At 44.5% G+C, this 72089-nt stretch overlaps 1 protein-coding gene across 1 annotated transcript; it reads right to left on the bottom strand.

The window, feature by feature from the left end:
• Positions 1–20793: 20793 nt before the first annotated feature.
• On the bottom strand, positions 20794–58506 carry LOC120049474 (arylsulfatase J-like). Its single transcript, XM_038995738.1, has 2 exons — positions 58265–58506; positions 20794–22563 (listed from the first exon to the last, which is right to left on the bottom strand). The coding sequence occupies exons 1-2, from the start codon at positions 58504–58506 to the stop codon at positions 21195–21197; spliced, it is 1611 nt and encodes a 536-aa protein (XP_038851666.1). The 3' UTR covers positions 20794–21194.
• Between the last annotated feature and the right edge of the window lie 13583 nt (positions 58507–72089).

The raw sequence follows: 72089 nt of genomic DNA, 5'->3' as shown, positions 1-72089 counted from the left end.
TTGGTCAGCCCAATTGAGGTAGTATGTACATCAATGTATAGTTAAAGTGACTATGCATATATGATAAACAGAGAGTAGCAGCAGCGTAAAAGAGAGGGGTTGGGGGGGCACAGAATGCAAATAGTCCGGGTAGCCATTTGATTACCTGTTCAGGAGTCTTAAGGCTTGGGGGTAAAAACTTTTGAGAAGCCTTTTTGTCCGAGACTTGGCGCTCCAGTACCTCATTCTATACTCCTTCCATGTGTGTGTGTGCGTCCATGTGTGTCCGTGTGTGCGTCCGTTCGTGCGTGTGGGTTTGTGACCACTCATACAACTGCTTATGAAGCCAAGATGTTCGGGAAAGTTTCTGACATGGGCTACGGGAGAAAATGTCTCAAATAAATGATTTGATTTATACAGTAACACAGAAAGGACAACATCTTTCCATGTATAATTTAGGATGAATATATTTCCATATGAATTGTGATCCCTCGTATTTTGACAGTGATTAGACACAACTGACACATATGAATACACATTCTACACAACATCATATGCGGTGCCGTCACGTTTGATAATGATTGACAGTTTGACATTAAACGTCCTCCTGTTCTCTTCCCGCACAGTTTAATCCTGACTAAATACGCTCTGACATTTCCCAAGCGGCCCGTCACTAAAACAGTTTAATCCTGACTAAATACGCTCTGACATTTCCCAAGCGGCCCGTCATTAAAACAGTTTAATCCTGACTAAATACGCTCTGACATTTCCCAAGCGGCCCGTCACTAAAACAGTTTAATCCTGACTAAATATGCTCTGACATTTCCCAAGCGGCCCGTCATTAAAACAGTTTAATCCTGACTAAATATGCTCTGACATTTCCCAAGCGGCCCGTCACTAAAACAGTTTAATCCTGACTAAATATGCTCTGACATTTCCCAAGCGGCCCGTCATTAAAACAGTTTAATCCTGACTAAATATGCTCTGACATTTCCCAAGCGGCCCGTCACTAAAACAGTTTAATCCTGACTAAATACGCTCTGACATTTCCCAAGCGGCCCGTCATTAAAACAGTTTAATCCTGACTAAATACGCTCTGACATTTCCCAAGCGGCCCGTCATTAAAACAGTTTAATCCTGACTAAATACGCTCTGACATTTCCCAAGCGGCCCGTCACTAAAACAGTTTAATCCTGACTAAATACGCTCTGACATTTCCCAAGCGGCCCGTCACTAAAACAGTTTAATCCTGACTAAATACGCTCTGACATTTCCCAAGCGGCCCGTCACTAAAACAGTTTAATCCTGACTAAATACGCTCTGACATTTCCCAAGCGGCCCGTCACTAAAACAGTTTAATCCTGACTAAATATGCTCTGACATTTCCCAAGCGGCCCGTCACTAAAACAGTTTAATCCTGACTAAATATGCTCTGACATTTCCCAAGCGGCCCGTCATTAAAACAGTTTAATCCTGACTAAATATGCTCTGACATTTCCCAAGCGGCCCGTCACTAAAACAGTTTAATCCTGACTAAATATGCTCTGACATTTCCCAAGCGGCCCGTCACTAAAACAGTTTAATCCTGACTAAATATGCTCTGACATTTCCCAAGCGGCCCGTCACTAAAACAGTTTAATCCTGACTAAATATGCTCTGACATTTCCCAAGCGGCCCGTCACTAAAACAGTTTAATCCTGACTAAATATGCTCTGACATTTCCCAAGCGGCCCGTCACTAAAACAGTTTAATCCTGACTAAATATGCTCTGACATTTCCCAAGCGGCCCGTCACTAAAACAGTTTAATCCTGACTAAATATGCTCTGACATTTCCCAAGCGGCCCGTCATTAAAACAGTTTAATCCTGACTAAATATGCTCTGACATTTCCCAAGCGGCCCGTCACTAAAACAGTTTAATCCTGACTAAATACGCTCTGACATTTCCCAAGCGGCCCGTCATTAAAACAGTTTAATCCTGACTAAATATGCTCTGACATTTCCCAAGCGGCCCGTCACTAAAACAGTTTAATCCTGACTAAATATGCTCTGACATTTCCCAAGCGGCCCGTCATTAAAACAGTTTAATCCTGACTAAATATGCTCTGACATTTCCCAAGCGGCCCGTCATTAAAACAGTTTAATCCTGACTAAATATGCTCTGACATTTCCCAAGCGGCCCGTCACTAAAACAGTTTAATCCTGACTAAATACGCTCTGACATTTCCCAAGCGGCCCGTCATTAAAACAGTTTAATCCTGACTAAATATGCTCTGACATTTCCCAAGCGGCCCGTCACTAAAACAGTTTAATCCTGACTAAATATGCTCTGACATTTCCCAAGCGGCCCGTCACTAAAACAGTTTAATCCTGACTAAATATGCTCTGACATTTCCCAAGCGGCCCGTCACTAAAACAGTTTAATCCTGACTAAATATGCTCTGACATTTCCCAAGCGGCCCGTCACTAAAACAGTTTAATCCTGACTAAATATGCTCTGACATTTCCCAAGCGGCCCGTCATTAAAACAGTTTAATCCTGACTAAATATGCTCTGACATTTCCCAAGCGGCCCGTCATTAAAATGAATGATGAAATAACACATGACCTTACATTTAATAACGGTACATCTTTCTCTTGACGCAGGGAGAACGTGTGGACTTCACATGAAGAATCGGAGCTTCTCTGATAGCTCTATCTGTTTCAGTGGGAAGGTCAACAATAGACCACTTAAGCCCAGAAGGAATTGAACCTCGGTTTCTTCGTTACAAAACAAAAATAAAATATTATTTGGAGAAGATAAAGGTTAAATAAAAATGAAACAAATTAAAAGTGAGGACAGATGGTGAGAGGGGCTATATAATGGAATTTGACTATGCATCCCAATATTCTCCTTTCTGTCCAGATGTTGGATCAGATTGTGATCTGAAACTTTACCTCCTTCGCCTAATACCATGAGTAGGGCTCTGGGGGAAAACCCAAAGCCTTATAATCGCAGAGCAACTATAGTTGTAGGACACAACTATTGCTGCCCTGCCTGCTGCCCTGCCTATTGCCCATACTGCTGCCCTGCCTATTGTCCATACTGCTGTCCTGCCTATTGTCCATACTGCTGTCCTGCCTATTGTCCATACTGCTGTCCTGCCTATTGTCCATACTGCTGTCCTGCCTATTGTCCATACTGCTGTCCTGCCTATTGTCCATACTGCTGTCCTGCCTATTGCCCATACTGCTGCCCTGCCTGCTGCCCTGCCTATTGCCCATACTGCTGCCCTGCCTATTGTCCATACTGCTGCCCTGCCTATTGCCCATACTGCTGCCCTGCCTGCTGCCCTGCCTATTGCCCATACTGCTGCCCTGCCTATTGCCCATACTGCTGCCCTGCCTGCTGCCCTGCCTATTGCCCATACTGCTGCCCTGCCTATTGTCCATACTGCTGTCCTGCCTATTGTCCATACTGCTGCCCTGCCCATTGCCCATACTGCTGCCCTGCCTGCTGCCCTGCCTATTGCCCATACTGCTGCCCTGCCTATTGTCCATACTGCTGTCCTGCCTATTGCCCATACTGCTGCCCTGCCCATTGCCCATACTGCTGCCCTGCCTGCTGCCCTGCCTATTGCCCATACTGCTGTCCTGCCTATTGTCCATACTGCTGTCCTGCCTATTGTCCATACTGCTGTCCTGCCTATTGCCCATACTGCTGCCCTGCCCATTGCCCATACTGCTGCCCTGCCTGCTGCCCTGCCTATTGCCCATACTGCTGCCCTGCCTATTGTCCATACTGCTGCCCTGCCTATTGCCCATACTGCTGCCCTGCCTGCTGCCCTGCCTATTGCCCATACTGCTGCCCTGCCTATTGCCCATACTGCTGCCCTGCCTGCTGCCCTGCCTATTGCCCATACTGCTGCCCTGCCTATTGTCCATACTGCTGTCCTGCCTATTGCCCATACTGCTGCCCTGCCCATTGCCCATACTGCTGCCCTGCCTGCTGCCCTGCCTATTGCCCATACTGCTGCCCTGCCTATTGTCCATACTGCTGTCCTGCCTATTGCCCATACTGCTGCCCTGCCCATTGCCCATACTGCTGCCCTGCCTGCTGCCCTGCCTATTGCCCATACTGCTGCCCTGCCTATTGTCCATACTGCTGTCCTGCCTATTGCCCATACTGCTGCCCTGCCTATTGCCCATACTGCTGTCCTGCCTATTGCCCATACTGCTGCCCTGCCTATTGTCCATACTGCTGTCCTGCCTATTGTCCATACTGCTGCCCTGCCTATTGCCCATACTGCTGTCCTGCCTATTGTCCATACTGCTGCCCTGCCTATTGTCCATACTGCTGTCCTGCCTATTGTCCATACTGCTGTCCTGCCTATTGCCCATACTGCTGCCCTGCCTGCTGCCCTGCCTATTGCCCATACTGCTGCCCTGCCTATTGTCCATACTGCTGCCCTGCCTGCTGCCCTGCCTATTGTCCATACTGCTGCCCTGCCTGCTGCCCTGCCTATTGTCCATACTGCTGTCCTGCCTATTGTCCATACTGCTGTCCTGCCTATTGCCCATACTGCTGTCCTGCCTATTGTCCATACTGCTGTCCTGCCTATTGCCCATACTGCTGCCCTGCCTATTGTCCATACTGCTGTCCTGCCTATTGTCCATACTGCTGTCCTGCCTATTGTCCATACTGCTGTCCTGCCTATTGCCCATACTGCTGCCCTGCCTGCTGCCCTGCCTATTGCCCATACTGCTGCCCTGCCTATTGTCCATACTGCTGCCCTGCCTGCTGCCCTGCCTATTGTCCATACTGTTGCCCTGCCTATTGCCCATACTGCTGCCCTGCCTGCTGCCCTGCCTATTGCCCATACTGCTGCCCTGCCTATTGTCCATACTGCTGTCCTGCCTATTGTCCATACTGCTGCCCTGCCTATTGTCCATACTGCTGCCCTGCCTATTGTCCATACTGCTGCCCTGCCTGCTGCCCTGCCTATTGTCCATACTGCTGTCCTGCCTATTGTCCATACTGCTGTCCTGCCTATTGCCCATACTGCTGCCCTGCCTGCTGCCCTGCCTATTGTCCATACTGCTGTCCTGCCTATTGTCCATACTGCTGCCCTGCCTATTGTCCATACTGCTGTCCTGCCTATTGCCCATACTGCTGCCCTGCCTGCTGCCCTGCCTATTGTCCATACTGCTGTCCTGCCTATTGCCCATACTGCTGTCCTGCCTATTGTCCATACTGCTGCCCTGCCTATTGTCCATACTGCTGTCCTGCCTATTGCCCATACTGCTGCCCTGCCTATTGTCCATACTGCTGCCCTGCCTGCTGCCCTGCCTATTGTCCATACTGCTGTCCTGCCTATTGCCCATACTGCTGCCCTGCCTGCTGCCCTGCCTATTGCCCATACTGCTGTCCTGCCTATTGCCCATACTGCTGCCCTGCCTGCTGCCCTGCCTATTGTCCATACTGCTGCCCTGCCTATTGTCCATACTGCTGTCCTGCCTATTGCCCATACTGCTGCCCTGCCTGCTGCCCTGCCTATTGTCCATACTGCTGTCCTGCCTATTGCCCATACTGCTGCCCTGCCTGCTGTCCTGCCTATTGCCCATACTGCTGTCCTGCCTATTGCCCATACTGCTGCCCTGCCTATTGCCCATACTGCTGCCCTGCCTATTGCCCATACTGCTGTCCTGCCTATTGCCCATACTGCTGTCCTGCCTATTGTCCATACTGCTGTCCTGCCTATTGTCCATACTGCTGTCCTGCCTATTGTCCATACTGCTGCCCTGCCTGCTGCCCTGCCCATTGCCCATACTGCTGCCCTGCCTGCTGCCCTGCCTATTGTCCATACTGCTGCCCTGCCTATTGCCCATACTGCTGCCCTGCCTATTGTCCATACTGCTGTCCTGCCTATTGCCCATACTGCTGTCCTGCCTATTGCCCATACTGCTGTCCTGCCCATTGTCCATACTGCTGCCCTGCCTGCTGCCCTGCCCATTGCCCATACTGCTGCCCTGCCTGCTGCCCTGCCTATTGTCCATACTGCTGCCCTGCCTATTGCCCATACTGCTGCCCTGCCTATTGTCCATACTGCTGTCCTGCCTATTGCCCATACTGCTGTCCTGCCTATTGCCCATACTGCTGCCCTGCCCATTGCCCATACTGCTGCCCTGCCTGCTGTCCTGCCTATTGTCCATACTGCTGTCCTGCCTATTGTCCATACTGCTGTCCTGCCTATTGTCCATACTGCTGTCCTGCCTATTGCCCATACTGCTGCCCTGCCTATTGCCCATACTGCTGCCCTGCCTATTGTCCATACTGCTGCCCTGCCTGCTGTCCTGCCTATTGTCCATACTGCTGTCCTGCCCATTGCCCATACTGCTGCCCTGCCTGCTGCCCTGCCTATTGCCCATACTGCTGCCCTGCCTATTGCCCATACTGCTGCCCTGCCCATTGCCCATACTGCTGCCCTGCCTATTGCCCATACTGCTGCCCTGCCTGCTGCCCTGCCTATTGCCCATACTGCTGTCCTGCCTGCTGCCCTGCCTATTGCCCATACTGCTGCCCTGCCTATTGCCCATACTGCTGCCCTGCCTATTGCCCATACTGCTGTTGTATCTTTGGAGGGCCGCAACTCCACTTTTACTTTTTCCTCTCCCCCTCTCGCTTTCATTACCTCCCTCTTTTTCTCTCTCTGTCGGTCCCCCCACCTCTCCTCCCCGCTCTCTCGCTGCTCTAACTCTCCCTCCCTCTGTTAAGACTTTCGGCAATAGGAAACCTTGGCTGACAAATAAACTGGTTGGAGCCCTCAGAGGCAATGAGACTCCTGAGTGGTTTTCGTCTGAAGGGTGAAGGGTGGACACGTGGGAGGGAGGGGACTGGTACTATGACGTCGGCTCTGGTTGGCGCTGACGCACCCCAGCTGTGCCCTCACCTCCAGAAGGACATAGAGGGCTGTAGGAGTACCGCACTCCCTGGTACCCTCACCTCCAGAAAGACATAGAGGGCTGTAGGAGTACCGCACTCCCTGGTACCCTCACCTCCAGAAAGACATAGAGGGCTGTAGGAGTACCGCACTCCCTGGTACCCTCACCTCCAGAAAGACATAGAGGGCTGTAGGAGTACCGCACTCCCTGGTGCCCTCACCTCCAGAAAGACATAGAGGGCTGTAGGAGTACCGCACTCCCTGGTGCCCTCACCTCCAGAAGGACATAGAGGGCTGTAGGAGTACCGCACTCCCTGGTGCCCTCACCTCCAGAAAGACATAGAGGGCTGTAGGAGTACCGCACTCCCTGGTGCCCTCACCTCCAGAAGGACATAGAGGGCTGTAGGAGTACCGCACTCCCTGGTGCCCTCACCTCCAGAAAGACATAGAGGGCTGTAGGAGTACCGCACTCCCTGGTGCCCTCACCTCCAGAAAGACATAGAGGGCTGTAGGAGTACCGCACTCCCTGGTGCCCTCACCTCCAGAAAGACATAGAGGGCTGTAGGAGTACCGCACTCCCTGGTGCCCTCACCTCCAGAAAGACATAGAGGGCTGTAGGAGTACCGCACTCCCTGGTGCCCTCACCTCCAGAAAGACATAGAGGGCTGTAGGAGTACCGCACTCCCTGGTGCCCTCACCTCCAGAAAGACATAGAGGGCTGTAGGAGTACCGCACTCCCTGGTGCCCTCACCTCCAGAAGGACATAGAGGGCTGTAGGAGTACCGCACTCCCTGGTGCCCTCACCTCCAGAAAGACATAGAGGGCTGTAGGAGTACCGCACTCCCTGGTGCCCTCACCTCCAGAAAGACATAGAGGGATGTAGGAGTACCGCACTCCCTGGTGCCCTCACCTCCAGAAAGACATAGAGGGATGTAGGAGTACCGCACTCCCTGGTGCCCTCACCTCCAGAAAGACATAGAGGGCTGTAGGAGTACCGCACTCCCTGGTACCCTCACCTCCAGAAAGACATAGAGGGCTGTAGGAGTACCGCACTCCCTGGTGCCCTCACCTCCAGAAAGACATAGAGGGCTGTAGGAGTACCGCACTCCCTGGTACCCTCACCTCCAGAAAGACATAGAGGGCTGTAGGAGTACCGCACTCCCTGGTGCCCTCACCTCCAGAAAGACATAGAGGGCTGTAGGAGTACCGCACTCCCTGGTGCCCTCACCTCCAGAAGGACATAGAGGGCTGTAGGAGTACCGCACTCCCTGGTGCCCTCACCTCCAGAAAGACATAGAGGGCTGTAGGAGTACCGCACTCCCTGGTGCCCTCACCTCCAGAAAGACATAGAGGGCTGTAGGAGTACCGCACTCCCTGGTGCTCCAGGCTCTTTACACACACACTACATGCAGTACATCGCAAGTACACTATACACACACACACTCACTTGTGCGCACACATGCACAGTCAGTGCATTTATTTGTTAAATGCTGCCTCATCCTGGATTATTAATGAATAGGGTGTGTGCTTGAAAAGGATGATTTTAAATGACTGGCTTCTCTGAGGAACATTCCAGCCTAGTTGACAGAGAGCTATCCAACACTTCCTCCACTTCCTGAGTCAGTTGACAGAGAGCTATCCAACACTCCCTCCACTTCCTGAGTCAGTTGACAGAGAGCTATCCAACACTTCCTCCACTTCCTGACTCAGTTGACAGAGAGCTATCCAACACTCCCTCCACTTCCTGAGTCAGTTGACAGAGAGCTATCCAACACTTCCTCCACTTCCTGAGTCAGTTGACAGAGAGCTGTCCAAGCACTGTTCATGACACAAACTGTCACACCACTCTTGTTGGTGGAGAGACATTTTTGCAGGTTCAAAGCTCATTTTATGCAATTCTACACATTTTGTCATTGAGTGCAGAGAAAATATTGCCGTTTTTAAAGCTCATTTTCTTGCAATTCTATGCATTTTGCCACGTCTAATTTGTATTCATGTGATATTTGAGTGATTCAAACATTACAACAATATATGGGTTAAAAAAAAAATATTAGCTGGCATGGACTAGTTGATCTGGACATTTCTGACAAGTTATAAATAGCTTTCTAAGGTCTGCAATGACTGACCTGACAAGAGGAACTGATGATGCACTACCCAATTAAAAAATGGCACCTTGTGCGTTCTACTATTACAACTTTCAAAAGTAAGTTGAAAGCTGGACTGAGTTCCTTTAAAATACAGTGTATATATATATATATATATTGCGATGCGCCCCACAGTTTGGGAACCACTGATATAGACAACGCTGTGAAAACCTGCTGGTGTTCAGTCTGCTTTCTGTTTCATACATGATGACAGAGAAACAGCGGAAGACTGATCTCATACGCATCATTTGGATTGGGAATATTCATAATATATTCATAATACATTCATATTCATAATAGATATTCATCATTTCCTTCATCTGCCAATGAAGGACACAAGAGTAAATAGTCTGCATGTTTGCCTTAATTAGCATATTTCTGTATAGTCTCTCAATGGACAAACTAAACAGTCAATGTGTGTTTTGAGAAACTGAATGTGATTAATCGAAGAAGGAGGAGCCAGTGAATCATCAACCATCACAGGTTACATCATTGGTCATTTGGCAAAATAAATCTGCCTTTCAACCTGGGAAACATGCTTGTTCCACGCTTGGACCTGCCTTCCATTGTCAGCTATGGGTAGTGGCCACGCTCAAGGGACGGCTGGGATCAGAAGGGGTCACCCATGACATCATTGCAAACAGAAGCACTAGTTCCTGCATATCCTATGATATAGGAGAGAACAAGATATTCCTTTCTCATGGCCCGTCACGCGAACCTGCAACCAAAGTTACAGAAAGCCGTAATCTATGACATCATCACACCTCTGAGTGATGCGTGTGACTTGTGAGTTGATGAATTGGTTCAACCTTAACTTTTGGTCAGTGCATTCATTATTGAGGGTGTAGTCGTTCGAGTGTTCTTGCCAGTATAATCAGTGACTCCGGGTCAGAGTGGAGGAGGAAATCCTCCTGGCCGTTGTCATGGTGTATTCTATATGGGAGTAGAAGGCGTCCCCCCCCCTGTGGCTAATGGTACGGCCCAGCTCTCAGTGGGCGGAGCAGGGCGTGTGGTCAGCGGATCTGATAGGGAGCATGCTGTTGAGAGACGGATAGGTCCACTGGGGGTGGGGGTGTTGGGGCCCTCATTGGAGAGAGCTTAAAGCTGACAGCACAGCTGGAGGGCTAGCACCACCACAGGCCTGGGCCTGTGTTAGAATGGGAGAAAGGAGAGAGGGAGAAGACTATGGAAAGACAAGCAGGAGAAGAGTAGACAAAGAAGAGAGTGAGGGATTGAAAGAGAGGGAGAAGGTGACTAACGTTGACAAGTGAGGGGAGAGGGATAGAACTAGGGGATAGATTCAATCAAAGATCTGCGATATAGTGCGATTGAAATGTAAAGGAAATTTCACACTGAGCCGACCTATTCAGTGTTTACCGTGAATGCAGTCTCTGCAAAACACATACGTCCCCATACACACAAACACACACACACTATACAGACAGAAGCACACATGTACTTAAGCACACACACACACCAACGCCCACACTCCACACCTCCACACAAGGATCAATAAATGTCACTGTTAATATTTAGGCTTAACTCAGTTGTGTATGTGGAGCTGTAATTTTACATTACAAACAGAACACTATGTTTTTCCAGCTGCAGGTATGACACGCAAAGTGTGTGTGTACAATGTGTGACTGTGTGTTCCTACATAAACTTCCCATCATAACAAAGCAAGGCAGCTCCTGTTCCCACAGGCAATGGATGTAACATCCTAACACATCAATCACTAACCTTGAAGACACTTCCTGGGCGGAGCGTCTTCCTCCTGGGCAGAGCGTCCCCCCCACCAAATTATCATTCTTTTTCATTTTTTTATGGGGAAGAAAGACAGATGAACAGTATTAAAGCTAATCCCATGGTTTTTTACACATTTTGCCATTAGGATTAGAGAACATGTTGCTGTTTTAGAGCTCAGGATTTATTGAAAGACGGGACAATCTCAACTTTTTTCCCACAAATATTTGTCTTAATATTTAAAAAATGTTAATTATATATTTTGATAGACCAAAGTATCAGCTATCACACTATGTAAAGGTACAACATCTTAATAAAATACAAAAACTATTGAATCATCACAACTCCATATAAGGCATTTCATTTATTGCCCAACAAGTGTTTAAAGGCCTTGATTGTTTAATTCAAACATTTGATTATTCAAATATGTAATACAAATCTCCAAACTTATTTTTGTTTTGTTTTATATCACTGTATAATGCTCCAGAGCTAATTTTGTTAGCATTTTGGCATGTTTTTCTAGATTTAGAATGTAAAACAACATTTGTAAAGCAAACATTAACCCTTAGGTCTAACACAGAAAATACTTCCATTGTTTAAGATTGTTGCAGAACAGTGACCTAACCTAAACTTAACCACACTGCTAACCTTATGCCTAACCCTAACCTTCAATTAAGACCCAAATTATAGTTTTGGTTTTCATGAATTTTTACAATATAGCACATTTTTACTTTGTGGCTGTAGTAACTAGTGGAAACCACATTACAACATTGACAAATATGAGTGTGGCGGCGGCCATCTTTAATCCCATAGAACCCCTTATTAAAAACTCCATTACTTCTTCTGATTGGAATGTGACATTCCTGCCAAGAGATTTGGGAGTGCAGACTTGCAGTGTTTGCTGTGTGTGTGTGCTTTTGCAAGAGTGCCAATTACATTTGCCATTTTTGGCTGCATTTACGAGATTTTACATGGATTATTACATCTCTGTATTTGTTTCTTCGTTGGACAACAGCTGCACGGCATTTTGTATCATCTTTCATCGGAGAGAGAGAGAGAGAGAGAGAGAGAGAGAGAGAGAGAGAGAGAGAGAGAGAGAGAGAGCGAGAACAACAGGATCTTAGCTGTGCCAAGGTGTTCAGATGTAGTCATTGCCAGCTGATCCGGCCTTCTCTAATTTGCACCTTGATCATGTGGAAACCCAAACCGTACAGACATGGCTGTTCGCATGAGTGCTGAATGAAAAGTTACCACAATCATTAGGATATATTACTTAACACAGATCAAAGTGTTTTACTGTGTTATTAAACTTATATAATTCCAAATGGGTGGTAATGGTCTGTTTATCAAGGCTTTATGAACTAACCCTAACCTTGGATTGATGGATCGCCTTTACCCAAAACAGTTACGGGAAGGATTGTACCCACAGTTTTTGTTCCCCAAAAAATACTGATTTTATTACCAAGAATCACAAGAAAATGGAGAGAGAGAGAGAAAAAGAGAGAGAGAGGGTCATGGCTTAAACCGTTTCATTGATGAGTTCCAGGGAAGGATCCGCTGAAAAATAAGAATCTGATCTCTCATGGGCAACATATTATTATTCATTTATTTATTTTATTTCACCTTTATTTAACCAGGTAGGTCAGTTGAGAACAAGTTCTCATTTAAAACTACGACCTGGTCAAGATAAAGCAAAGCAGTGCGACAAAAACAACCACACAGAGTTACACATGGGATAAACAAACGTACAGTCAATAACACAATAGGAAAAATCGGGAAACAGTGTGTGCAAATGAAGTAAGGAGGTAAGGCAATAAATAGGCCAATAGTGGCAAAGTAATTACAGTTTAGCAATTTACACTGGAGTGATATATGTGCAGATGAGGATGTGCAAGTAGAAATACTGGTGTGCAAAAGTGCAGAAAAACAAATATGGGGATGAGGTAGGTAGTTGGTTGGATGGGCTATTTACAGATGGGCTGTATACAGCTGCAGCGATCGGTAAGCTGCTCTGACAGCTGACGCTTAAAGTTAGTCAGGGAGATACTTTCTGGAATTTTCCTAGCTGTTTAAAGGCACAGTCAACTGTGGCTTTAGAAGCTTCTGGTAGGCTAATTGACATAATTTGAGTCAATTGGAGGTGTACCTGTGGATGTATTCAAGGCCTACCTTCAAACTCTGTGCCTCTTTGCTTGAGACCATGGGAAAATCAAAAGAAATCAACCAAGACCTCAGAAAAAAAATTGTAGACCTCCACAAGTCTGGTTCATCCTTGGGAGCAATTTCCAAACGCCTGAAGGTACCATGTTCATCGTACAAACAATAGTACGCACGTATAAACACCATGGGACCACGCAGCCGTCATACCTCTCAGGAAGGAGAAGCGTTCTGTCTCCTAGAGATGAACGTACTTTGGTGCGAAAAGTGCAAATCAACCTTGTGAAGATGCTGGAGGAAACAGGTACCAAAGTATCTATATCCACAATAAAACGAGTCCTATATCGACGTAACCTGAAATGTCGCTCAGCAAGGGAGAAGCCACTGTTCCAAAATCGCCATAAAAAAAGCCAGACTACGGTTTGCAACTGCACATGGGGACAAAGATTGTATTTTTTGGAGAAATGTCCTCTTGTCTGATGAAACAAAAATAGAACTGTTTGGCCATTATGACCATCGTTATGTTTGGAGGAAAAAGGGGGAGGCTTGCAAGCCCGAAGAACACCATCCCAACCGTGAAGCACGGGGGTGGCAGCATCATGTTGTGGGGGTGCTTTGTTGCAGGAGGGACTGGTGCACTTCACAAAATAGATGGCATCATGAGGAATGACAATTATGTGGATATATTGAAGCAACATCTCAAGAGATCAGTCAGGAAGTTAAAGTTTGGTCGCAAATGGGTCATCCAAATGGACAATGACCGCAAGCATACTTCTAAAGTTGTGGAAAAATGGCTTAAGGACAACAAAGTCAAGGTATTGGAGTGGCCATCACAAAGCCCTGACCTCAATCCTATAGAACATTTGTGGGCAGAACTGAAAAAGCGTGTGCGAGCAAGGCTGCCTACAAACCTGACTCAGTTACACCAGCTGTGTCAGGAGGAATGGGCCAAAATTCACACAACTTATTGTGGAAGGCTACCCGAAACGTTTGACCCAAGTTAAACAATTTAAAGGCAACGCTACCAAATACTAATTGAGTGTATGTAAACTTCTGACCCACTGGGAATGTGATGAAAGAAATCAAATCTGAAATAAGTCATTCTCTCTACTATTATTCTGACATTTCACATTCTTAAAATAAAGTGGTGATCCTAACTGACCTAAGACAGGGAATGTTTACTAGGATTAAATGTCAGAAATTGTGAAAAACTGAGTTTAAATTTATTTTCCTAAGGTGTATGTTAACTTCCGACTTCAACTGTATATACAGAGAAAAGAGTCGGCCCAAGATTTGAACCATGTGGCACCCCCATAGAGACTGCCAGAGGTCCAGACAACAGGCCCTCCGATTTGACACACTGAACTCTATCTGAGGTAGTTAGTGAACCAGGCGAGGCAGTCATTAGAGAAACCAAGACTGTTGAGTCTGCCAATAAGAATATGGGGATTGACAGAGTCGAAAGCCTTGGCCAGGTCGATGAAGACGGCTGCGCAGTACTGTCTTTTATCGATGGCGGTTATGATATCGTTTAGGACCTTGAGCGTGGCTGAGGTGCACCCATGACCAGCTCGGATACCAGATTGCATAGCGGAGAAGGTACGGTGGGATTTGAAATGATCGGTGATCTGTTTGTTCACTTGGCTTTTGAAGACTTGAGAAAGGCAGGGCAGGATGGATATAGGTCTGTAACAATTTGGGTCTAGAGTGACTCCCCCTTTGAAGAGGTGGATGACTGCGACCGCTTTCCAATCTTTAGGAATCTCAGACGATACGAAAGAGAGGTTGAACAGACTAGGAATAGGGGTTGCAACAATGGCGGCAGATCATTTTAGAAAGAAAGGGTCCAGATTGTCTAGCCCGGCTGATTTGTAGGGGTCCAGATTTTGCAGCTCTTTCAGAACATCAGCTGACTGGATTTGGGAGAAGGAGAAATGGGGAAGGCTTGGGCGAGTTGCTGTGGGGGGTGCAGAGCTGTTGACCGGGGTAGGGGTAGCCAGGTGGAAAGCATGGCCAGCCGTAGAAAAATGCTTATTGAAATTCTCAATTATAGTGGATTTATTGGTGGTGACAGTGTTTCCTATCTTCAGTGCAGTGGGCAGCTGGGAGGAGGTGTTCTTATTCTCCATGGACTTTACAGTGTCCCAGAACTTTTTTGAGTTTGTGTTGCAGGAAGCAAATTTCTGCTTGAAAAAGCTAGCCTTGGCTTTTCTAACTGCCTGTGTATATTGGTTTCTAGCTTCCCTGAAAAGTTACATATCACGGGGGCTGTTCAATGCTAATGCAGAACGCCATAGGATGTTTTTGTGTTGGTTAAGGGCAGTCAGGTCTGGAGAGAACCAAGGGTTATATCTGTTCCTGGTTCTACATTTCTTGAATGGGGCATGCTTATTTAAGATGGTGAGGAAGGCATTTAAAAAAACAAAAACAGGCATCCCGGCATCTACTGACGGGATGAGATCAATATCCTTCCAGGATACCCCGGCCAGGTCGATTAGAAAGGCCTGCTCGCTGAAGTGTTTCAGGGAGCGTTTGGCAGTGATGAGTGGAGGTCGTTTGACCGCTGACCCATTACGGATGCAGGCAATGAGGCAGTGATCGCTGAGATCTTGGTTGAAAACAGCAGAGACGTATTTAGAGGGCAAGTTGGTTAGGATGATATCTATGAGGGTGCCCGTGTTTACAGCTTTGGGGTGGTACCTGGTAGGTTCATTGATAATTTGTGTGAGATTGAGGGCATCAAGCTTAGATTGTAGGATGGCTGGGGTGTTAAGCATGTTCCAGTTTAGGTTGCCAAGCAGCAGGAGCTCTGAAGATAGATGGAAGGCAATCAGTTCACATATGGTGTCCAGAGCACAGCTGGGGGCAGAGGGTGGTCTATAGCAGGCGGCAACGGTGAGAAACCTGTTTTTAGAGAGGTGGATTTTTAAAAGTAAAAGTTCAAATTGTTTGGGTACAGACCTGGATAGTAGGACAGAACTCTGCTGGCTATCTTTGCAGTAGATTGCAACACCGCCCCCTTTGGCCGTTCTATCTTGTCTGAAAATGTTGTAGTTAGGGATAGAGATTTCCGAATTTTTGGTGGTCTTCCTAAGCCAGGATTCAGACACGGCTAGAACATCCGTGTTTCTAGAAACATCATTGAAACCAGGTGATGTCATTGCATGTGTGGGTGGTGGAACTGAAAGGTTGGATAAGGTATAATGAGCAGGGCTAGAGGCTCTACAGTGAAATAAGCCAATGAACACTAACCAGAACAGCAATAGACAAGGCATATTGACATTAAGGAGAGGCATGTTTAGTCGAGTGATCATAAGGGTCCAGTGAGTAGTGAGGTTGGTTGGGGTAACGGTGATTCAGACAGCTAGCCGGGCCATCGGTAGCAAGCTAGCAGAGGATGGAGGTCTGTTTTTAGCCACCTCGTGCGTTTCCGTCTGTAGATTAGTGGGGTTCCGTGTGGTAGAGGGAATCAATCCAATTGGCAAAATAGATATAGTTATAGTGACCCAAGAAAAATTGTCCGATAGACCTATTCAGATAGCAGCCGATAAGACAGCTAATGATTAGCGGGCCGCAGATGGGCGTTCAGGTAACGTCGCGGCGGAGGGGCCAGTTGGATATCTCCCTCGGGCAGATAACGTCGGTAGTCCAGTCGTGAAGGCCCGGTGGGGCTCCGCATCGGCAGTAAAGCGGGTCCGGATAGGTGATTGTAGCCCAGGAGTGGCTGATGGAACTCTTCAGCTGGCTAGCTCCGGAATAATAGATGTTTGCTCCGGGATCGACGTAAGCCAATAGTCACACGGATAGCAGCTAGCTAGCTGCGAGATCCAGGTGTAAATGTCATGAGCTAGCAGTTGAAATCCGGGGATATGGAGAGAAAATAGGTCCGGTATGCTCTGGTCTGAGTCGCGTTGTACAAAACTGCCGATAGTTTTTCGAGCTAAAGGATAGCTGATGACCACAAACCGTGGTTAGCTGAATACTAACGTTAGCCAGTAAACTGGTTAGCTTCTGGCTAGCTTCTGGTTAGCTTCTGGCTAGCTTCTGGTTAGCTTCTGGCTAGCTTCTGGTTAGCTTCTGGCTAGCTTCTGGTTAGCTTCTGGCTAGCTTCTGGTTAGCTTCTGGTTAGCTTCTGGCTAGCTTCTGGCTAGCTTCTTTTGTGGATTTCAGATTTGAGGTAAATAATACTTTTTTTTTTTTTAAGTTGGTGAGGCGGGTTGCAGGAGAGTGTTTTGAAGTTAAGTTTTTGGAAAAGAAAATATATAAAAGATATGCGAAGAAAGATGTAAATATATATATACACTGGACACGACAAGACGAGGACGAAGGACGTCTGACTGCTATGCCATCTTGGTAAGAAGGTGAAGAAGAATATAGGTCACCTAGCAGTAGAAATCTGACGATAGATGTTAAGCTTAGATGCTTCCCCTCTCACTTCTGTTAGTATTTTATATAGAAGCTTTTTTGTCAGCGAGGCTGTGCTTAAGATGTTTAATTCATGACAGTGTATCAGAGCTCCCTACTGGCAGCCTTCTAAACCCATGGAATCAATATGAGTGTATATACGGAAAAAAACAGAGGTGTGTGTGTATATATAGTGTATATATAGTGTATATACGGAAAAAAACAGAGGTGTGTGTGTATATATAGTGTATATATAGTGTATATATGGATAAAAACAGAGGTGTGTGTATATATAGTGTGTATATATATATATATATATATATATATATATATATATATAGCGTACATACAGTGTATATATGGATAAAAACAGAGGTGTTTGTATATATAGTGTGTATATATAGTGTATATATGGATAAAACAGAGGTGTGTATATATACTGTATATATATAGTGCATATATAGTGTATGCGTATATATAGTGTATATATGGATAAAAACAGAGGTGTGTGTGTATATATAGTGTATATAGTGTATATATGGATAAAACAGAGGTGAGTGTATATATAGTGTATATATGGATAAAACAGAGGTGTGTATATATAGTGTATATATAGTGTATATATGGATAAAAACATAGGTGTGTATATAGTGTATATATAGTGTATATATGGATAAACAGAGGTGTGTGTATAGTGTATATATAGTGTATATATGGATAAAACAGAGGTGTGTGTATATATAGTGTGTATATATGGATAAAAACAGAGGTGACACCACAGGTTCACAAGTGGTGTGGCAAAATTCCTACCTGTCTTTTCTGGAGCCTGGAGTTTTTCCTGATCTCATGACCTGGTCAGGTAAAACTCTGGGTCCTATTTATATTCTATGACAAAATATTATTTTTATTATTGAAGATGGGTTCCCTTTTCATCTGTGCTATGACAATAGGGCTGGGGTTTTTCTTGTCGGGTCATGTGAATTGGAAACACTCTTCTCGGTCGGTTAGCCCCGGTAAACCCACCATAGAGGGGGGTTTATGTGGTGTAGCTTGAGATCATGACTTGGCACGGTGTAACGTCCTGACCAGAGTTATTATGTGTTTTGCTTGTTTAGTGTTGGTCAGGACGTGAGCTGGGTGGGAATTCTATGTTGTGTGTCTAGTTTGTCTGTTTCTATGTCCAGCCTAATATGGTTCTCAATCAGAGGCAGATGGTAATCGTTGTCCCTGATTGAGAATCATATATAGGAGGCTTGTTTTGTGTTGGGATTTTGTGGGTGTTTGTTTCCTGTCTCTGTGGTTGTCTGCACCAGATAGGTCTGTCTCGGTTTTTGCACATTTTGTTATTTTGTATGTTGTTTGTAGTGTTTCACTTGTTCTTTTATTAAACATGTTGAACACTAGCCGCGCTGCACTTTGGTCCTCTCCTTCACCTATGGAAGAAAGCCGTTACACACGGATTGGGTTAGGGGGAGGTGGGGTGGTCTGTATGGGAGAAGAGTGCATCACACCCTGGGGAGGGTTCCAGCGGCGAGCCCCTATCTCTGGCTGTCTGGATGGGGACCATCCAATAGTATGGAAAGATTGTATTTCTAGACCTGGTTGGGTTAGTTGGAATCCGAGCTAGCATTCCGGTATTCCAATTTGTGGAATTCTACTTTGTCATTTGGATTTAAAGTGGCAAACAATTTGGTCGTCCTGGTTACATTCTTGAGCTATGACCTGCTGTGCATCCCATGGGGAGAGCGGCTTAGCATGGGGATCTGGTCATGATTAAAAACGATAAGACGTTTTAGATTTACAGGAGAGAAAAGAAAAAGCTACAGAAATGGGTCTCTTTGCTCAATTGTAGCACCACCAGGAATAGCATCAAGCACCAGGTTCACATTAATACGAGCATGTGGAATGCATGTAAAGAGCAGCACTTAACAACAACACACTTTTATAGAAATACATTTAGGTGGGGATCTATCATCATCAAGCATTGTTTATAGCTTTAGGGGGCATTTAACAGTCATTTAGCATCATTAAATGACTGATTTGGCCATAAAATACAAATAAAACGAAGCAACGGCACCTCTTTTGTGTTTTAAGCGTTGGGGTGCGTACCTCATCAAAAAGTGTGCGTTCGGCCTCCCGAGTGGCGCAGTGGTCTAAGGCACTGCATCGCAATGCTAGCTGTCCCACTAGAGATTCTGGGTTCGAGTCCAGGCTCCGTCGCAGTTGGTCGCGACTGGGAGACCCATGGGGAGGAGCACAATTGGCCCAGCGTCGTTCAAGTTAGGGGAGGGTTTGGCCGGCAGGGATGTCCTTGTCCCATCGCGCACTAGCGACTACTGTGGTGGGCCGGGCGCAGTTCACGCTGACACGGTTGCCAGGTGTACAGTGTTTCCTCCGACACATTGGTGCAACTGGCTTCCGGGTTAAGTGGGCATTGTGTCAAGAAGCAGTGTGGCTTGGTTGGATTGTGTTTCGGTGGACGCATGGCTCTCGACCTTTGCCTCTCTCGCATCCGTACGGGAGTTGCAGCGATGAGACCAGACTGTAACTACCAATTAGATACCACAAAACTGGGGAGATAAAGGAGTAAAAAAAAAGAAGCTCAAAATACAAAAGAAAATAAATAAGTGTGTGTTCGTGCATGTGTACACGTCTATTGACCACGCCGTGGAACAGGAAGTCAAATGAAACACTTTGACGTATTGGTTGCGAGTTACGTTCCTCTGCCCATCCCATGTGAGTTGTTCCCATTAATGGGATTTCTGTTTTTCCCTTGAACGTTTTACTGTTCAACACTAAGACTGATAAATCTGATACATTTGAGCTTTATAGTATTTTTCACTAGACATTTTTCTGGTCACAAATAAACACTGACTGCCGGCCGAAATATGAGACAAATGGATCTGATAAAAATATCAATAAATGCTTGAGACGTTGAGAGAGAGGGAGAGAGGGAGCGAGAGAGAGAGAGAGAGAGAGAGAGAGAGAGAGAGAGAGAGAGAGAGAGAGAGAGAGAGAGAGAGAGAGAGAGAGAGAGAGAGAGAGAGAGAGAGAGAGAGAGAGAGAGAGAGAGAGAGAGAGAGAGAGAGAGAGAGAGAGAGAGAGAGAGAGAGAGAGAGAGAGATGGAAGTACAGAGAGAGAAAGACAAGAGGTGGAATGAGACAAATGAGAGAATGAGACAAACAGATCTGTGTCAAGTTATTTTATTTTGTTAGCTAATTTGTTTTACATTCAGGTTTACCTGGTGCCAGACTAGACAGAACTAATGGGGAGAACATAGATTGTTCTAAAGTTCAGACGGACTGTACTCGTGAAACAGAGTAAATCTCAGTTGACTATCCAACATAAATCCTACATTTTGTTTTCATTTTCTTGCAACACTACAATCAACAGCTAATATAATATAACTATTCATCTTTTTTATTTAGCCCAAATATATGGTGCTGTCTACAAAGATTCATTCTATATTTATTTTCTCTTTGCCTAAATGTCAGAAATCTAATAAAAATCGGAAGGTCACAGAAGTTCAAGCATGCAATCAAAAACTAGAAAAATAAACATTATTTAAAGGCCCTAACCCAAAGTCTTGAGGTCATAGGTGTTGGGTCTGACAGTAGTTATTAAAGTGGGTTGTTTCCTTAAAGCCTTTTCTATGAGGCAAATATAGGTCCATTTGTCCATTGAGTTCATGTAATATCCAAAGCACCAGTCCATTAAAGTCTTCAAATCATTGAGCAGGATAATCTTTAAAGACCGATCGTGTGTCAATCCCTGAGATCTGACCATCTAAGTCTTTCACAACAAAAAGTCACAGCAATAAATAATAAGACTAGTCCTCCACCTTTCTTTCAGTCCTTCAGCTTCCTCTTCTTCGCTTTCTTCTTCCGTCTCTTCTTGGCCAGGTTGTTGGTAAGGAGATTAGTCTCTCTATCATCTTCATCCTCTTTGTACCACGGTCCCCACACCCCTCCGTTGAAGTTAGGATTGGAGCGGGAGTCTTTAGCCGGGTAGCGCACCGGGATGGCCGTCCTATTATACTGTGCCAGCCGCATTAGCATCTTCTTCACTATGTGTGGGTAGCGTAGAGACAGGTCCACTCTCTCGTAGGGATCGGCTATGATGTTGAACAGCCAGACGGACTTCCCCTGGTCCCAGCGGACATATTCGTTATGCCAGCGGTTGGTCAGAAGCAGATTGGAGAAGGTCTGCGGAGGGACCCAGTCGCTGTAGCCAGGCACCCCCGTGAGAAGCTTCCAGTGGCCCACCCGGAGGGCGGCTCGGATGGCCGTATTCCAGAGGCCATAGCCGGCCTTCCATGAGCCGTTCTTTGCCTTGGTGTAGATGGGGTCGATGTTGTGCAGAATGTCGTGGCGGGGGGACTGACGGCCCTCGCTGATGGCCTCCCACACGTCGTAGCCATCCAGGTTGAGGTCTTCGTCCAGGGTCCCCTCCCCCAGGGACACCAGGGTGGGGAACCAGTCTGTGATGTGGATCAACGCCCGGCATCGGGTCCCCTTGTTCAGTAGCAGGGGACTGTGAACGAAGCCTACGGCCCGGATGCCCCCCTCCCAGTAGGTGGCCTTGCTCCCCCTGAGAGGCCAGTTGTTGCCCCCGGCCATGGGCTGACCCCCGTTGTCTGACGAGTACACTATCACTGTATTGTCATAGAAACCGTAGCGCTTCAGTGCCAGTGTGAGGTTGTGGACGGCCTCGTCCAGGCAGGACACCATGGCGGCGTACTTGCGACGATGTAAGTTAGGGATGGACTTGTAGCGCTCCAAGTAGCGAGCGGGCACCTGTAGCGGGGAATGGACTGCCTGAAAGGCCAAGTAGAGGAATAAGGGTTTCTGGGGGTTGTGGTGTGCCAAGATGTCCACAGCTTTTTGGGTGAACATCAAGGTTGAGTATCGGCCCCGATCCTGTTCCCAGGCTGCCTCCTCCCCTTCGTACAGGTCATAGCCACACATGCCGGGACCGTCACATTTATAGTGGCTGTAGTAGTCACCACTACCCAATAGGGACCCAAAGAATGTGTCGAAGCCGCGCTGAGTGGGCATGCAGCCACGCTTGTAGAAGCCCAGGTGCCACTTTCCCACCATATGGGTGGCGTAGCCTGCCTGCCGGAGCTTTTGGGGTAGTGTGACATTCTCCAGGGGCAGGCAGTTGGCCTGGGTGGGCCTGATGACCGAGTGCTGGAGGCCCGTGTGGATCTGGTACCTGCATGTGACACAGAGAAAAGAAAGGCTGTTAGTCAATCAACCAATCAACCAATCGACAAAGCAAATCTTATCTATGACCGTGGCTACAAAGTACACCTCTAAAGAGAAGGCCAAGGTGACAGTGTCTAGGAAACATAGCTAGTTTGGATAAACATTGTGAAGAACCAGAGCGCAGAGGGAGAGACCATCCTCATCTGGCCAGTCAGAGTATCCAAAACCAGTCGTACATCAAATAAAGCATTTGCTAACATTTACAGTTAAATATAATATAGTTGGATGCAGTATTGTGATACGACAGGTCCATACATGTGCCTGCCATGATTCCACCATGGTGTTTGGATTTCTCCTTCCTCACTATCTGACATACACCCGTTAGCTTGACTTCCTAAACCTCGAATCCTTGGAATTCTATGCTTGAATTGTAGAGTTCTATGGTATATGATGTGCACAGAAATAGTTCCAGATAGATCGAGGCTATACTAGAAAGATCATTTTTATACAATTTGAATATGATACGGTATGATTTCCAATCAAATAAACCAAAAAGTCTGCCAAGGTTCTGGTAATACATTGACAATTCATCCAGTTTAAGTTTCTAAAACGCCAGATTAGGTCGTTTCTTTCACTCGACAATGAATCCTTTCACAGACATTTTAAATGCAATGAGATGGCACAGAATCAGCTTTGTATTACACACAGTATTCATTATTCAATCAAATTCTAAATCCAATGGACTTAATCCAAAGCCAACAGGTATAGACAGACAGCTGAGCAAGTTTGACAGGAGATGTCCAAGAGCAATATGCCAGAGGATGAAGTCATTGTAGTGGTGAAATGACTTAACAGCTACAATTACCCCTGGACTGACTTCATCATTGTCTGACTCTCCTGCTATCAGACAGAGAAAGCCAGACTACCTCAATCCCTTTTTTCTCTCCCTTCCTTCTTGCCTTCCCCTACTCCCCTTCTCACTCATCCCTCTTTCTCTGCTGTGGCCAGTGGCAAAAAGGCAATCACTCACCAGGGAAATGGTAAATAACATAAGCGGTCTTGGAGGGAAGGAATGCGGTGGTCTGGCAAACCAGGGCTTTCTGAGCTGTATCTTAAATGATTTCAAACGTATCCACAGCACCAAACACTCGCTTTATTCACACTTGGACACAGTTCTATTCAAGTCTTTGCATGTCATTTTAGCAAACTGTATCTTGGAAGTGCAAATACTATAGTCTACTCACTGCAGTGACATCTTGCCCTTGACTTGAACTTTAATAGCAGATAGCATTACTGTATGTGTTTTAGGGAAACTGGCTATTCATTCCCCTGGAAAACATTTAGTTTAGTTGATGAAACATTGGAATGTTCTTAGTGGTTTTAGTTTGAATTGGTTGTTCCCCGAGGTAATTCACTTAACATTTTCACACAGCATTAACCTGTCAGACAGATGCTGACCAGGGTTTGCAAAATGACATTAGGTGTGTGTGTGGTTTGCGTATGTGTGCGTGGGTGTGTGCGTTAGTGTGCGTATGCCTGCGTGTGTGTTCGCATGCTAAATGACAGAACAGGGATTAGCTAATGGACATCAGAAAAAAGTGGGGGTGAAGGTAATGGTGTAGTCTCTGTTTGTATTTGTATTTATTAAGGATCCCCATTAGTTCCTGCCAAGGCAGCAGCTACTCTTCCTGGGGTTTATTATGGATCCCCATTAGTTCCTGCCAAGGCAGCAGCTACTCTTCCTGGGGTTTATTATAGATCCCCATTAGTTCCTGCCAAGGCAGCAGCTACTCTTCCTGGGGTTTATTATGGATCCCCATTAGCTGTTGCCAAGGCAGCAGCTACTCTTCCTGGGGTTTATTATGGATCCCCATTAGCTGTTGCCAAGGCAGCAGCTACTCTTCCTGGGGTTTATTATGGATCCCCATTAGCTGTTGCCAAGGCAGCAGCTACTCTTCCTGGGGTTTATTATGGATCCCCATTAGCTGTTGCCAAGGCAGCAGCTACTCTTCCAGGGATCTGACAAAATTAAGGCAGTTATACCATTTTTAAAACATTACAATTCATACATTCATAACAGATTTCATAACAGATTTCAAGCCAATACTCCACTACCACATATCTACAACACAAAATCTATGTGTACGTGTGTATAGTGTGTATGTTATTATGTGTGTGTATGCATGTGTGTTTGTGTTGCTTCAGAGTCCCCGCTGTTCCACAAGGTGTAACTCCATACAGTACAGTATACTATGATGCCCCAGGAGTCAGTCAGGTGGGAGGACTGTCTGTCTCAGTGAACAACTCAACACATGGAGCACCTCCTCCTCCACCTCTCCTTCTCCTCCTCCACCTCTCCTTCTCCTCCATCTCTCCTTCTCCTCCACCTCTCCCTCTCCTCCACCTCTCCTCCTCTCCACCTCTCCTCCTCCCCTCCACCTCTCCTTCTCCTCCACCTCTCCTTCTCCTCCTCTCCTCCACCTCTCCCTCTCCTCCACCTCTCCTCCTCCCCTCCACCTCTCCTTCTCCTCTACCTCTCCTCTCCTTCTCCTCTCCTCCACCTCTCCTTCTCCTCCACCTCCTCCTGCACCTCTCCTTCTCCTCCTAAACCGCTGTGTGGCAGATGTGTCTCTCAACGAACGTTGCATGGCCGCTATGGTAGCGAATATCGACCGTTAACAACACACTTGGTAGCAGTGTTGCTGTTTGTTCCCATCTCCTTAAGAGTGTAGTGTAATTACAGTACATTCAACAAGCAGAGATAGGGACATTATACCCAACATAGTATACTCAACATAGTATACCCAACATAGTATACTCAACATAGTATACCCAACATAGTATACTCAACATAGTATACTCAACATAGTATACCCAGCATAGTATACTCAACATAGTATACTCAACATAGTATACTCAACATAGTATACCCAACATAGTATACTCAACATAGTATACTCAACATAGTATACCCAACATAGTATACCCAACATAGTATATTCAACATAGTATACCCAACATAGTATACTCAACATAGTATACTCAACATAGTATACCCAACATAGTATACCCAACATAGTATACTCAACATAGTATATTCAACATAGTATACCCAACATAGTATATTCAACATAGTATACCCACCATAGTATACTCAGCATAGTATACCCAGCATAGTATACTCAACATAGTATACCCAACATAGTATACTCAACATAGTATACTCAACATAGTATACCCAGCATAGTATACTCAACATAGTATACTCAACATAGTATACTCAACATAGTATACCCAACATAGTATACTCAACATAGTATACTCAACATAGTATACCCAACATATTATACCCAACATAGTATACTCAACATAGTATACCCAACATAGTATACTCAACATAGTATACCCAACATAGTATACTCAACATAGTATACCCAACATAGTATACTCAACATAGTATACCCAACATAGTATACTCAACATAGTATACTCAACATAGTATACCCAGCATAGTATACTCAACATAGTATACTCAACATAGTATACCCAACATAGTATACTCAACATAGTATACTCAACATAGTATACCCAACATATTATACTCAACATAGTATACCCAACATAGTATACTCAACATAGTATACCCAACATAGTATACTCAACATAGTATACTCAACATAGTATACCCAACATAGTATAACCAACATAGTATACTCAACATAGTATACCCAAAATAGTATACTCAACATAGTATACCCAACATAGTATACTCAACATAGTATACTCAAAATAGTATACTCAACATAGTATACCCAACATAGTATACCCAACATAGTATACCCAACATAGTATACTCAACATAGTATACTCAACATAGTATACCCAACATATTATACCCAACATAGTATACTCAACATAGTATACCCAACATAGTATACTCAACATAGTATACCCAACATAGTATACTCAACATAGTATACCCAACATAGTATACTCAACATAGTATACCCAACATAGTATACTCAACATAGTATACTCAACATAGTATACCCAGCATAGTATACTCAACATAGTATACTCAACATAGTATACCCAACATAGTATACTCAACATAGTATACTCAACATAGTATACCCAACATATTATACTCAACATAGTATACCCAACATAGTATACTCAACATAGTATACCCAACATAGTATACTCAACATAGTATACTCAACATAGTATACCCAACATAGTATACCCAACATAGTATACTCAACATAGTATACCCAACATAGTATACTCAACATAGTATACCCAACATAGTATACTCAACATAGTATACTCAACATAGTATACTCAACATAGTATACCCAACATAGTATACCCAACATAGTATACCCAACATAGTATACCCAACATAGTATACTCAACATAGTATACTCAACATAGTATACCCAACATAGTATACCCAACATAGTATACCCAACATCTGTCATTTAAACCACAAGATCCTCAAGGGCTCTATTTTAACAAACCTAACGCAGTGAGAAATATAAACCTTGGTGGTAGCACTTCTGGTCCTGGGGTGTGTCCGAAATATTTTCACGATTTTCATAGACATTATTGTGAGCTCAACAGCTGCCGGTAGTGTGAAAAGAGCTGGGTTTTGATAAATAAACAAGTTGTAGGTGTGATGAGGGCTTGGCCACTCACTGGTCAATTAAGGCGTTCCATTGTTTTATACAGCATGTGTTTGTATCAAGTTTTGTCGTTTATTGACGGTCTTTGAGTTATCATCCTCTCCAATTGGTCTGGGGACACGGAATATTCTTCTCCTGGTCCATTGTGGATCGATACTACAGTTTATTAAATAGCATAGGCTACAGTAACGAGTGATAGCAACATAAAACAAAAACATCCAGTGTTGGCTCAATATGTTTGGATTGTTGACAGTCAACATTGTTGTAATTGGCTTCAACGAGTATAGGCCTTAGGCATCGCACTCTCCTCAAATAAAAAATACTAAGCTCCCGTAAATTGTGTGAGACATGTGTGAGACATGTGTGAGTCCTGTTCTCAATAAGCCAGACGTAGCCTAGGCCTGCTGTTGATATGGTGTTATAGGACTGAAGCTTTTGTTTGGAGGAGCATGTGATTGGTAACCGGACAAGAGGCGCCGTTTGGAAATGGGGATTGATATATACAAGCGGAATGGAGTATTCACTGCAGGTAGGCCTATGTCAATTAGGAATAATGCAAAAGCATGTCGGCAAAAGCCTCACAAGCATAAACCTTTAGTGTATCGGCTCCTTGGCTAACGCATGGCCAGGATCAGAAAAACCAGGCACATTGTTGTTGAACCAGCTTTCGTTATAGCAGGGTAAGGGGCTTGCTTTTTAATAAAAAAAATACAATACAAATTGTTAAAGGAAAATAACTTAAATGTTTCCAAAGAATGTCACCGGGTTATCTCATTCCATGATGGGCATATAACCTACATGGAGGGGTTTGTACTGTACGTACATCCACAATAACAACAGGAGCTGTCTAAAATAATGTAATGTACTGTACGTACATCCACAATAACAACAGGAGCTGTCTAAAATAATGTAATGTACTGTACGTACATCCACAATAACAACAGGAGCTGTCTAAAATAATGTAATGTACTGTACGTACATCCACAATAACAACAGGAGCTGTCTAAAATAATGTAATGTACTGTACGTACATCCACAATAACAACAGGAGCTGTCTAAAATAATGTAATGTACTGTACGTACATCCACAATAACAACAGGAGCTGTCTAAAATAATGTAATGTACTGTACGTACATCCACAATAACAACAGGAGCTGTCTAAAATAATGTAATGTACTGTACGTACATCCACAATAACAACAGGAGCTGTCTAAAATAATGTAATCGCCTACGTAGATAAAAAGGGGATGTCCGCTCACTGTTTTGTCAAACTTGACATTTTAATAAAGCTTTAGTGATCGTGGTCTCACGAGAAACCCTTTATCGATAGTCTGGACTACTTGGCGACTGCATTGGGTATGACAAAAAAAAACTTTATTGAGAGGAGGAGAGGCTATGCTTGGCTTTTAAAGAGTAACTTTCATGAACATATTTTATTTTCATGTAAAACCAGATGTTTTAGGCTTATTTATAGTGAAACACCTCAATTCTGGGCTTCATTTTGACAGTTTATTGTAAAAGTGATATATTTTGGTCTTTTAGTAGTAAATCTAGCTATTTTGGACCCTAGCGGTTGGACTTGACCATTGAAATCGTGACGTAGACAATAGTGTGCCACTGCAGCCTGCAATTCTGAGCGTTCCTGCATGTGGGCATTCCCCCCTCGAGCATCCCATTGGTTCCTTTATGAACACCCCTTCCCCGAGCACGACATAGTCATGTGTAACACTTTTGGGTCTAAAGGCAAATAACAGTATTATCTGAGTTTTCCCAGCCCCACCTCCCAGAGTCCTGCTTACTGGCTAGCGGGAGTGACACTGCTAGACGCCGTCCTTCACTCCCGCCTGCCCTCACAGTTGTTAACTGTGGGAAAACAGTACCCGACAGGCGGGGGCGAAGGACACTGTCTAGTACCGGTCGCCCCAGCTAGCGCAGCAGGTGGAAGGCTGGGGCGACACCGTGTGCTAGCCTGCGATCGTCGTCGTTAACAGAACTGCGGGAAAACAGATGTCCGGCCCCTTCCCCCGAAATCTGTGGGGTTTATCGGCGGCTGGCATCCAATGTTATTGTGCATTATCACCACCTACTGTACTGGAGCGCCCCACATCCCACCTGTCATAACTTAAAAATGGACCAATAGAAGTTTAAACAGGGGTTCCTGCAGACGCAGGAACTTCCCAAATTGCAGGCTGCAATTGCACCCTTCTCGATGTAGAGGCACATCTTCTCAAGGGAGTGGTCGGTATGAAATACATTCCCTTCTCGATGTAGAGGCACATCTTCTCAAGGGAGTGGTCGGTATGAAATACATTCCCTTCTCGATGTAGAGGCACATCTTCTCAAGGGAGTGGTCGGTATGAAATACATTCCCTTCTCGATGTAGAGGCACATCTTCTCAAGGGAGTGGTCGGTATGAAATACATTCCCTTCTAGATGTGCTGGGTGGTACAATATATTTGCATGATGTTTCCTTCACTAGACTACTGACGTTACACAAAATTCAAAAGGCACATTTCCGCATATGACCAAATTAAACATTTTTGCTTACCGTTTCATACACATTTCTGTGCTTTTTACGAAGAAGAAAAAAACATGTAGGATATGAGAACTGTTCGTTTATATTCGTAGCTGCATCCATCACAACAAGAAATACACGCCAATCATGTCAACTAGTTGTATTTTTTCTAAATGTTATTACTGGTGGTGCAGTCTGCTCATAGTTGTAATATATTTTATTTACAATATTCATCCCGTGGCCACACTCTTCTAACTGTGAAAAGTGAAAGCATACCTGTGAGAGGGGTCGCCCTAGTAGTAGGTTTTTATACAGTACCCAAGACCAATCTGTGAGTTAATTGGACTATTGGAAAAAGAGCTACTGTGTAAATACTGCAATGCAGATTGAATTGATCCCCATCTCTTCATTTTCCAGGTGATGGTTGCACCTTTCTTCCCAAAACATTGCCGCAATAAATGTGAGTCTACATTTCAAATATTTTTTTGCGCCCCATGGGGGATTGGAATTTACACCGCAAGTGGCAATAGATGTCAGGAACTCAGCGCCTTATCACTGTGAGATAACTGTACAGAGCCTTATCACTGTGAGATAACTGTACAGAGCCTTATCACTGTGAGATAACTGTACAGAGCCTTATCACTGTGAGATAACTGTACAGAGCCTTATCACTGTGAGATAACTGTACAGAGCCTTATCACTGTGAGATAACTGTACAGAGCCTTATCACTGTGAGATAACTGTACAGAGCCTTATCACTGTGAGATAACTGTACAGAGCCTTATCACTGTGAGATAACTGTACAGAGCCTTAACACTGTGAGATAACTGTACAGAGCCTTAACACTGTGAGATAACTGTACAGAGCCTTATCACTCTGAGATAACTGTACAGAGCCTTATCACTGTGAGATAACTGTACAGAGCCTTAACACTGTGAGATAACTGTACAGAGCTTTATCACTGTGAGATAACTGTACAGAGCCTTAACACTGTGAGATAACTGTACAGAGCCTTAACACTGTGAGATAACTGTACAGAGCCTTATCACTGTGAGCAAACTGTACAGAGTCTTATCACTGTGAGATAACTGTACAGAGCCTTATCACTGTGAGCTAACTGTACAGAGTCTTATCACTGTGAGATAACTGTACAGAGCCTTATCACTGTGAGATAACTGTACAGAGCCTTATCACTGTGAGATAACTGTACAGAGCCTTATCACTGTGAGATAACTGTACAGAGCCTTATCACTGTGAGATAACTGTACAGAGCCTTAACACTGTGAGATAACTGTACAGAGCCTTATCACTGTGAGATAACTGTACAGAGCCTTATCACTGTGAGATAACTGTACAGAGCCTTAACACTGTGAGATAACTGTACAGAGCTTTATCACTGTGAGATAACTGTACAGAGCCTTAACACTGTGAGATAACTGTACAGAGCCTTAACACTGTGAGATAACTGTACAGAGCCTTATCACTGTGAGCAAACTGTACAGAGTATTATCACTGTGAGATAACTGTACAGAGCCTTATCACTGTGAGCTAACTGTACAGAGTCTTATCACTGTGAGATAACTGTACAGAGCCTTATCACTGTGAGCTAACTGTACAGAGTCTTATCACTGTGAGATAACTGTACAGAGCCTTATCACTGTGAACTAACTGTCCAGAGCCTCATCACTGTGACCTAACTGTACAGAGCCTTACCACTGTGAGCTAACTGTACAGAGCCTTATCACTGTGAGCTAACTGTACAGAGTCTTATCACTGTAAGATAACTGTACAGAGCCTTATCACCGTGAGCTAACTGTACAGAGTCTTATCACTGTAAGATAACTGTACAGAGCCTTATCACTGTGAGATAACTGTACAGAGCCTTAACACCGTGAGCTAACTGTACAGAGCCTTATCACTGTGAGCTAACTGTACAGAGCCTTACCATTCTGAGCTAACTGTACAGAGCCTTATCACTGTGAGATAACTGTACAGAGCCTTATCACTGTGAGCTAACTGTACAGAGCCTTAACACTGTGAGATAACTGTACAGAGCCTTACCACTGTGAGATAACTGTACAGAGCCTTGTCACTCTGAGCCGACTGTACAGAGCCTTGTCACTCTGAGCTAACTGTACAGAGCCGTATCACTGTGAGCTAACTGTACAGAGCCTTATCACTGTGAGCTAACTGTACAGTGCCTTATCACTGTGAGATAACTGTACAGAGTCTTATCACTGTGAGCTGACTGTACAGAGCCTTATCACTGTGAGCTAACTGTACAGAGCCTTATCACTGTGAGCTAACTGTACAGAGCCTTATCACTGTGAGCTGACTGTACAGAGCCTTATCACTGTGAGCTAACTGTACAGAGCCTTATCCCTGTGAGATAACTGTACAGAGCCTTATCACTGTGAGCTGACTGTACAGAGCCTTATCACTGTGAGCTAACTGTACAGAGCCTTATCACTGTGAGCTAACTGTACAGAGCCTTATCACTGTGAGCTAACTGTACAGAGTCTTATCACTGTGAGCTAACTGTAGAGAGCCTTACCACTGTGAGCTAACTGTACAGAACCATATTTGCTCTTGATGCACATCATTGTATTATCAGAGCGTACCACTGGACTTCTGGTAAGTATGCTTTAGTGAGAAAGTGTTGGGATCAGGTACAACTACGTTTACCCACCCCCAAAATGAATATTCATGATAACTTCCTTCACCCACAACTTCTCACATGAAGGCATACTTTTTTAAAAAGTGGTTGGGGAAAGGCTGAAATTGGCGTTGGGAACAAATTGGGAACAAAAAAAGCACATATGTCTTGTTCCATGTGCATATGGTTACTGTGCGTCACGGCTGGATAGGCAGTGCTTCTGCTGTCAAAATCCATGCTGTAGCCAACCCGTTACCGTTAAAACCAGCTTTCGGTTGGTCTTAAATATCCCCACCAGAGCATACTGAAATTGTCACTTCGGCACACGTTTTTAAGGACACACCTCAGATATTGCCTCCCCACCTCAGCACAAGCGAGCTCATATAAAACAGGTCAATTACCAATCCTGGCTCTAGGGTTAGAAAATAGAAGAGCGACGGCTTTACCGGGTCAAAATCACTAACGAGTGTGCTTGGCTTAACGCCAGCCACAAATGGAGCGCCTAGTGTCTTTTTAAAGGAAAGAGCTGTATGTTGTAGAAGACACTGAGGAAGCATCGATGTTAAGTACATCTGATTGGGTCCTGAGATTCTTAACACTGGCAAATAACAAATGGAGACCTTAAAATGATATATACATTTTTATATATAACATTTAAGATATTGATATATCAGAATTATTCTTTAAAGTCGAGACCGTGAGGATAGAAATGGAAACGATCATTTAATGTTCACCATCCATAGGGGCACCAGAGAGGAATCCATACTGGCACCAGAGAGGAACCCATACTGGCACCAGAGAGGAATCCATACTGGCACCAGAGAGGGATCCATACTGGCACCAGAGAGGCATCCATACTGGCACCAGAGAGGAATCCATACTGGCACCAGAGAGGGATCCATACTGGCACCAGAGAGGAATCCATACTGGCACCAGAGAGGAACCCATACTGGCACCAGAGAGGAATCCATACTGGCACCAGAGAGGAACCCATACTGGCACCAGAGAGGAATCCATATTGGCACCAGAGAGGGATCCATACTGGCACCAGAGAGGCATCCATACTGGTACCAGAGAGGAATCCATACTGGCACCAGAGAGGAATCCATACTGGCACCAGAGAGGAACCCATACTGGCACCAGAGAGGAATCCATACTGGCACCAGAGCAGAATGCAAACCAGGGAGTGTTGGTTTGAGGTGGACCTGGGATGATCTGGGAACCAGATTGTTTGTTGGTTTCATGTGGACCTGGGATGATCTGGGCACCAGATTGTTTGTTGGTTTCATGTGGACCTGAAATGATCTGGGAACCAGATTGTTTGTTGGTTTCATGTGGACCTGGGATGATCTGGGAACCAGATTGTTTGTTGGTTTCATGTGGACCTGGGATGATCTGGGAACCAGATTGTTTGTTGGTTTCATGTGGACCTGAAATGATCTGGGAACCAGAGTGTTTGTTTGTTTCATATGGACCTGAAATGATCTGGGAACCAGAGTGTTTGTTTGTTTCATGTGGGCCTGGCATGATGGCTTCTCACCAGTTAGTAGTCTGAGCAGGGGACTGTTGCCCACCACTCCACAACAAACACACTCACTGGGGAATAAGGGAAGCATTGTTGTGCTGACTGAATATCATTATCTGGATCCAATATGTACAGTATACAAAGAACTAATAGATGGATGGGGAAAAGAGAGAGGAGGGGGAACCAACATCTGTCTTAGGGTAGAGACTAGAGAGACTCAATGAAGTGAGCTCTTTGGAGGTCCGTAGTGGAACGTGGAGCTGAGCTTGTAGGCTTCGACTACAGCTATAATATATTAATCGACATATGTGGACTTTATCTCAAAGGACTTTACAATGCTAGATAGAATGTGCAGAGCAAGCCTTCATAAAAGGCTTTAGTTTCCATCTATAGGCCGTTATCTCCATATAGCTCTTTTCACAAGCAATGACATGTTTATATTTATTCTCTTCCTTTGTCGATAAATGCCGATAAAACTTTGTTTCTGGAGGTTTTCTGCTACATTATCTTCGCTCTCTGCCAGACATGGACCAGTTTGTTTAGATTCTACCGGCGCATATAATCAATATTCCATTCCATGCCGTCACTTCATTTGTTTTTATTTGTCCAGCTTCGTGTTAAAGCCAAGGTTTGAAATCTAGGATTGAGAGGAAAGAACAATATCTCCCTGAGGGTATCTTAACTTCCAGATGATCAAGCCCCACAAAATCACAATGGGACACAACTACAAGTGCAGATGCATCCTAGAGCTGTGTGTGTCTGTGTTCATGCGAAAGGGAGGGAGGGTGCTTGTGTGAGCAAGAAAGCTTGTGAGTTCATCATATACTCCTAACCCTCCGGAGTCTTGTGCGTTGCTGGTGCTCACATACCAAAAGGTTACCGACGTGTAATGAGAATGTCATGCCGTGCATGGAATCTCTGATTCCTACACAGATCAGTCATCTGAACAGAAGATCTTGATGTGGACTGGTACAAGGTAGAACTCCAGGAATTCCAAAGTATTCTGGTCTATATCTGTCTATACCTATAGGATTTGGGGATTTCAAGGGAATGGTGCATTGGCCTGGACTTTGTACGGGTCTTTAGTGGTTGAAGAACAGTTCTACTTTCTAGTCTTTATAGGCCCTTTAAAAAGATGACTGGAGTCATGAGCATATTCAAGATGTGCCCCACTTCCCCCAGCCCCACCCCGTGTTGAATACAGCCCATTTACAAACACCTTTTAACATATTTCATGGCATGAACAGGCCTCTAGGTGTCAAAGGTTGAGGGCTGAAGGCCAGCCAGCTCCACTTTCGATGCCCAACAAGGAGTCATGCCAGGCAGTAAAAACCTTGAGCAGTTGTTTTCTACTTTCCCTTCCCTGTAATCACACTAGCTGTCTCTTTGGTTTCTTTACACAACCACTGGACCGCTATGCCAACAAAACACACACGCCATTAAACACAAATCACCAAACGCAGCTTGCAAACACAGAGTCCCACAAGGCACAAGGGGAAACAACTACTAGGCCACCCAGTCTCCGAGTTCTAGGCCTGTACCAGCTTCCAAAGCATCACTATCCCTGGGCCCGGGCCTGGCTGCATGGGCCAACCATGTAACTGGTCCACGTCCTCCCTACATATGGTTCAAATAAGCAGCCTCTCCTCGGCTTTCTAAAGCTTATACAAATCAGCCTTGGAACAGTGTGGCTCTCTGGTTTATTCCCTCCCCCTCCTCACTTCTATTCACTCAGCCTTCCACTATCTCTCTGACTGACACCGCCCCTTCAATCTGACTCTGCTGCTACCGCCTTGACACTCCTCTTTAAACTCCATCATACGTTCTCTTCTAGGACTCAAACTCAAACGTTCAGACCCTACCTAACACATTCTTCATTCCCTTATTCACACGTTGGCCTTGCTTCACTTATCCACAGGTTCACTTCATCAACCAACCCAGTGTGTATTAGCGCTGTAACCCAGTGTGTATTAACTCTACAACCCAGTGTGTATTAGCTCTGTAACCCAGTGTGTATTAGCTCTACAACCCAGTGTGTATTAGCTCTGTAACCCAGTGTGTATTAGCTCTGTAACCCAGTGTGTATTAACTCTGTAACCCAGTGTGTATTAGCTCTACAACCCAGTGTGTATTAGCTCTACAACCCAGTGTGTATTAGCTCTACAACCCAGTGTGTATTAGCTCTGTAACCCAGTGTGTATTAGCTCTGTAACCCAGTGTGTATTAGCTCTACAACCCAGTGTGTATTAGCTCTGTAACCCAGTGTGTATTAGCTCTGTAACCCAGTGTGTATTAACTCTGTAACCCAGTGTGTATTAACTCTGTAACCCAGTGTGTATTAACTCTACAACCCAGTGTGTATTAGCTCTGTAACCCAGTGTGTATTAACTCTGTAACCCAGTGTGTATTAACTCTGTAACCCAGTGTGTATTAACTCTACAACCCAGTGTGTATTAACTCTGTAACCCAGTGTGTATTAACTCTGTAACCCAGTGTGTATTAACTCTGTAACCCAGTGTGTATTAACTCTACAACCCAGTGTGTATTAACTCTACAACCCAGTGTGTATTAACTCTGTAACCCAGTGTGTATTAGCTCTGTAACCCAGTGTGTATTAGCTCTGTAACCCAGTGTGTATTAGCTCTGTAACCCAGTGTGTATTAGCTCTGTAACCCAGTGTGTATTAACTCTGTAACCCAGTGTGTATTAGCTCTACAACCCAGTGTGTATTAGCTCTACAACCCAGTGTGTATTAGCTCTACAACCCAGTGTGTATTAGCTCTGTAACCCAGTGTGTATTAACTCTGTAACCCAGTGTGTATTAACTCTGTAACCCAGTGTGTATTAACTCTGTAACCCAGTGTGTATTAACTCTGTAACCCAGTGTGTATTAGCTCTACAACCCAGTGTGTATTAGCTCTGTAACCCAGTGTGTATTAACTCTGTAACCCAGTGTGTATTAACTCTGTAACCCAGTGTGTATTAACTCTGTAACCCAGTGTGTATTAACTCTGTAACCCAGTGTGTATTAACTCTGTAACCCAGTGTGTATTAACTCTGTAACCCAGTGTGTATTAGCTCTGTAACCCAGTGTGTATTAACTCTGTAACCCAGTGTGTATTAGCTCTGTAACCCAGTGTGTATTAACTCTGTAACCCAGTGTGTATTAACTCTGTAACCCAGTGTGTATTAGCTCTGTAACCCAGTGTGTATTAGCTCTGTAACCCAGTGTGTATTAGCTCTGTAACCCAGTGTGTATTAACTCTGTAACCCAGTGTGTATTAACTCTGTAACCCAGTGTGTATTAGCTCTGTAACCCAGTGTGTATTAGCTCTGTAACCCAGTGTGTATTAGCTCTACAACCCAGTGTGTATTAACTCTGTAACTGTAACGGTTTTCCTCCTCCTCTTCATCCGAAGAGGAGGAGTAGTGATCAGACCAAAATGCAGCGGGTTTTGAAAACATAATGAATTTATTAACTGCCGAAAACGAACACGAAAACAAACACTTGGAATGACTACAAAATAACAAAACGAACGTAGACTGACCTAAAACATGAGAACTTACATATAACACGAAGAACGCAGGAACACGTACAGACTATAACAAACGAATGAACAAACGCTACAGTCCCGTGTGGTACGAACAAACATACAGACACGGAAGACAACCACCCACAAACAAACAGTGTGAACAGCCTACCTTTATATGGTTCTCAATCAGAGGAAACGTCAAACACCTGTCCCTGATTGAGAACCATATAAGGCTAATTACCAACAACCTAAACATAGAAACACAAAACATAGAATGCCCACCCCAACTCACGCCCTGACCAACTACACACATACAAAAACAACAGAAAACAGGTCAGGAACGTGACAGTAACCCAGTGTGTATTAGCTCTGTAACCCAGTGTGTATTAACTCTGTAACCCAGTGTGTATTAGCTCTGTAACCCAGTGTGTATTAGCTCTACAACCCAGTGTGTATTAACTCTGTAACCCAGTGTGTATTAACTCTGTAACCCAGTGTGTATTAACTCTGTAACCCAGTGTGTATTAGCTCTACAACCCAGTGTGTATTAGCTCTGTAACCCAGTGTGTATTAACTCTGTAACCCAGTGTGTATTAGCTCTACAACCCAGTGTGTATTAGCTCTGTAACCCAGTGTGTATTAGCTCTACAACCCAGTGTGTATTAGCTCTACAACCCAGTGTGTATTAGCTCTACAACCCAGTGTGTATTAGCTCTGTAACCCAGTGTGTATTAACTCTGTAACCCAGTGTGTATTAGCTCTGTAACCCAGTGTGTATTAGCTCTGTAACCCAGTGTGTATTAGCTCTGTAACCCAGTGTGTATTAGCTCTGTAACCCAGTGTGTATTAGCTCTACAACCCAGTGTGTATTAGCTCTACAACCCAGTGTGTATTAGCTCTGTAACCCAGTGTGTATTAGCTCTGTAACCCAGTGTGTATTAACTCTGTAACCCAGTGTGTATTAACTCTGTAACCCAGTGTGTATTAACTCTACAACCCAGTGTGTATTAGCTCTGTAACCCAGTGTGTATTAACTCTGTAACCCAGTGTGTATTAACTCTGTAACCCAGTGTGTATTAACTCTACAACCCAGTGTGTATTAACTCTGTAACCCAGTGTGTATTAACTCTGTAACCCAGTGTGTATTAACTCTGTAACCCAGTGTGTATTAACTCTACAACCCAGTGTGTATTAACTCTACAACCCAGTGTGTATTAACTCTGTAACCCAGTGTGTATTAGCTCTGTAACCCAGTGTGTATTAGCTCTGTAACCCAGTGTGTATTAGCTCTGTAACCCAGTGTGTATTAGCTCTGTAACCCAGTGTGTATTAACTCTGTAACCCAGTGTGTATTAGCTCTACAACCCAGTGTGTATTAGCTCTACAACCCAGTGTGTATTAGCTCTACAACCCAGTGTGTATTAGCTCTGTAACCCAGTGTGTATTAACTCTGTAACCCAGTGTGTATTAACTCTGTAACCCAGTGTGTATTAACTCTGTAACCCAGTGTGTATTAACTCTGTAACCCAGTGTGTATTAGCTCTACAACCCAGTGTGTATTAGCTCTGTAACCCAGTGTGTATTAACTCTGTAACCCAGTGTGTATTAACTCTGTAACCCAGTGTGTATTAACTCTGTAACCCAGTGTGTATTAACTCTGTAACCCAGTGTGTATTAACTCTGTAACCCAGTGTGTATTAACTCTGTAACCCAGTGTGTATTAGCTCTGTAACCCAGTGTGTATTAACTCTGTAACCCAGTGTGTATTAGCTCTGTAACCCAGTGTGTATTAACTCTGTAACCCAGTGTGTATTAACTCTGTAACCCAGTGTGTATTAGCTCTGTAACCCAGTGTGTATTAGCTCTGTAACCCAGTGTGTATTAGCTCTACAACCCAGTGTGTATTAACTCTGTAACTGTAACGGTTTTCCTCCTCCTCTTCATCCGAAGAGGAGGAGTAGTGATCAGACCAAAATGCAGCGGGTTTTGAAAACATAATGAATTTATTAACTGCCGAAAACGAACACGAAAACAAACACTTGGAATGACTACAAAATAACAAAACGAACGTAGACTGACCTAAAACATGAGAACTTACATATAACACGAAGAACGCAGGAACACGTACAGACTATAACAAACGAATGAACAAACGCTACAGTCCCGTGTGGTACGAACAAACATACAGTCACGGAAGACAACCACCCACAAACAAACAGTGTGAACAGCCTACCTTTATATGGTTCTCAATCAGAGGAAACGTCAAACACCTGTCCCTGATTGAGAACCATATAAGGCTAATTACCAACAACCTAAACATAGAAACACAAAACATAGAATGCCCACCCCAACTCACGCCCTGACCAACTACACACATACAAAAACAACAGAAAACAGGTCAGGAACGTGACAGTAACCCAGTGTGTATTAGCTCTGTAACCCAGTGTGTATTAACTCTGTAACCCAGTGTGTATTAGCTCTGTAACCCAGTGTGTATTAGCTCTACAACCCAGTGTGTATTAACTCTGTAACCCAGTGTGTATTAACTCTGTAACCCAGTGTGTATTAACTCTGTAACCCAGTGTGTATTAGCTCTACAACCCAGTGTGTATTAGCTCTGTAACCCAGTGTGTATTAACTCTGTAACCCAGTGTGTATTAGCTCTACAACCCAGTGTGTATTAGCTCTGTAACCCAGTGTGTATTAGCTCTACAACCCAGTGTGTATTAGCTCTACAACCCAGTGTGTATTAGCTCTACAACCCAGTGTGTATTAGCTCTGTAACCCAGTGTGTATTAACTCTGTAACCCAGTGTGTATTAGCTCTGTAACCCAGTGTGTATTAGCTCTGTAACCCAGTGTGTATTAGCTCTGTAACCCAGTGTGTATTAGCTCTACAACCCAGTGTGTATTAGCTCTACAACCCAGTGTGTATTAACTCTGTAACCCAGTGTGTATTAGCTCTGTAACCCAGTGTGTATTAGCTCTGTAACCCAGTGTGTATTAGCTCTGTAACCCAGTGTGTATTAGCTCTGTAACCCAGTGTGTATTAGCTCTGTAACCCAGTGTGTATTAGCTCTACAACCCAGTGTGTATTAGCTCTACAACCCAGTGTGTATTAGCTCTGTAACCCAGTGTGTATTAACTCTGTAACCCGGTGTGTATTAGCTCTGTAACCCGGTGTGTATTAGCGCTGTAACCCAGTGTGTATTAACTCTGTAACCCAGTGTGTATTAGCGCTGTAACCCAGTGTGTATTAACTCTGTAACCCGGTGTGTATTAGCTCTGTAACCCAGTGTGTATTAGCTCTGTAACCCAGTGTGTATTAACTCTGTAACCCAGTGTGTATTAGCGCTGTAACCCAGTGTGTATTAACTCTGTAACCCGGTGTGTATTAGCTCTGTAACCCGGTGTGTATTAGCTCTGTAACCCAGTGTGTATTAACTCTGTAACCCGGTGTGTATTAGCTCTGTAACCCAGTGTGTATTAACTCTGTAACCCAGTGTGTATTAGCGCTGTAACCCAGTGTGTATTAACTCTGTAACCCGGTGTGTATTAGCTCTGTAACCCAGTGTGTATTAACTCTACAACCCAGTGTGTATTAGCTCTGTAACCCAGTGTGTATTAACTCTGTAACCCAGTGTGTATTAACTCTGTAACCCAGTGTGTATTAACTCTACAACCCAGTGTGTATTAATTCTGTAACCCAGTGTGTATTAACTCTGTAACCCAGTGTGTATTAACTCTGTAACCCAGTGTGTATTAACTCTACAACCCAGTGTGTATTAACTCTACAACCCAGTGTGTATTAACTCTGTAACCCAGTGTGTATTAGCTCTGTAACCCAGTGTGTATTAGCTCTGTAACCCAGTGTGTATTAGCTCTGTAACCCAGTGTGTATTAGCTCTGTAACCCAGTGTGTATTAACTCTGTAACCCAGTGTGTATTAGCTCTACAACCCAGTGTGTATTAGCTCTACAACCCAGTGTGTATTAGCTCTACAACCCAGTGTGTATTAGCTCTGTAACCCAGTGTGTATTAACTCTGTAACCCAGTGTGTATTAACTCTGTAACCCAGTGTGTATTAACTCTGTAACCCAGTGTGTATTAACTCTGTAACCCAGTGTGTATTAGCTCTACAACCCAGTGTGTATTAGCTCTGTAACCCAGTGTGTATTAACTCTGTAACCCAGTGTGTATTAACTCTTAACCAGTGTGTATACTCCAGTGTGTATTAACTCTGTAACCCAGTGTGTATTAACTCTGTAACCCAGTGTGTATTAACTCTGTAACCCAGTGTGTATTAACTCTGTAACCCAGTGTGTATTAGCTCTGTAACCCAGTGTGTATTAACTCTGTAACCCAGTGTGTATTAGCTCTGTAACCCAGTGTGTATTAACTCTGTAACCCAGTGTGTATTAACTCTGTAACCCAGTGTGTATTAGCTCTGTAACCCAGTGTGTATTAGCTCTGTAACCCAGTGTGTATTAGCTCTACAACCCAGTGTGTATTAACTCTGTAACTGTAACGGTTTTCCTCCTCCTCTTCATCCGAAGAGGAGGAGTAGTGATCAGACCAAAATGCAGCGGGTTTTGAAAACATAATGAATTTATTAACTGCCGAAAACGAACACGAAAACAAACACTTGGAATGACTACAAAATAACAAAACGAACGTAGACTGACCTAAAACATGAGAACTTACATATAACACGAAGAACGCAGGAACACGTACAGACTATAACAAACGAATGAACAAACGCTACAGTCCCGTGTGGTACGAACAAACATACAGTCACGGAAGACAACCACCCACAAACAAACAGTGTGAACAGCCTACCTTTATATGGTTCTCAATCAGAGGAAACGTCAAACACCTGTCCCTGATTGAGAACCATATAAGGCTAATTACCAACAACCTAAACATAGAAACACAAAACATAGAATGCCCACCCCAACTCACGCCCTGACCAACTACACACATACAAAAACAACAGAAAACAGGTCAGGAACGTGACAGTAACCCAGTGTGTATTAGCTCTGTAACCCAGTGTGTATTAACTCTGTAACCCAGTGTGTATTAGCTCTGTAACCCAGTGTGTATTAGCTCTACAACCCAGTGTGTATTAACTCTGTAACCCAGTGTGTATTAACTCTGTAACCCAGTGTGTATTAACTCTGTAACCCAGTGTGTATTAGCTCTACAACCCAGTGTGTATTAGCTCTGTAACCCAGTGTGTATTAACTCTGTAACCCAGTGTGTATTAGCTCTACAACCCAGTGTGTATTAGCTCTGTAACCCAGTGTGTATTAGCTCTACAACCCAGTGTGTATTAGCTCTACAACCCAGTGTGTATTAGCTCTACAACCCAGTGTGTATTAGCTCTGTAACCCAGTGTGTATTAACTCTGTAACCCAGTGTGTATTAGCTCTGTAACCCAGTGTGTATTAGCTCTGTAACCCAGTGTGTATTAGCTCTGTAACCCAGTGTGTATTAGCTCTACAACCCAGTGTGTATTAGCTCTACAACCCAGTGTGTATTAACTCTGTAACCCAGTGTGTATTAGCTCTGTAACCCAGTGTGTATTAGCTCTGTAACCCAGTGTGTATTAGCTCTGTAACCCAGTGTGTATTAGCTCTGTAACCCAGTGTGTATTAGCTCTGTAACCCAGTGTGTATTAGCTCTACAACCCAGTGTGTATTAGCTCTACAACCCAGTGTGTATTAGCTCTGTAACCCAGTGTGTATTAACTCTGTAACCCGGTGTGTATTAGCTCTGTAACCCGGTGTGTATTAGCGCTGTAACCCAGTGTGTATTAACTCTGTAACCCAGTGTGTATTAGCGCTGTAACCCAGTGTGTATTAACTCTGTAACCCGGTGTGTATTAGCTCTGTAACCCAGTGTGTATTAGCTCTGTAACCCAGTGTTTATTAGCTCTACAACCCAGTGTGTATTAACTCTGTAACCCAGTGTGTATTAGCTCTGTAACCCAGTGTGTATTAGCTCTACAACCCAGTGTGTATTAGCTCTACAACCCAGTGTGTATTAGCTCTGTAACCCAGTGTGTATTAGCTCTACAACCCAGTGTGTATTAGCTCTACAACCCAGTGTGTATTAACTCTGTAACCCAGTGTGTATTAACTCTGTAACCCAGTGTGTATTAGCTCTGTAACCCAGTATGTATTAGCTCTGTAACCCAGTGTGTATTAGCTCTGTAACCCAGTGTGTATTAGCTCTACAACCCAGTGTGTATTAGCTCTACAACCCAGTGTGTATTAACTCTGTAACCCAGTGTGTATTAGCCCTACAACCCAGTGTGTATTAGCTCTGTAACCCAGTGTGTATTAGCTCTGTAACCCAGTGTGTATTAGCTCTACAACCCAGTGTGTATTAACTCTGTAACCCAGTGTGTATTAGCTCTACAACCCAGTGTGTATTAACTCTGTAACCCAGTGTGTATTAGCTCTACAACCCAGTGTGTATTAGCCCTACAACCCAGTGTGTATTAGCTCTACAACCCAGTGTGTATTAGCTCTGTAACCCAGTGTGTATTAACTCTACAACCCAGTGTGTATTAGCTCTGTAACCCAGTGTGTATTAGCTCTGTAACCCAGTGTGTATTAACTCTACAACCCAGTGTGTATTAACTCTGCAACCCAGTGTGTATTAACTCTGTAACCCAGTGTGTATTAGCTCTACAACCCAGGGTGTATTAGCTCTGTAACCCAGTGTGTATTAACTCTGCAACCCAGTGTGTATTAGCTCTGTAACCCAGTGTGTATTAGCTCTGTAACCCAGTGTGTATTAACTCTACAACCCAGTGTGTATTAGCTCTGTAACCCAGTGTGTATTAGCTCTGTAACCCAGTGTGTATTAGCTCTGTAACCCAGTATGTATTAGCTCTGTAACCCAGTGTGTATTAGCTCTACAACCCAGTATGTATTAGCTCTGTAACCCAGTGTGTATTAGCTCTGTAACCCAGTGTGTATTAGCTCTGTAACCCAGTGTGTATTAGCTCTACAACCCAGTGTGTATTAGCTCTACAACCCAGTGTGTATTAGCTCTGTAACCCAGTGTGTATTAGCTCTGTAACCCAGTGTGTATTAACTCTGTAACCCAGTGTGTATTAACTCTGTAACCCAGTGTGTATTAACTCTACAACCCAGTGTGTATTAGCTCTGTAACCCAGTGTGTATTAACTCTGTAACCCAGTGTGTATTAACTCTGTAACCCAGTGTGTATTAACTCTACAACCCAGTGTGTATTAACTCTGTAACCCAGTGTGTATTAACTCTGTAACCCAGTGTGTATTAACTCTGTAACCCAGTGTGTATTAACTCTACAACCCAGTGTGTATTAACTCTACAACCCAGTGTGTATTAACTCTGTAACCCAGTGTGTATTAGCTCTGTAACCCAGTGTGTATTAGCTCTGTAACCCAGTGTGTATTAGCGCTGTAACCCAGTGTGTATTAGCTCTGTAACCCAGTGTGTATTAACTCTGTAACCCAGTGTGTATTAGCTCTACAACCCAGTGTGTATTAGCTCTACAACCCAGTGTGTATTAGCTCTACAACCCAGTGTGTATTAGCTCTGTAACCCAGTGTGTATTAACTCTGTAACCCAGTGTGTATTAACTCTGTAACCCAGTGTGTATTAACTCTGTAACCCAGTGTGTATTAACTCTGTAACCCAGTGTGTATTAGCTCTACAACCCAGTGTGTATTAGCTCTGTAACCCAGTGTGTATTAACTCTGTAACCCAGTGTGTATTAACTCTGTAACCCAGTGTGTATTAACTCTGTAACCCAGTGTGTATTAACTCTGTAACCCAGTGTGTATTAACTCTGTAACCCAGTGTGTATTAACTCTGTAACCCAGTGTGTATTAGCTCTGTAACCCAGTGTGTATTAACTCTGTAACCCAGTGTGTATTAGCTCTGTAACCCAGTGTGTATTAACTCTGTAACCCAGTGTGTATTAACTCTGTAACCCAGTGTGTATTAGCTCTGTAACCCAGTGTGTATTAGCTCTGTAACCCAGTGTGTATTAGCTCTACAACCCAGTGTGTATTAACTCTGTAACTGTAACGGTTTTCCTCCTCCTCTTCATCCGAAGAGGAGGAGTAGTGATCAGACCAAAATGCAGCGGGTTTTGAAAACATAATGAATTTATTAACTGCCGAAAACGAACACGAAAACAAACACTTGGAATGACTACAAAATAACAAAACGAACGTAGACTGACCTAAAACATGAGAACTTACATATAACACGAAGAACGCAGGAACACGTACAGACTATAACAAACGAATGAACAAACGCTACAGTCCCGTGTGGTACGAACAAACATACAGTCACGGAAGACAACCACCCACAAACAAACAGTGTGAACAGCCTACCTTTATATGGTTCTCAATCAGAGGAAACGTCAAACACCTGTCCCTGATTGAGAACCATATAAGGCTAATTACCAACAACCTAAACATAGAAACACAAAACATAGAATGCCCACCCCAACTCACGCCCTGACCAACTACACACATACAAAAACAACAGAAAACAGGTCAGGAACGTGACAGTAACCCAGTGTGTATTAGCTCTGTAACCCAGTGTGTATTAACTCTGTAACCCAGTGTGTATTAGCTCTGTAACCCAGTGTGTATTAGCTCTACAACCCAGTGTGTATTAACTCTGTAACCCAGTGTGTATTAACTCTGTAACCCAGTGTGTATTAACTCTGTAACCCAGTGTGTATTAGCTCTACAACCCAGTGTGTATTAGCTCTGTAACCCAGTGTGTATTAACTCTGTAACCCAGTGTGTATTAGCTCTACAACCCAGTGTGTATTAGCTCTGTAACCCAGTGTGTATTAGCTCTACAACCCAGTGTGTATTAGCTCTACAACCCAGTGTGTATTAGCTCTACAACCCAGTGTGTATTAGCTCTGTAACCCAGTGTGTATTAACTCTGTAACCCAGTGTGTATTAGCTCTGTAACCCAGTGTGTATTAGCTCTGTAACCCAGTGTGTATTAGCTCTGTAACCCAGTGTGTATTAGCTCTACAACCCAGTGTGTATTAGCTCTACAACCCAGTGTGTATTAACTCTGTAACCCAGTGTGTATTAGCTCTGTAACCCAGTGTGTATTAGCTCTGTAACCCAGTGTGTATTAGCTCTGTAACCCAGTGTGTATTAGCTCTGTAACCCAGTGTGTATTAGCTCTGTAACCCAGTGTGTATTAGCTCTACAACCCAGTGTGTATTAGCTCTACAACCCAGTGTGTATTAGCTCTGTAACCCAGTGTGTATTAACTCTGTAACACGGTGTGTATTAGCTCTGTAACCCGGTGTGTATTAGCGCTGTAACCCAGTGTGTATTAACTCTGTAACCCAGTGTGTATTAGCGCTGTAACCCAGTGTGTATTAACTCTGTAACCCGGTGTGTATTAGCTCTGTAACCCAGTGTGTATTAGCTCTGTAACCCAGTGTTTATTAGCTCTACAACCCAGTGTGTATTAACTCTGTAACCCAGTGTGTATTAGCTCTGTAACCCAGTGTGTATTAGCTCTACAACCCAGTGTGTATTAGCTCTACAACCCAGTGTGTATTAGCTCTGTAACCCAGTGTGTATTAGCTCTACAACCCAGTGTGTATTAGCTCTACAACCCAGTGTGTATTAACTCTGTAACCCAGTGTGTATTAACTCTGTAACCCAGTGTGTATTAGCTCTGTAACCCAGTATGTATTAGCTCTGTAACCCAGTGTGTATTAGCTCTGTAACCCAGTGTGTATTAGCTCTACAACCCAGTGTGTATTAGCTCTACAACCCAGTGTGTATTAACTCTGTAACCCAGTGTGTATTAGCCCTACAACCCAGTGTGTATTAGCTCTGTAACCCAGTGTGTATTAGCTCTGTAACCCAGTGTGTATTAGCTCTACAACCCAGTGTGTATTAACTCTGTAACCCAGTGTGTATTAGCTCTACAACCCAGTGTGTATTAACTCTGTAACCCAGTGTGTATTAGCTCTACAACCCAGTGTGTATTAGCCCTACAACCCAGTGTGTATTAGCTCTACAACCCAGTGTGTATTAGCTCTGTAACCCAGTGTGTATTAACTCTACAACCCAGTGTGTATTAGCTCTGTAACCCAGTGTGTATTAGCTCTGTAACCCAGTGTGTATTAACTCTACAACCCAGTGTGTATTAACTCTGCAACCCAGTGTGTATTAACTCTGTAACCCAGTGTGTATTAGCTCTACAACCCAGGGTGTATTAGCTCTGTAACCCAGTGTGTATTAACTCTGCAACCCAGTGTGTATTAGCTCTGTAACCCAGTGTGTATTAGCTCTGTAACCCAGTGTGTATTAACTCTACAACCCAGTGTGTATTAGCTCTGTAACCCAGTGTGTATTAGCTCTGTAACCCAGTGTGTATTAGCTCTGTAACCCAGTATGTATTAGCTCTGTAACCCAGTGTGTATTAGCTCTACAACCCAGTATGTATTAGCTCTGTAACCCAGTGTGTATTAGCTCTGTAACCCAGTGTGTATTAGCTCTGTAACCCAGTGTGTATTAGCTCTGTAACCCAGTGTGTATTAACTCTACAACCCAGTGTGTATTAACTCTACAACCCAGTGTGTATTAACTCTACAACCCAGTGTGTATTAGCTCTGTAACCCAGTATGTATTAGCTCTGTAACCCAGTGTGTATTAGCTCTACAACTCAGTGTGTATTAGCTCTGTAACCCAGTGTGTATTAACTCTGTAACCCAGTGTGTATTAACTCTGTAACCCAGTGTTTATTAGCTCTACAACCCAGTGTGTATTAGCTCTGTAACCCAGTGTGTATTAACTCTGTAACCCAGTGTGTATTAACTCTGTAACCCAGTGTGTATTAGCTCTGTAACCCAGTGTGTATTAGCCCTGCAACCCAGTGTGTATTAGCTCTACAACCCAGTGTGTATTAACTCTGTAACCCAGTGTGTATTAGCTCTACAACCCAGTGTGTATTAGCTCTGTAACCCAGTGTGTATTAGCTCTGTAACCCAGTGTGTATTAGCGCTGTAACCCAGTGTGTATTAGCTCTGTAACCCAGTGTGTATTAACTCTGTAACCCAGTGTGTATTAGCTCTGTAACCCAGTGTGTATTAGCTCTGTAACCCAGTGTGTATTAGCTCTACAACCCAGTGTGTATTAACTCTGTAACCCAGTGTGTATTAGCTCTGTAACCCAGTGTGTATTAACTCTGTAACCCAGTGTGTATTAGCTCTGTAACCCAGTGTGTATTAACTCTGTAACCCAGTGTGTATTAGCTCTGTAACCCAGTGTGTATTAGCTCTACAACCCAGTGTGTATTAACTCTGTAAACCAGTGTGTATTAACTCTGTAACCCAGTGTGTATTAGCTCTGTAACCCAGTGTGTATTAGCTCTGTAACCCAGTGTGTATTAACTCTACAACCCAGTGTGTATTAACTCTGTAACCCAGTGTATATTAACTCTGTAACCCAGTGTATATTAACTCTGTAACCCAGTGTGCAGGGATGGAGTGAGTATATGGGGTGAAGGAGAGAAAAAAAACTGAATGCTCAGTGGCGCGACAGGAGGTGGGTGAGTGAGAGAAGCAGGGAGACTGTGGACAGAGTCAGGGACAGGAGGTGGGTGAGTGAGAGAAGCAGGGAGACTGTGGACAGAGTCAGGGACAGGAGGTGGGTGAGTGAGAGAAGCTGGGAGACTGTGGACAGAGTCAGGGACAGGAGGTGGGTGAGTGAGAGAAGCAGGGAGACTGTGGACAGAGTCAGGGACAGGAGGTGGGTGAGTGAGAGAAGCAGGGAGACTGTGGACAGAGTCAGGGACAGGAGGTGGGTGAGTGAGAGAAGCAGGGAGACTGTGGACAGAGTCAGGGACAGGAGGTGGGTGAGTGAGAGAAGCAGGGAGACTGTGGACAGAGTCAGGGACAGGAGGTGGGTGAGTGAGAGAAGCAGGGAGACTGTGGACAGAGTCAGGGACAGGTGGGTGAGTGAGAGAAGCAGGGAGACTGTGGACAGAGTCAGGGACAGGAGGTGGGTGAGTGAGAGAAGCAGGGAGACTGTGGACAGAGTCAGGGACAGGAGGTGGGTGAGTGAGAGAAGCAGGGAGACTGTGGACAGAGTCAGGGACAGGAGGTGGGTGAGTGAGAGAAACTGGGAGACTGTGGACAGAGTCAGGGACAGGAGGTGAGTGAGTGAGAGAAGCTGGGAGACTGTGGACAGAGTCAGGGACAGGAGGTGGGTGAGTGAGAGAAGCAGGGAGACTGTGGACAGAGTCAGGGACAGGAGGTGGGTGAGTGAGAGAAGCAGGGAGACTGTGGACAGAGTCAGGGACAGGAGGTGGGTGAGTGAGAGAAGCTGGGAGACTGTGGACAGAGTCAGGGACAGGAGGTGGGTGAGTGAGAGAAACTGGGAGACTGTGGACAGAGTCAGGGACAGGAGGTGGGTGAGTGAGAGAAGCAGGGAGACTGTGGACAGAGTCAGGGACAGGAGGTGGGTGAGTGAGAGAAGCAGGGAGACTGTGGACAGAGTCAGGGACAGGAGGTGGGTGAGTGAGAGAAGCAGGGAGACTGTGGACAGAGTCAGCATAGGGTCTGGAGAAGTGGAAGATGAGACTTGACTGGGGTGAGAGGTAAAAGGGATAAAAGTAACTCTGTGCAAATAAACTACGACACTGCCTGCGGTTTGATAGTTACAACTTATAGCGCCTTGACACTGTAAGAGAACACAGTGTTTGGTCTTACAAAGCTGCCCTTAAAAGTTGGTTGCTATCTACGTTGGCAATCTCCTCCACGCGACCCAGAAGGCACCTGCGGTGCATTCCTAATTATTTGTTTGTTGACTGACAGCGGTTCATCAGAGATGTGGGCCTTTGATAGGAACATTTAATTTAGCTTTACGTCGATTCCTCCTGCTTGGCAGGTTGTCAAGAGTGACCGCTGAGTCGTCCCCCGTGGGAAGCAGGGAGTGAGGGAGTGAAAGAGAGAGAGGGGGAAGGGAGTGAGAGAGAGAAAGAGGGGGGGAGTATATGTTTCAGGAGATGGAGGAGGAAAGGTCTTCTGGCTCCCTTTACAATCGTTTTTATTAGGCTGGCCACGTATAAATCGATATTAAAGGAGTGTGTCTGAGGATGTCCATGTGGAGTTATACAGATGTAGGATCTTAATTTGAACCAGTTTCCTACAGCAGGAACATAATTCTGCAGCAACAGGAAATGTGAATTATTATGTGGATTATAATTAATTGAAATTTTTGTTGGGATTGACCATTTTTCGTAAGGTAAAAATAAAGTCTGAAATTTCAAAGTGGAAATTACAAACTTCAGAAGCCTTTTAAAACCTCACACTACAAGTTGAACATTTCTTATTTACAATGACGGTGTACCCCAGACGATGCTGGGCCAATTGTGCGCTGCCCTATGGGACTCCCAATCACGGCTGGATGTGATACAGCCTGGATTCGAACCAGGGACTGCAGTGACGCCTCTTGCACTGAGACGCAGTGCCACCCTGGAAGTTCAACAGCAACAGAGTGATCAAGTTAAAATCCTACATCTGTTCGAAGTTTCCAAAGTTTTGACAAAGTAAATGAGGTGTGTTTTCTGAATGCCTTATTCGACATCCGTGCTCTAAAAACCTGCGACGGAGGCCACACGTCTGCTCTGTCTGGACACGTTTGTTGTCGTCTCTCAAGCTGTTAAAATACTCAATCTTTGACACTGACAGAAGTGTTTACAAAGTTCCTTTGTCCCAGCCGCCTTGTTTCGCTGAGAAGATATTTCAGAGAAACTGATCTTCAGCATCATCCATTGTCTTGCCATGTCTCTCGCATTCCGCAGACATAGTCCACATTCTTCAACTTTAAAAGAACACCAGACCCACTGCCAGGCCAATGCAACCTCTGCCTTTTCCTTGGCATAACTCGTTGGACTCTCCGGGAGACCAGTGAATAACTGAGTACAGCGAGAGTTCACAGGGTTTGAAGAGTCAAATTAGTCGTTGAACTTGGAGGAAAACGCTCCACTACAGCCTCCAATCGTCTAATAGGTTGTGGCGCTCACGTTCAGAGCTGCTGCCGAGGGGTCAGGTACCATACCAATCTGTTCTGCAGCTCCTGTCATGGGGGACGTTTTAAGTGCTTTACCTCAGCAGCACAATGAAGTTTCACTTGTCTGTCTCCTACTCTTCTCCATGACTGACTCCATAACATTATCTCAGTCTAGATAACCTGATGAGGTTGACGGAGGTGAAGACTGAAATACGTTTTTTTAAAAGGAGCAGGGGCAGTCTTGCATGCTGTCAGCAGGTCACTGGTGTCTGATAAAGAAGGCCCAGAGGGCAGGAGACAGTGGGCACCTGTGTCTGTGTGAAGGATCAAGCTGAGCTTCTTTCTGGTGTCCAGGTTGAGTGGGACAGAAAACATCCGATCTGACCATCTCTAACTCTACTGAACCAGTTGATTCTGAGAAAAACCCTTGCTACCCATAGAACATTGTCACCGTCACAATGATAGCTTCTCTTTTTTAGGATCTGCGACCGCAATGATAGTGTGTGGGCATGGTCGTAGGGGGAGGGAGAGCATCGGGGTTGAACAAGTGGGTTGAGAGAGATTTTGGGATGATTGTGCAGACCTACTCCTGAACTAAAACGCATATTCAATAGAGAGTGCTTCACAGTCCAGAAATATGCTTTATCGGGCTTCATGCAAGGATGTTTCTTCAGCTGGTCTTTCCACTGAAAGGCCTCAACGCCAGCTCCTACTATGCAAACACAGTAGATGAAACACACGGTAATCTATTTCTTTCTCACCAGAATAAAGTGCTAACCTCTTCCCTGTAATGGCCAGTCAGTGGCAGTGACATGGGGAATAAGAATGAAGAAATGGCTGATATTCGCTCTACTTGAACTTCATTACCGTACATGTCAACGTGCCCTGGGATATCTGGATGTTTACTTTGACCTGTCAGTCATATTCAGTACCCTAGCAAGAGTTGAATATTTATGAGGCAAGACAACCTGTACATATAGTGACAGTTGAGAAAAACACATTTCAAATCTATGGCTCTCTGGTGTATAAGGGTGGTTTACAATGGGGGAGCAAAACAATCTGTAACGGAATTACTGCAACTATCGGAATACAGTCCAATACAGTACAGTACAATACAGTACAGTACAGTACAATACAGTACAGTACAGTACAGTACAATACAGTACAGTACAGTACAGTACAATACAGTACAGTACAGTACAGTACAATACAGTACAGTAGAGTACAGTACAGTACAGTACAGTACAATACAGTATAGTAGAGTACAGTACAATACAGTACAGTAGAGTACAGTACAGTACAGTACAGTATAGTAGAGTACAGTACAATACAGTACAGTACAGTACAGTACAATACAGTATAGTAGAGTACAGTACAATACAGTACAGTACAGTACAATACAGTATAGTAGAGTACAGTACAATACAGTAGAGTAGAGTACAATACAGTACAGTAGAGTACAGTAGAGTAGAATACAGTACAGTAGAGTACAATACAGTACAGTAGAGTACAGTCCAATACAGTACAGTAGAGTACAGTACAATACAGTACAATACAGTAGAGTACAGTAGAGTACAGTACAATACAGTACAGTAGAGTACAGTACAATACAGTACAGTAGAGTACAGTACAATACAGTAGAGTAGAGTACAGTCCAGTACAGTAGAGTACAGTCCAATACAGTACAGTAGAGTACAGTCCAATACAGTACAGTAGAGTACAGTACAATACAGTACAGTAGAGTACAATACAGTACAGTCCAGTACAATAGAGTACAGTAGAGTACAGTCCAGTACAGTACAGTAGAGTACAGTCCAATACAGTACAGTAGAGTACAGTCCAATACAGTACAGTAGAGTACAGTACAATACAGTACAGTAGAGTACAGTACAATACAGTACAGTACAATACAGTACAGTAGAGTACAGTCCAATACAGTAGAGTACAGTACAATACAGTACAGTACAATACAGTACAGTAGAGTACAGTACAATACAGTAGAGTACAGTACAATACAGTAGAGTACAATACAGTACAGTAGAGTACAGTACAATACAGTACAGTAGAGTACAATACAGTAGAGTACAGTACAAGTACAGTACAATACAGTACAATACAGTACAGTAGAGTACAATACAGTACAGTATAGTACAGTGCAGTACAGTAGAGTACAGTCCAATACAGTACAGTAGAGTACAATACAGTACAGTAGAGTACAGTCCAATACAGTACAGTAGAGTACAGTACAATACAGTACAGTAGACTACAGTGCAGTACAGTACAGTACAGTACAGTACAGTACAGTAGAGTACATTAGAGTACAGTACAGTACAGTAGAGTACATTAGAGTACAGTACAATACAGTAGAGTACAGTACAGTAGAGTACAGTACAATACAGTACAGTAGAGTACAGTACAACAGAGTACAGTAGAGTACAGTACAATACTGTACAGTAGAGTACAATACAATACAGTACAGTAGAGTACAATACAGTACAGTAGAGTACAGTACAATACAGTAGAGTACAGTACAATAGAGTCCAATACAGTACAGTAGAGTACAGTACAATACAGTACAGTACAGTAGAGTACATTAGAGTACAGTACAGTACAGTAGAGTACATTAGAGTACAGTACAGTACAGTAGAGTACAGTACAGTAGAGTACATTAGAGTACAGTACAGTAGAGTCCAATACAGTACAGTAGAGTACAGTACAGTACAGTACAGTAGAGTACATTAGAGTACAGTACAGTACAGTAGAGTACAGTAGAGTACAATACAGTACAGTAGAGTACAGTACAATACAGTAGAGTACAGTACAATAGAGTCCAATACAGTACAGTAGAGTACAGTACAATACAGAGGATAAGTGTCGAGCAAAAGTGTAAAGATCACAGCAACCATACGTTCAGCACTATATTCAAGGTACTTTATTGTAGTCCGCAAACGGGGAAAAGCATGAACAGCTTGACATTTGAACACCCCCCCCCCATTTGAACGGATCATTGGCCAGACAATCTGCTGAAGTCCCACCGCAAGGCATGGAGGGTAAATCAACACAGTCTGGTCCCTACAACATATAGCACACTGCATTACCATAGCTGTCCACACATTTCTGACCACTTTAGTGACACACACACACACACACACACACACACACACACACACACACACACACACACACACACACACACACACACACCACTTCTAAAGGGCCCATAATCTCCTTCTGTTTTGAATCATAGATACAACCCCCCCACCACCACTCTCTTGCAATCATCCTCCCAGAAGTAACCTGGTAACATAATGGAATATACACCTTCATTTCCATATGGATGCTACTACCACAGTATCAGCCCTTTTTACTGTACAAGAGGGGTGAGTGGAGTGGGCAAAAGGGGAGACACTTTTCTCCTTATTTTCCCGGACGCTAGCCAGAAGAGGTGCCTAGCAACCTTCCCGTTTCCTAAGGAGCAAAACAGATGCTGGTGTAGGCAGGCATCTCTATAGGGACAGTCCTGTGTGTGTGTGTGTGTGTGTGTGTGTGTGTGTGTGTGTGTGTGTGTGTGTGTGTGTGTGTGTGTGTGTGTGTGTGTGTGTGTGTGTGTGTGTGTGTGTGTGTGTGTGTGTGTGTGTGTGTGTGTGTGAAACAAATGCTGATGTGAAACATTGTAGGATAAATAAAGGGGGGTATATAAACTACACTACAAAGTGAAACCGCAATCAGGCTACCCTAATGTATTCACCCCTGCTCTTTAATATATCGGTATCGTTGCCTTCCGTGGACCCAAAACACAAAGTGGTTGCTATAGAGAAAGCCAAGAGTGGCTTAAGTTGTTACTGTGCTGACGTGCACCTTTGTTCTCCGGCATCCAATTATGTGTTTTGTAATTTAATTTGCTGCAATCTTGTTGCGCTTCCAGCATTTTTATACGGTGTGCTTTTGCATTTCAGTGTCTTGAAAACATACAGTGACTCTGCAGTCGGTCTGCATAGACTTTCAAGTCACATTGCATTTCTCAGGGCCCTTCTATTAAACTCCAGTGCAAAACAGTTATAATGCTCCAAGGGATTTTAACTCTCTAGTAATCAAGTCTAAAATAATTACGCCTTCGATACACTACTACATATTGACCGTTCGACCGCCTCGCCTGTATTAAGGTAGAATTTGTGGAAATGAGTTAATAGGTTTGAATGAGAGGACACAATAACCAGACACGGCATGGGATGACGATGGATTAAACCTCACCAGCCACGTTGCATCCACATACATGTTATTCAATCATTTTACCCACACATACATGTTATTCAATCATTTTACCCACACATACATGTTATTCAATCATTTTACCCACACATACATGTTATTCAATCATTTTACCCACACATACATGTTATTCAATCATTTTACCCACACATACATGTTATTCAATCATTTTACCCACACATACATGTTATTCAATCATTTTACCCACACATACATGTTATTCAATCATTTTACCCACACATACATGCTATTCAATCATTTTACCCACACATACATGTTATTCAATCATTTTACCCACACATACATGTTATTCAATCATTTTACCCACACATACATGTTATTCAATCATTTTACCCACACATACATGTTATTCAATCATTTTACCCACACATACATGTTATTCAATCATTTTACCCACACATACATGCTATTCAATCATTTTACCCACACATACATGTTATTCAATCATTTTACCCACATATACATGTTATTCAATCATTTTACCCACACATACATGTTATTCAATCATTTTACCCACACATACATGTTATTCAATCATTTTACCCACACATACATGTTATTCAATCATTTTACCCACACATACATGCTATTCAATCATTTTACCCACACATACATGTTATTCAATCATTTTACCCACACTGAAATTTTATTCAATCATTTTACCCACACATACATGTTATTCAATCATTTTACCCACACATACATGTTATTCAATCATTTTACCCACACATACATGTTATTCAATCATTTTACCCACACATACATGCTATTCAATCATTTTACCCACACATACATGTTATTCAATCATTTTACCCACACATACATGTTATTCAATCATTTTACCCACACATACATGTTATTCAATCATTTTACCCACACATACATGTTATTCAATCATTTTACCCACACATACATGTTATTCAATCATTTTACCCACACATATTCATCATTACCAATGCTATTCAATCATTTTACCCACACATACATGTTATTCAATCATTTTACCCACACTGAAATTTTATTCAATCATTTTACCCACACATACATGTTATTCAATCATTTTACCCACACATACATATTATTCAATCATTTTACCCACACTGAAATTTTATTCAATCATTTTACCCACACATACATGTTATTCAATCATTTTACCCACACTGAAATTTTATTCAATCATTTTACCCACACATACATGTTATTCAATCATTTTACCCACACATACATGTTATTCAATCATTTTACCCACACATACATGTTATTCAATCATTTTACCCACACATACATGTTATTCAATCATTTTACCCACACCGCTCATGCGCATGACCGAGCGCCTGCATAGCTAAGCGCTAAAATAGAACTTCAGGAACATACAAGCCCTCATGGATGCTTGAAAGATTATTTTTTATTATTTTATTTAACCTTTATTTAACTCGGCAAGTCAGATAAGAACAAATTCTTATTTACAATGACGGCCTACGCCGGCCAAACCCTAACCTGGACGACGCTGGGCCAATTGTGCGCCGCCCTATGGGACTCCCAATCACGGCCGGTTGTGATACAGCCTGGAATCGAACCAGGGTCTTTAGTGACACCTCTAGCACACTAGCCTTAGACCTCTGCGCCACTCGGGAAAGACTATGGGACTCCCAATCACGGCCGGTTGTGATACAGCCTGGAATCGAACCAGGGTCTTTAGTGACACCTCTAGCACACTAGCCTTAGACCTCTGCGCCACTCGGGAAAGACTATGGGACTCCCAATCCCGGCCGGTTGTGATACAGCCTGGAATCGAACCAGGGTCTTTAGTGACACCTCTAGCACACTAGCCTTAGACCTCTGCGCCACTCGGGAAAGACTATGGGACTCCCAATCCCAGCCGGTTGTGATACAGCCTGGAATCGAACCAGGGTCTTTAGTGACACCTCTAGCACACTAGCCTTAGACCTCTGCGCCACTCGGGAAAGATGAAAGACCACTATCTAAAATCGAACTAGGTTTCCCTTTTTATATGTTGATTAATCATGGAAGTAGAGAAACACACTGTTTTTTTATGACTCCTGGTAAAAATTAGACAAAGAACCAGCTAAAAAGAGGCCCATATGCATGTCAAATAAAATAACAATGCACTGTTCATCTCCTAGGACAAACTAGTTAGCAACAGCTAACTAGCTAAATGTACATGAATGTTTCAAGTGTGTTTCGACCTGCCATCAAATTAATGTAGTTGGTTCACGGTTGGTTTTGATATTTTAACCTGTCATGATGGTGTTGGTGTGGATGGACAAAATCAACATGCACGTGATGTTACTCACCTCTTGACTTTAACACATTTATAACACTTTTATAACACATTTTTAACACTTTTATAACACTTGCATTGTGCATTGACCACAACTGAATGGCCACTAGACAGTAGGATAAACGTACCTGCCAGTCATTAATTGACTCCTGGAGGGGCTACAGAGAGGCTGCACATAGTAATTCTCCAGTTTCACTCCCTGCGCTGCCAGCCTGTCCAGAGTTGGGGTTCTGATCTCGGACCCATGGTAACCAACATCCCGGAAGCCTTGGTCATCAACCAGGATGAAAATGATGTGAGGTTGAGTAGTTGGACTGTCAAGTTCATTCACTCGGTTTTGCAAATTGCCATTCCGATTTTCCCATGACATCTGATAGCCACATGTTGGTGAAGTAAACGCGAATAAACTTGCCAGGACACTGAAGAGAAACATTTTCACCCCCTCGGTTTACGCTGCATCAAAACCAAAACATTCGAATTATTGTATCACTCTCTCGAAAAAATAAAAGCATTATTGTTTGCTACATTGCACATTGCAACAAAGTTGCTGGTTGTCATAATGGACACAGCGTGAGTGCAGTGACGCGCTGCACATGTTCCGGGATACAGAAGTGGGTTCGCATTGTTCTCAATAGACTATTCTCCTACTCTAGACAAATGATAGCGTTTATGTTCGGAAGCCGACGATATACCAGTCCAGTCACTTCAAATTCTGCAATTAGTATCTTTGAAGTCACCTAAACGTTCATCTAAACTTGTGGAATGTAAAACACATCTTTCCGTCGTAATGTTTTATTCCTCGTTTGAAACGTGGTTCTTACCAAAGTCATTGGATTTACGTCCCTGTCATGCTCTGCAAACAGTCCAAAAAGCAATCACGAACCTCATTGTTTCGTCTGGGACGTGGGACATCGCTCGACAGGTTGGTTTTTGGAGCTCAGTTTCTTTCCATCCGAATGGTCCTCCTCTCTCAGCAACGGCGAATCTGCTTTTCAAGAACCACCCTGACATGCCAGCACGCACTGCCAGCTCGGGGGGCTGTTCCGTGTGTTCGCTCTCCACTGTCAACTGCTCAACACCGCAGAACTGAAAGCTCAATTCCTGCAGCATTTTGACACTGCCTCTGCGTTCTGTCATTTCAACATCCCTGTTTGACTCTCTCTCCCAAAGTCCACATATGTAAATGGGAGTTGGGCAGTGGGCTACGATAAAACATCTGCGTCAACCTATTGGGTTGTGAGTGACAGTGTCAATGCAAATAATGGGATCCATTTCAACTGTCTTGTCGAATAGAATTGATTTGTTTCCCCATAACTTCTAGTGGAAAGCAACATGTTTTACTTCTCTGGATTTTCAGACCTGCAAGGAGTGACATTTGCATTGGCGATTTTAGCATGTACATCTTGGAGGGGCAAACTCGAACAAAAATGTTTTAGATGCATGCCAGCAAAGCCACTAGACAACACAACACAAACAATACACGAATTTCATTATAACGGTGACAAATGGTGCCCACAAACTGTTAGGGCCAACAGCAGAGTCCCAACACTTTACTATTGCTACACCTGGTTATCAGCGGAGCCTTGTCTGGCAGCAAAACAGTTAATTCAGCCTTATTTACTGCCTTAAAAAAACATAGCTGATATGGCTGACTTGACCTGTTAAGGATTAGCCCCTTTTTTTCAATTTTCGCCTAAAATGACATACCCAAATCTAAATGCCTGTAGCTCAGGCCCTGAAGCAAGGATATGCACATTCTTGGTACCATTCGAAGTTTATGGAAATGTGAAAGGAATGTAGTAGAATATAACACAATAGATCTGGTAAAAGATAATACAAAGGAAAAACCAACCGTTCTTTTGTATTTGTTTTGTACCATCATCTTTGAAATGCAAGAGAAAGGACATTATGTATTATTCCAGCCCAGATGCAATTTAGATTTTGGCCACTAGATGACATCAGTGTATTTGCAAAGTGTTAGACTGATACAATGAACCCTTGCATTTCTGTTAAAGATTTTGTATCAAGACTGCCCAAATGTGCCTAATTTGTTTATTAATAACTTTTCATGTTCAAAATTGTGCACTCTCCTCAAACAATATCATGGTATTCTTTCACTGTAATAGCTACTGTAAATTGGACAGTGGAGTTCAATTAACAAGAATTTAAGCTTTCTGCCAATATCAGATACAGTTGAAGTCGGAAGTTTACATACACCTTAGCCAAATACATCAGTTTTTCACAATTCCTGACATATAATCCTAAAAATTCCCTCTCTTAGGTCAGTTAGGATCGCCACTTTATTTTAAAAATGTAAAATGTCAGAATAATAGTAGAGAATGATTTATTTCAGATTTTATTTCTTTCATCACATTCCCAGTGGGTCAGAAGTTTACATACACTCAATTTGTATTTGGTAGCATTGCCTTTAAATTGTTTAACTTGGGTCAAACGTTTCGGGTAGCCGTCCACAAGCTTCCCACAATAAGTTGTGTGAATTTTGGCCCATTCCTCCTGACACAGCTGGTGTAACTGAGTCAGGTTTGTACGCCTCCTTACTCACACACTTTTCAGTTCTGCCCACAGATGTTCTATAGGATTGAGGTCAGGGCTTTGTGATGGCCACTCCAATACCTTGACTTTGTTGTCCTTAAGCCATTTTTCCACAACTTTGGAAGTATGCTTGGGGTCATTGTCCATTTGGAAGACCAAGCTTTAACTTCCTGACTGGTGTCTTGACATGTTGCTTCAATATATCCACATAATTTCCTGTTTCATGATGCCATCTATTTTGTGACGTGCACCAGTCCCTCCTGCAGCAAAGCACCCCCACAACATGACGCTGCCACCCCGTGCTTCACGGTTGGGATGATGTTCTTTGGCTTGCAAGCCTCCCTCTTTTTCCTCCAAACATAACAATGGTCATTATGGCCAAACAGTTCTATTTTTGTTTCATCAGACCAGAGGACATTTCTCCAAAAGTACAATCTTTGTTCCCATGTGCAGTTGCAAACCGTAGTCTGGCTTTTTTATGGCGGTTTTGGAGCAGTGGCTTCTTCCTTGCTGAGCGGCCTTTCAGGTTATGTCGATATAGGACTCGTTTTACTGTGGATATAGATACTTTTGTACCTGTGTCCTCCAGCATCTTCACAAGGTCCTTTGCTGTTGTTCTGGGATTGATTTGCACTTTTCACATCAAAGGACGTTCATCTCTAGGAGTCAGAACGCGTCTCCTTCCTGAGCGGTATGACGGCTGCGTCCTCCCATGGTGTTTATACTTGCGTACTAATATTTGTACAGATGAAGGTGGTACCTTCAGGCGTTTGGAAATTGCTCCCAACGATGAACCTGTTACGCCCTGACCTTAGAGAACCTTTTTTTCTCTCTTTTGGTTAGGTCAGGGTGTGACTGGGGTGGGTAGTCTAGTTTTTCCTTTTCTATGTTGGCCTGGTATGGTTCCCAATCAGAGGCAGCTGTCTATCGTTGTCTCTGATTGGGGATCATATTTAGGCAGCCTTTTGCCACCTGCTGTTTGTGGGATCTTGTTTTTGTGTAGCTGCCTGTGAGCAGCCCAGAACGTCACGTTTAGTTTTTCTTCTGTATAGTTTTTTTTGGTGAGTTTCATATTTATTAAACATGTGGAACTCTAAGTACGCTTCGCCTTGATCCATTCATTCAGACGAGGGTGACAGAAGGTAGGCCTTGAAATACATCCACAGGTACACCTCCAATTGACTCAAATTATGTCAATTAGCCTATCAGAAGCTTCTAAAGCCATGACATCATTTTCTGGAATTTTCCAAGCTGTTTAAAGGCACAGTCAATTTACTGTATGTAAACTTCTGACCCACTGGAATTGTGATACAGTGAATTATAAGTGAAATAATCTGTCTGTAAACAATTGTTGGAAAAATTGCTTGTGTCATGCACAAAGTAGATGTCCTATCTGACTTGCCAAAACCATAGTTTGTTAACAAGAAATTTGTGCAGTGGTTGAAAAATGAGTTTTAATGACTCCAAGCTAAGTGTATGTAAATTTCCGACTTCAACTGTAGATACAGGGCATTCGGAAAGTATTCAGACCCCAGACTTTTTCCACATTTTGATACGTAACAGACTTATTCTAAAATGGATTAAATAAAACTTGACATTCTTTGGGTGGTGGACCATTCTTGATACACATGAAAAACCCAGCAGCGTTGCAGTTCTCGACACAAACCGGTGAGTCTGTCACCTACTACCATATCCTGTTCAAAGGTACTTACATCTTTTGTCTTGCCCACTCACCCTCTGAATGGCACACATACACAATCCATGTCTCAATTGTCTCAAGGCTTTTGCACATGTGACATGCTGGTAGAGATTAGGTAAAACAGATTTAAGTTTCCCTGCATTAAAGTCCCCAGCAACTAGGAGTGCCGCCTCTGGATGAGCATTTTCTTGTTTGCTTATGGCCTTATACAGCTCGTTGAGTGCGGTCTTAGTGCCAGCATCGATCTGTGGTGGTAAATAGACAGCTACGAAAAACATAGATGAAAACTCTCTTGGTAAATAGTGTGGTCTACAGTTTATCATGAGATACTCTACCTCAGGCGAGCAACACCTTGAGACCTCCTTAATATTAGATTTGGTGCACCAGCTGATATTGACAAATAGACACAACCCTCCACCCCTCGATGCACGGACAACCCAGCCAACTGTATATTATCCATATTGTCGTTCAGCCACGACTCAGTGAAACATAAGATATTACAGTTTTTAATGTCCTGTTGGTAGGATAGTCTTGAACGGAGCTAATCCAGTTTAGTTTCCAGTGATTGCACATTGGTCAATAGTACAGATGGTCGAGGCGGGTTACCCACTCGCCGACGAATTCTCACAATGTCACACCCTGACCTTAGAGAGCCTTTTTATGTCTCTATTTGGTTTGGTCAGGGTGTGATTTGGGGTGGGCATTCTATGTTCTGTTTTCTAGGTTTGTGTATTTCTATGTTTTCTATGCCCGGTGCGCTATATGCCAGCTCTCCACAAGTGCCACGCTAGAGTGGGCATCCAGCCAGGGCAGATTGTGGCAGCTCAGTGTGCTTGGTCTCCGGTGCGCCGTTTCGGCCCAGGGTATCCTGCGCCAGTTCTGCGCACTGTGTCTCCAGTGCGCCGTGACAGCCTGGTTCGTCCTATGCCTGCACTCCACCCGTGCCGGGCTAAAGTGGGCATTCAGCCAAGAGGAGATGTGCAAGTGGTAAGCACCAGATCTCCAGTGCTCCCCCACAGCCCGGTTCGACCTGTGCCTGCGCTCTGGAGGTGCCGGGCTAAAGTGGGCATTCAGCCGGGAAGAGTGGTGCCAGGGATACGCACCAGATCTCCAGTGCTCCCCCACAGCCCGGTCCATCCAGTGCCTCCTCCAAGAACCAGGCCTCCAGTAGGTCTCCCCAGCCTGGTTCATCCTGTGCCTCCTCCAAGGACCAGGCCTCCAGCGACGGTTCCCAGTCCGGAGCCTCCAGCGACGGCCTCCAGTCCGGAGCCTCCAGCGACGGTCTCCAGCGACGGCCTCCAGTCCGGAGCCGCCATCGGGGGTCCCCAGTCCGGGGCCCGCAACGAGGGTCCCCAGTCCGGGGCCCGCAACGAGAGTCCCCAGTCCGGGGTCGGCGACGAGGATCCCTGCACCAGAGTTGCCACCAAAGTGGGGTGAGCCAGAGGTGGAGCGGGGTCTACGTCCCGCACCAGAGCCGCCACCACGGATAGATGCCCACCCAGACCCTCCCCTATAGGTTCAGGTTTTGCGGCCGGAGTCCGCACCTTTGGGGGGGGGGGTACTGTCACGCCCTGACCTTAGAGAGCCTTTTCATGTCTCTATTTGGTTTGGTCAGGGTGTGATTTGGGGTGGACATTCTATGTTGTTTTCTAGGTTTGTGTATTTCTATGTTTTGGCCGGGTAAGGTTCTCAATCAGGGACAGCTGTCCATCGTTGTCTCTAATTGGGAATCATACTTAGGCAGCCTTTTTCCCTTGTGTCATTGTGGGAAGTTGTCTTTGTTTGGGTACTATAGCCCTTGTAAGCTTCACGGTGGTGTTTCGTTTGTTATTTTGTTGGCGACATTTTTAATAAAAAGAGAAATGTACGCTTACCGCGCTGCACTTCGGTCCACTTCTTTTGACGGCCGTGACACACAAGGTACCCGGACCTGCGTCCCCTGTATAGGCGTCTCTTCTTCATGTGAATAACAGGGATTTGGGCCTGGTCCGGTATCATCAGTAAATCCTTCGCGTCCGACTCGTTAAAGAAAAAATATTTGTCCAGTTCGAGGTGAGTAATCGTTGTTCTGATATCCAGAAGCTCTTTTTGGTCATAAAAGATGGTGGCAGAAACATTATGTATAAAATAAGTTACAAACAAAGTGAAAAAACACACAAAATAGCACAATTGGTTAGGAGCCCGTAAAACGGCAGCCATCTCCTCCTGGGCGCCATTATAAATAACCAACTTATCATCAAGCTTTGATTATTTGAATCAGCTGTGTAGTGCTAGGGCATAATGTGCAGCCCACTTGGCTGGAGTAGACTTGGTGTCAGAGAAAAACAGTTTATTTTCTTAGAGGGACTCAGCTGCCGGTTAAATCAAGTAGTACTACGAAACTAGTGTTAGTATTATGATACTGACTGAGTTTTATATAAAGAGCTGGTGAGTTTGTGAATTGGGCCAGAGGTGTCTGGGGAGGAGGCAGTGGTGGGATTGTAGTGTGTGTGTGTGTGTGTGTGTGTGTGTGTGTGTGTGTGTGTGTGTGTGTGTGTGTGTCCATGAAAGCCTCTGAAACAGACTCTGACTTTCTAGGATCCAGTGAGAGTTAATGCATGGACCCACATAACGACTGCGAGAGAAGGTGTCTGAGACGTGAATTCATTTTCTGCTTGGCAAACAAGGTTGACAGACACCAACGACTTAGTGTAAATAGGAGAATGGCTCCAGAATGTCTAGCAATCCAAATTTGGATGTAACTAGGCACAAACGGTGACTGTACTTGCTTCCACTCTATGCACCGACCGGACTGGCCCACGATGATGATGCACCGGCCGGACCGGCCCACAATGATGATGCAATGGCATACAGGATGCAAGGAGCCAGACGTGTGTGTGAGGAAAAATCCCCTTGGCTTTGGAAGATTGGAAGACTTTGCAAGTCCTATTTCCAAGGGATTTGTTTTATGGCGAATTTTAGACTTAAAGTGCAAATGCCCATGCATGTAGGCCACCCCACACAGACACTGGCAGATGCTGGGGCCTGCCAGCCCACAATATCTGTTCCAGGAACCAACCTCTCAGCACATTCCCACTGAGCTGTCTTCCTGCATAATTGCCTCCCTGTTGAGGTGACTCATTTTACATATGGAGGGGAGGATGAAAAAAGCCTCCCCAAACTGCCAAAGAATAATGAAGCTTCCTGCTGAGGCTTTGAAGAAAGCGTATTTGATTCGCGGAACGACAGGTTCTGTGATAATCCGGCCCACCTTCTGATAGCTCTCTGCACCAACAATTATAGACATTTACACAAGACATTCATGATTTCCTGCCTTTGAATAGCTGTGAGACTTTTTACCAAGTTGCATAGTTAATATTTCCTTACACTCAAAATGTTTAGTCTAACAGGGCTAACACTGAAATGACCCTTTTTGTTAACAGTAAAGAGGAGATAAATCTCCATGTTATTTCCATGCTCAGGTGTTGACATTGAGATTACAGATGGGTCCGTCAGTGACTGAGTGTGACCCACATGACCTGAGGCACTCAGCCAGCAGTACTGTCATTGTCAGACATTCCAGAGTGTGTTATGGGAAATACCAATGTGGGAGGTGAAGGTCCCTACAGCGATATGTACTGTATAGAACTATCCCTGATCTGCCGATATGGAGGGAATGTGGACCACCTTCATCAAAAGAGACGGTGTGCGGTCAAGCGGCTGACCCGATCATCTGGAAATAACTTATCCATCCCTCCGACAAATGTAATGAGTCAGTCAGCTGATCTCCTGACTGAGCTTGACCCCTGTGGCTATCCATTCAAAATGGCTGGCTAATCCAATCACAGGTCATTATGGTTATAATGGGCTACAGGCACACTACAGGGCTGATTTAAAAACAGCAGTAGGAACACAGAGTTTATTTCCTCTCAGTACAAATCACAGGCCAGCTCCTGGGTTTAATGGGCCAAAACTAGCTGTTTTGTGGAGCGCTTCCTGTCCGCCAAACGCACCAATCATCCCCATCTGAAAATGGGGAGAACTTAAAACCTGTCTAGCCCAGGCGTTCCGCTAGCGGAACTCCTCCCACATTCCACTGAAAAGGCAGAGAGCGAAATTCAAAAAATATTTTTTAGAAATATTTAACTTTCACACATTAACAAGTCCAATACAGCAAATGAAAGATACACATCTTGTGAATCCAGTCAACATGTGTCACGTTCCTGACCGGTTTTCTGTTATTTTGTATGTGTTTGACGGTCAGGGCGTGAGTTTGGGTGGGCAGTCTATGTTATGTGTTTCTATGTTTGTTAAAGGGTGACCTGATATGGTTCTCAATTAGAGGCAGGTGGTTTTCATTTCCTCTGATTGAGAGCCATATTAAGGTAGGTGTTTTCACATTGATTGTTGTGGGTGGTTGTCTCCTGTGTCAGTGTCTGTGTATGTTACGCCACACGGGACTGTTTCGGTTTTGTTTGTTTGTTCGTTTTATGTAGTCATTTTTCCTGTTCGTGCGTTCTTCGTGTTTCATGTAAGTTCGTCGTCCAGGTCTGTCTACGTCGTTTATTGTTTTGTAATTATTCAAGTGTTCGTCGTGTTTCCTGTTTTGTTTATTAAATATCATGTCTTATCACAACGCTGCGTCTTGGTTCAATCCATGCTCCTCCTCTTCGGATGAAGAGGAAGAGGAAAGCCGTTACAGAACCACCCACCGAACCAGAACCAAGCAGCGTGAATTCGAGCAGTGGCCTGCTACACAGGATTATTGGAGTTGGGAGGAAATATTGGACGGAAAAGGTCCATGGGCACAGCCGGGAGAATATCGCCGTCCCAAAGCTGAGCTGGAGGCAGCGAAAGCAGAGAGGCGGCGATATGAGGAGGCAGCAAGGAGACGTGGCTGGAAGCCGGAGAATCAAGCTCAGGACCGGAGATATGAAGGTACGCGGCTAGCAAGGAAGCCCGAGAAGAAACCCCAAAAATTTATTGGGGGGGGGCTAAGAGGTAGTGGGCCAAGGGCAGGTAGGAGACCTGCGCCCACTTCCCAGGCTAACCGTGGAGAGCGGGAGTACGGGCAGACACCGTGTTACGCAGTAGAGCGCACGGTGTCTCCTGTACGTGTGCATAGCCCGGTGCGGGTTATTCCACCTCCCCGCACAGGTAGGGCTAGATTGAGCATTGAGCCAAGTGCCATGAAGCCGGCTCTACATATCTGGCCACCAGTACGTCTCCTTGGGCCGGCTTACATGGCACCAGCCTTACGCATGGTGTCCCCGGTTCGCCTACATAGCCCGGTGCGGGTTATTCCACCTCCCCGCACGGGTCGGGCGACGGGGAGTATTCAACCAGGTAAGGTTGGGCAGGCTCAATGCTCAAGGGAGCCAGTACGCCTGCACGGTCCGGTATTTCCGGTGCCACCTCCCCGCCCCAGCCCAGTACCACCAGTGCCTACACCACGCACCAGGCTTCCAGTGCGTTTCCAGAGCCCTGTTCCTCCTCCACGCACTCTCCCTATGGTGCGTGTCTCCAGCCCAGTGCCTCCAGTTCCGGCACCACGCACTAAGCCACCTGTGCGTCTCCAGAGCCCTGTACACACTGTTCCTTCTCCCCGTACTCGTCCTGATGTGCGTGCCCTCAGCCCGGTACCACCAGTTCCGGTACCACGCACCAGGCCCAAGGTACGCTTTGAGAATTCAGTGTGCCCTGTCCCTGCTCCCCGCACTAGCCTGAAGGTGCGTGTCCTTAGCCCGGTGCCTCCAGTTCCGGCACCACGCACCAGGTCTACAGTGCGCCTTATCCGGCCAGAGCCATCCGTCTCCCCAGCGCCATCTGAGCCATCCGTCTCCCCAGCGCCATCTGAGCCATCCGTCTCCCCAGCGCCATCTGAGCCATCCGTCTCCCCAGCGCCATCTGAGCCATCCGTCTCCCCAGCGCCGTCTGAGCCATCCGTCTCCCCAGCGCCATCTGAGCCATCCGTCTGCCCAATGCCGTCTGAGCCATCCGTCTGTCCCGAGCCATTAGAGCCGCCCGTCTGTCCCGAGCCGTCAGAGCCGTTCGTCAGTCAGGAGCCGCTAGAGCCATTCGTCAGACAGGATCTGCCAGAGCCGCCAACCAGACAGGATCTGCCAGAGCCGCCAACCAGACAGGATCTGCCAGAGCCGCCAACCAGACAGGATCTGCCAGAGCCGCCAACCAGACAGGATCTGCCAGAGCCGCCAACCAGACAGGATCTGCCAGAGCCGCCAGTGAGCCATGAGCGTCCAGAGCTGCCAGCGAGCCATGAGCGTCCAGAGCCGTCAGCCAGCCATGAGTGTCCAGAGCCGTCAGCCAGCCATGAGCGTCCAGAGCCGTCAGCCAGCCATGAGCGTCCAGAGCCGTCAGCCAGCCATGAGCGTCCAGAGCCGTCAGCCAGCCATGAGCGTCCAGAGCCGTCAGCCAGCCATGAGCGTCCAGAGCCGTCAGCCAGCCATGAGCGTCCAGAGCCGTCAGCCAGCCATGAGCGTCCAGAGCCGTCAGCCAGTCATGAGCTGCCATTTATCCAGAACTGCCCCTCAGTCCAGAGCTGTCTCTCTGTCCGGAGCTGCCCTTCAGTCCGGAGTTGCCCCTCTATCCTGAGCTACCTCTCTATCCTGACCTACCTCTCTGTCCTGAGCTATCTCTACCTTATCCCGGTGCTGCCCCTTATCTTAAGGTTACCCTTTAAATTAAGTGGGTGTAAAATGAGGGTGGTCATTCTAAGGGGGAGACGTAAGCTGGGATTAACTATGGTGGGGTGGGGACCTCGCCCAGAGCCTGAGCCACCACCGTGGTCAGACGCCCACCCAGACCCTCCCCTAGACTTTTGGTGGTGCGTTCGGAGTACGCACCTTGAGGGGGGGGTTATGTCACGTTCCTGACCGGTTTTCTGTTATTTTGTATGTGTTTGACGGTCAGGGCGTGAGTTTGGGTGGGCAGTCTATGTTATGTGTTTCTATGTTTGTTAAAGGGTGACCTGATATGGTTCTCAATTAGAGGCAGGTGGTTTTCATTTCCTCTGATTGAGAGCCATATTAAGGTAGGTGTTTTCACATTGATTGTTGTGGGTGGTTGTCTCCTGTGTCAGTGTCTGTGTATGTTACGCCACACGGGACTGTTTCGGTTTTGTTTGTTTGTTCGTTTTATGTAGTCATTTTTCCTGTTCGTGCGTTCTTCGTGTTTCATGTAAGTTCGTCGTCCAGGTCTGTCTACGTCGTTTATTGTTTTGTAATTATTCAAGTGTTCGTCGTGTTTCCTGTTTTGTTTATTAAATATCATGTCTTATCACAACGCTGCGTCTTGGTTCAATCCATGCTCCTCCTCTTCGGATGAAGAGGAAGAGGAAAGCCGTTACAACATGTCCGATTTTTAAAATGTTTTACAGCGAAAACAGCACGTATATTTATGTTAGCTCACCACCAAATACAAAGAAGGACAGACATTTTTCACAGCACAGGTAGCATGCACAAAGCCAACCTAACTAACCAAGAACCAACCAAACTAACCAACAAACAACTTCATCAGATGACAGTCTTATAACATGTTATACAATAAATCTATGTTTTGTTCGAAAAATGTGCATATTTGAGGTATAAATCAGTTTTACATTGCAGCTACCATCACAGCTACCGTCAAAAATAGCACCGAAGCAGCCAGAGCAATTATAGAGACCAATGTGGAATAACTAAATACTCATCATAAAACGTTTCTGAAAAATACACAGCGTACAGCAAATGAAAGACACAGATCTTGTGAATCCAGACAATATTTCAGATTTTCTAAGTGTTTTACAGCGAAAACACAATATAGCGTTATATTAGCTTAGCACAATAGCAAACATTACAACAGCATTGATTCAAGCCAAACATAGCAATAACGTATAAACCACCAAAATATATTAATTTTTTCACTAACCTTCTCAGAATTCTTCAGATGACAGTCCTATAACATCATATTACACAATGCATATAGAGTTTGTTCGAAAATGTGCATATTTAGCGGCACAAATCGTGCTTATACAATGATAATAGTGTCCATAACGTCAAGCAATCTGTCCGGCGCCATCTTGGAACGGCACCTATTCTTATCGAAAACTATTCATAAACTTGACTAAAAAAATACAGGTTGGACAGCAATTGAAAGACAAATTAGTTCTTAATGCAATCGCTGGGTTAAATTTTTAAAATTAACGTAACTGCGCAATACACCGTGCGATAAAGCAAGGCTACACTGCAGGTAATGGAGTCTTATGCATTTTAATTTTTTCAACAGAACAATGAATTATCAGCATAAAGACTGCTTACTATTAGCTGAGCTTCCATCAGAATCTTGGGCAAGGTGTCCTTTCTTCAGAACAATCGTCTTTGGGTTGAAAGATGTCCTCTTGTCCTGTCGAATTAGCCGCTAACGTTAGCCACCCACTGGAGAGGTGCCCAACTAGTGGAAGCGCGTCACAAAGAAATCCAGGAAAATAAACTGCTATAAACTGCTATAAGTCGGTTTAAATTAACTACCTTATGATGTCTTTAACACCTATAACGAATAAAAACATGACCGGAGATATAGAACTACTAAAACGAAAGCGTTTGCAGGACGTCATTGTGATGTCTTCTTGCGCCAGGCGCACCGTTGAAAAGGACGGTACTTCCTGTTCCACGGTCTTATATAAGGTCCCAGATTGCGCAATCCACTCCATTCAAATTCTCCCCGCTTACTGACATCTAGAGGAAGGCGTATGCAGTGCATGTAGCCCCATAGCTTACATGGGGACTTATAAACTGGCCTCAGAACAGGGACCTCGATTTCTGAAATCTCACTCCCTGACAGGAAATGTGCTGCAGAATGAGTTCTGTTTCACTCAGAGAAATAATTCAAACGGTTTTAGAAACTAGAGAGTGTTTTCTATCCAATAGTAATAATAATATGCATATTGTACGAGCAAGAATTGAGTACGAGGCCGTTTAAATTGGGAACGATTTTCCCCCAGAGTGTAAATAGCGCCCCCTATCATCATCAGGTTAAGAAGTTTCTTGTTCTTGTCAGGAGCAGAGAAATGGAAATTAAGTTTTCTCTATGACGTTATCAATATACTGTAGATATGATATTCAGACTTGTTGATATTCAGACCTGTTGATATTCAGACTTGTTAAGGAGATTGAGGGTGTCACCCAACTCTATAGATGGTGTTTAATGAGACACGATGGTGAAATGATGCTTGTTTTCTCCTTTCCATCGATGGGCGGCTGTCCAAGCCAGCTCCCTACTGCTTTGTTGGCGTGTCAGACATGCCCCAGCATAGACTAGACGACTCACAGACCGGGCTGAGAGGAAAAAGCCTTGTTTGGTCGTGCTCTGGTGAATTCAGGTATGCTATTTTCCTAATAGAATCACTGTCTGGCTGTGATTATTACTATGGTGGTGGACGAGAACAAGCATGAAGTCCCACCTGTAAGGTCGGTTGAGTTGGAGGTGTTACTTGCAACAAAGTCTTTGTCTACTCAACCGAAATTGAGAAATGTCAATTTTTTCATGACAGCAATGTCTGGTTGCCCACTCAGGTATTGGGTGTTGTGTGAAAGTAATCCCTGCTAAGTGGACACACATGCTGGTGTTATCTGATCTGAGATCAGCAGGTTCAGTTGTTTCATCTCCCTCGTTTTGTCTGATTGTGCTTGCTGCACAATCTCCTTAGCTGTGTTGTGCATTGGGAA

Source organism: Salvelinus namaycush, chromosome 6 (genome assembly GCF_016432855.1).
Source record: "Salvelinus namaycush isolate Seneca chromosome 6, SaNama_1.0, whole genome shotgun sequence".
Taxonomy (NCBI): domain Eukaryota; kingdom Metazoa; phylum Chordata; class Actinopteri; order Salmoniformes; family Salmonidae; genus Salvelinus; species Salvelinus namaycush.
This window is presented reverse-complemented; position numbering and strand designations above follow the sequence as displayed.

Excerpts from the sequence above, each read along its gene's own strand:
- LOC120049474 (XM_038995738.1), bottom strand. The coding sequence starts at position 58,506 with ATGTCATGGGAAAATCGGAATGGCAATTTGCAAAACCGAGTGAATGAA. Across the intron at positions 22,564-58,264 it reads AGTCAATTAATGACTGGCAG|GTACCAGATCCACACGGGCC; the intron begins GTACGTTTATCC and ends TGTCACATGCAG.